We start from the raw sequence: 72,089 nt of genomic DNA on the forward strand, positions 1-72,089 counted from the left end.
TGAACAAACATTTCAATAAAATTTTAAATAAAAAATAAAATAGAAACTCGTATCAAATTTGTCAAACAATTTGTATTGAAAAAATGAAATTATGAAAATGAAAATTTGTTTCAGCAATGAAAAATGAATTTTTTATTATTAAATTAACATTTTCAGGAATATAAGACATAGATAATGGTGTATATAGGAAGGAAATGTTGCTGCATATTGAACACATTTATAATTACTAACAATTTGTTAAAAATAGTATAAAAATATAAGAAAATTGCACAGGTAACTCACAGCTGATCTTTTATTTATGCACTAGAAGCTAACTCATCTTGAGGTAACTTCTGGTTAACTGAAACTGATGTATAGTGAGTGAGTACTGACTCGTTCCTATGACATCACATTGAAAAACTGAATAGTATTTTATAAGCAAAATGGTTAGCTTTTGAGTCACCTCTGACTCATTTGTGGTTAACCATAAGTTAGTTTTAAGTTAACTCAAAATCCTACTGGGCAAATTTGGCTTCCTGGTTAACTGAACGTAAAACGGAATCCTAATAAACTAGTTCTTCATACTATGAGATGGATCAATTTTCAAAAATATATATTTTAGAGTGAAAAATGGCATTAAATATTAATTACTTCATTGCATTTTCAGTCTTCTTAAGCTTTTTAGATCATATTTTTGGTTTCCGTGGTAATGAAACCTAATCGAAACTAACACATACAAAATTATTGGGAGATATTCGGAGTTTCCCCACCGGTTTTTATCGATTTTTTTAGAATTGGTGAAGACGGTTTTTTGAAAATTGCCTATTTCCGAAGATCAAATAATCAGTTTTTTTTTATTATAAAACATTGGTTTTTATACATTTTTACCTTTTTTGTGTCTATCTAGATATATAAAAATTAATGTGTGTTTGTATGTATGTAAATATGTATGTTTGTTTGATGTCTATAGCCGCCTAAACGGCTGAACCGATTTTCTTGAAATTTTCACAGTGTGTTCCTATATGCCTGGAAGAACCACTTTATTTTGAAATTCCAAGAGGGCGAGGTGCAACGCCTACTTACTGAATAACTATTAAAAGTAGTATATCTCGGAAACTGGTACGACTAGAGTTCTTTGCACGAACAATTTTAACACATATATGAAAACTGGGAGAAAAATGGGCGAACTAGCAATAGTGGATGTGCCACATCCCACGCCCGTATTTCTAGCCAATACCAAATGACATAAATTTTACAAAACTATAACAGCTACAGTTCCCAAATTTCAGACCTGGGATAAATGCTTTAAATGTGTTAATGTATGAATTAACAATTTTTTCAACATTAAAAAAAATTATGTTAATGTAAGTTTATTGCATTAACATTAACATGGGTACATTTAATTCATTAAATTTGCATTAACATTAAATATTTTTGAATTTAATGCATTAATTTTACATTAACATTAAATATTTTTAAAATTAATGCATTAATTTTTCATTAACATTAAATATTTTTGAATTTAATTGTTCAATTCACAATCAAGTTGTATATTGTACCTACTAAAGTGAAGTAACAGTGATTGTGAACAGATATTTGCAAGTCATAAGTTTATATTTTCAACGAAAAAAAAAAAAACAATCAAAACAAACGTACATAACAATGTCAAAAATAAAAATTTAAATAAGCGAAATAAACCAAATTAATTTCTTTGAATTTGAATAACCGGACTAGCATTAGGGCATGGTACTTCCCATATGAATTAAATTTTTACATATGAGAAAATATAGGATCTAGAATATTCAAATGTTGTACATGTTGTAGGGGGCATGGTACCACTCATATGAATTAAATACAACAAATTTGAAATTTTGCACAGGAACCTTATAAGCTTTAATGCGTTCACTTAGAAAGTGTTATAGGCTAAACTTGGACTAGAAGGTGACAAAAAGGGAGTAAAATAAGTTAAAAACGTGCAAAATTTGTATTTTGAGCTTAAATACTGATTCTTGTATATACTTAAGCAAAAACATTTTCTATTATGAATTTTTAAGTGTAAGAAATATTTATTAACAAAGTACAGTTGGACCAGAAGGGGATAAACCTTTCACAGGATTCAAATTTTCAACATTGATTTCTGAAATAATGCAAAATTTATTAAACAACAAAAATTTTAGAAATTCAATAGAAAAATAGTGTATGGTTAGTATTTTATGTACTTTTTTGGTACCTTTCAAAAATATTGTTCTAATTCAATAAAATTTCATTGGTTCCTTTATAAGATCACAAGAAATAAATTTTTATCCTTATCTATTGATCTAAAGCAGTGTTGCTCAAACACATACTACCATAGACTATCATAGTTTTATTTGTGTTGGTAAAGCAGCAGAGAACAGAATTCAATTCAAAATAAAAGTATACTAATAAAATGACTATAAACTATAAAGCATATGCTAACTGTCAAATATTTATTATGGATTTTGACAGCCAGCGTATATCAAAGTCTATATATAAAAAACTATCAACTGTTCTCTCATGTTCTCCTACATTAATTCGGCTTTCTCAAAATTTTGTTGTTGTATTTCTGTGTGTATTTTAAAAACGTCGCGTACAGACCTTACTTTGACAAGTGCTGATCAGCAACTGATTTTATTTAGTTTTTTAAGTTGAGAGCAAACCAACTGATATTGCTCATTATAAAAAGAAGAAGAATTAAACCTATAGTGTATGTGTATCAACTTAGCGTCAGCAGAATTTTCTTACCCTATCACGCGTGCTATGTAATGGCAATCTTGCGCTCCTCTGATCTAAAGCAAATAAATTTGGGTTGTAGCTTTATAAATTAACAAAAAAAGGAGTAAAATTTTTATTTCGTAAATGTTTTTAATGTTGTTTTATGTTAACGAAATTTGTATATTTCTGAAATTTTAAAATTTTCAGCGGTAAAACGGTAAATCTATGAACTTGGAGCAGATTTTATAGTTTAGCCTAAGGGGAAAATTCTTAAGTATAATGTTACGAAACGCCGGACAACGCCGGGTACAAAAATCTAGTACAAACATATATTTTTGGCACAGGAATTACATCTTTTTTTTTAATTTTTTAAATGTTCTTATATTGGATTTTTTAAAAGTTTGTAATTATTTAATGCATTTAAAGAATTTAAAAAGTTTAAAGAACATTACTGATTAGAATTGAAATGCAAATATTGAAATTCGATAGTCAAAAATGTTCACTTTCATATACACTGAAAATAACCATGCCTAATATATACAAAAAATGTCGTCATTGTACGAATCTTTCGTTGTTTCGTAGTATATACGAAATTGTTCGAAATATTTTAGTATAATGCAAAATAATCTTAGAAAAATAAATTTACATAAAATGTAAATTTTGAATAAATATGGTAAAATTTACAAAATATTAATTTATGCAAACAGTTTTGTTTTAGTTAACTTTTTTTTAATAGTTCGTGAATTATATTATACTATTTCTTAATTTTTTTAAAAAATATTATAGTTTTATTTAATGATAATACAATTAACATCATTATGTTTAATTTCGCTTAAATTTACGAAAAAATAATTTGAAAGGTTTTTGTACTTTCGTAAAAATAGAAAAGGGTTTAATAAATAATATTTCGTAGTATACACGAAATTTTTGTAAATATTACGAAAAAAAAGTAGTAAAATTAAGCATGGATTATTTAAGTGTATGTATATGCATTTCGAATATATATTTCTTAAACTAAATATTTAGTGTAAATTTGAAATTAAACTCTTTATTTCAAGAAATATCAAGAGGCAAAGCTTTGTGAAAAAACAGAAGATAACGTCAAGGAAGTGTTTCCTTCACAGTGAAATTATCAAAAAAGACAAAACTTTTATGATTCATCATTTTTGCGATAAAAATTGATGTGGATTTTTATGTTTCTGTTAATTTCAATAGTTTTACGACATACAATTTTAATTTTAACTTCATATGTCAATTAACTTAATTTTCCTTAATTCTAAGTTAATTTACTGTAATACGAAACATTATCGACAATAAAAATTTCATGTCAAATATGGTCCATTTTCAACCTTTTCGCGCTCACTTTTTTGACGTGAAAAATGTCCATTGTTGTGAATTTTTTATAGAAGCAACACATATAATGAGAGCACAAATTTCTCTTCTACTGGTGAATATTTATTATTTTAGTTTTTAAATTGGACATTGACAAAATTATTGTGTTTTATCTTTATTGAAATACTAGAATAATTTTATGTTATTAAAGCTACTTTTACATTATACCACAAGTAATATGATCTGTCAAAATATTGTGTAGAAGAGAACGGATGGGATAATCTAAACGCAATATGTAATGAAACCAAAACACATTGAGAGAAAATACGGATGGACAGTCGTATGGCTCTCCTCATTTTTTGAAATTATTCAAAAAAACAAGCTTGTCTTATTAGATCATGGATGTATTTTTATGTAAACATATACAAAAGAAAAGAAACAGCTGTTTTCATTCTACTTTGTTATTATCTTATACCAATTATGTAAAAGCAAAAAAATATAAATCATACGACTTTTATTCTCTTTACTAAATTACGGATGGAATTTCATTTGATTTTTCATACGTAAAGTCTTATAGTCTAAAGGGCCCTTAAAAAATGTTTTCATTTCTACGCGCTGATTTAGCGACTTATTCTAAAAAACCGCTAAAAGGAAAAATGCGTCTTTTGGGTTGTTAAAGGGCGCTAAATCTAGATCCAAAAGCGTTAAATTGGCAACGATGAGTACAAATGAATTTTTCGGGACTTTTATAATCCTAATAAATATTATAAATCTCTTAGTAAGTTCGGGACTTTTATAATACTAATATATTATAAATCTCTTTGTAAGTCAGCTTGTTGCAAAATTAGTACTTTTGATCATAAAAACTGATTATTGTCTATACATTTTCGATTAAGCTTTATAAAGTGTCTGAAATATGTATTAGCAAAGTTCTGCTTCAAAAGTTTGAGCAGAAGAATTTTATCTGTTCTAAAGCAAAAATATTTTAGACGATGAGTTTTATAGTCTCAGAAAGCCCACCCTTAGGGGAAAACGGGTAATTTATGTTCCTTCGCTACATTTTTTGTACTTTTATGAAATTCAATGGAGGAAGAGGATATGGGTAGTACTTTTGCTACTTTGCTGTTACCTTTTATAATTATTGTGTAATTAAATTTCATTTGTAGCTTTATAAAATCACAAAAAATTATAAGGAGTTTCTTCATAAGAAGACCTTCAGAGGAAAAGGTGCATTTTTTGAAACATGAAGAAAGGGAAAAATTAGCACTTTTTGCTCTAAGTCAACGAATATTCGTTATCATAAGTTAAATATATTTTAGTTTTAAGCTTTTTTATGCTTTTTCATTCTATAGTTCTGATGCACATAAATTTGAATTGAAGCTTTATTAATTGGCAAAAAAATATTTGTGAAGTATTTTTAAAAAATGTCTGAAAAACATTTTCTTAATTTTATTTCTACAGAAGAAAGCATTATACAATTTCCTTTAAGGGCATTATAGTCACTTAATGGGATGCGAGTGGGATATTTATCCAAAAATTAGTTTCTAACTCAAGAATAAGATTTTTTTTCAATATTCATCTAAATCGAACATTTCGTTCATATCGAACTGTTCACAAAAACACAAAATTTTAATATTTTTAGTATAAAAATTTTTTCCAGCAAGATAAAAATTTCATTCTTTATAACTAAGCCATAAATTATGAAATTAAATTTCATTTTCATAGAAAAGGAGTGAAAAACGTAATCATGTTTTGTGAACACTATTGTAACCCTACTGATATATGAACATTTTCTATTTTCCGCATGGATATATCAACATTTATTGTAGCAAACTTTTGCTGGAATGATAGGTTTAAGACTCTTTTGTATGTTTTTGATAAAATTAGATTAAAAATGCTTTTTTAGGTTATGGGGTATTGAAAATCTCATTATTTTGGTATATTTGTGCTTATTTGAAACATTTTTGGTTCGATTCCGCCCTGTTTATTGTTGAGGACAATTCAACAGGTAATATAGTTTTCCTCAATATATTAGATGGTTATATAAATCGTTTGTTTTGGGTCATCGTCCTACATAATGAAGTGTGGTTTACACTAAAGGATTTAAGGACTTGGCAAGTAAGAACCCCTTGAAGTGTCTACATAGGGGATTTTTTTCAATATTCCTTCTATTTTTTTTTAAGATTCCTAACTCTTCTCCATGAAACCGAACATATATCAATAAAAATCAGAGACAGTAATTGTTATTATTTTTATTTAAAAAAATTAAATTTAAAAATTTTATTTGGTTTGTATTTCATTCCTCAGAAAATACAAATTGCTTTTGATTTATATTTTCCGTAAAAATTACTGAGAACTTTTTCAAATAAAAATCAATAATAAAAAACACAAATAATTTTTAAACCATAAGGCACAAATAAAAATCAGACAATGATTTTTATTTTTATACCCTCCACCACCATCAGTGGTGATAGAGGGTATATATAACTTTGTCATTCCGTGTGTAACACCAAGAAATATTCATCTGAGACCCAACAAAGTATATATATTCTGGGTCCTTATGAAATTCTGAGTCGATTTAGCTGTGTCCGTCTGTCCGTCCGTCCGTCTGTCTGTCTGTGTAAAACACGCTCACGTTAAAACGAAGCAATATAATTTAACCAAATTCACCCAAAATATTCTTTATTATCCAGTACAGTTTGGTATTGAAAATGAGCAAAATCGGTTCACATCGGGAAAAGTTATTAATCAAAATTTAAAACAACCTCGAAAAAAATAAGCATTTTTTACACATTCTAATGTAATTTTCTCCAAAACTATGCAAGATAATTCCATGAAAATCACCATACATTCGTTTCTACACAAGATCTTGATCCCTGCAGAAAATTGCCAGAATCGGTCCACAATTTCATATACCTCCCATACAAAAGTACATATTCCCGAAAAATGGGTTTTTCGTTAATAACTTCCATCACAATGTCGATATCTTCACAAAATTTTACAAATTAAAATCTTATGTCAATAGAATTCTTTGAGAGAAAAATTTTCTGGATCGGTCCATAATTGAACATAGCTCCCATACAAGGTCCCCTCCCGAAAATCACTTAAACGCGCATAACTCATTACTAAATTAAGATATCCATATTAAATTTGGTATAAGTATTGCCCATATGCACAGAAATATTACTGTGAAAGTTTTTTCCGATCGGTCCATAATTGGTCATAGCTCCCATACAAGGTCCCATCCCGAAAATCACTTAAACGCGCATAAATCATTACTTAATTAAGATATCCATATAAAATTTGGTATAAAAATTGCCCACATGCATAGAAATATTACTGTGAAAATTTTTTTGGATCGGTTCAAAATTGGTCATAGCTCCCATACAAGGTCCCCTCCCGAAAATCACTTAAACGCGCATAACTCATTACTAAATTAAGATATCCATACAAAATTTGGTATAAGTATTGCCCATATGCATAGAAATATTACTGTGAAAGTTTTTTCCGATCGGTCCATAATTGGTCATAGCTCCCATACAAGGTCCCCTCCCGAAAATCACTTAAACGCTCATAACTCATTACTAACTATAAAATTTGGCTGAAGTATTGCTCATATACAGAGAAATATTACTGTGAAATTGTTTTCCTATCGGTCCATAATTGATCATAGCTGCTATACAAGGTGCCTTTCAGAAAACACTTAAAGGCACATAACTCATTAGGAAATAGTGATACCCATAAAATATTTGGCATTAATACTATTTTTGTACACATAAATGTTATTTCAAAATTTTTTCACGATTAGTCCAACTTTGGTCATAGCTCCCATACAAGGTTCCCTCCCGAAAATCACTTAAACGCACATAATTCATTACCAAATATTGATATTATACATTTAGCAAAATTATTGCTCTTATATACATAAATTACCCTATAAAATAGTTTTACGATCGGTCCATATTTGGTCATAGCTCTCATACTAGGTCCCCTCCAGAAAATCACTTAAATGCACAATATTCATTACCAAATAATGATATAGATACAGAATTTTGAAATTTTGTTTTTATATATAATTCGTCATAGCTCTCATACAAGGTCCTTTTACGAAAATCTCTTAAACGCACATTACTTATTACCAAATAAAGCTATTGATACAAAATTTGCCACAAATATTAGTTTTGTATACAAAAATTCTATTTCAAGATTTCTCACGATCGGCTCATAACATGGGTGCGGTCGGTCCCATACAAGGTTCCCTTCCGAAAATCACTTAAACACACATTACTTATTACTAAATTACGATATAGATATAAAATTTTACTGAAATATAGCTTTTATGTACAGAAATTTAGCTTAAAGAATTTTTTACGATCGGACTATAATTGGTCATATCTAGGTCCTGCCCCTGAAAGCACTTTAACCGTATTTAACTAGTTGCATTATCAATTTGTGTAGATTATATATATGTATTTTGAAAATCCTTTAATTTTCACACACATGCATACATTCAAATTACTAAATATCGCTAAGCGCTATAAAAATATAAAGAAAATTGCGTTTGTAATGTTCAATAAATCATGGAATTGTAATAGATTTAAGCTGTTTAAATCTTGGGATTTTTCTATTTAAGACATGAGAAAACTTATTTCTACAAATATTTGATCAATTAGAAAAGTATTAATATAAAAGTCATTGACTGATTTCTATTTTTTGTGTGAATAAATAAAAATTACTGATTGAGTATTATTAAAAACAACATAAATAATTTTTTATTGAAACAAATAGAATAAAAATCAAAAATAATTTTTATTTTTAATTTATATTATAAAAATCAAGAAAAAAAGTTTATTGAAGAAATCGATTAAAAAAGGTCTGGGAAATATTTTGGTACATTCAAAACATTTCTAGGACGATTCTTTCATACTGATTTTTTTAAGCAAAAATTTCATGGATAATAATTATTTTCTGTCTCTGATAAAAATCCTACTCCAAAACTTTAGTGAATTTTTAGTATTTCTTTAGTTGGAGCTTTCCGCTGGGTCCCACTAACTGTAAATGTAACCAACAGATCTGAAATAGTTTATTTCTACCACGATACGAGTTTCCATTGCTTAAACGTAAAATTTAATTGCTCTATTGCGAATTTCGAGGTGCTTAAATGAAAGAGCCGAAATATTCCTAATATTTTGACAGGGATTACTATTGATTTGGGGTTGATTCCATAAAAAAAAGTTAAGAATCCTTAGGAAAATAGTCCGCATATTAAAGGCAGAACCTTAGATTGATCCTTTAAGGGATTCCTATCTCCATATCCAGGAAGTCTTAGGGTGTGAACCACACACAGCAAAAGGTTTACATAACCACCTAGGGACTTGAGAAGCACGGCATTAAATGTTTGGATTGGCCCCAACAATTATCAAGACGGAACCGAACCGAAAATAATATGTGATCTACAATGCCACATAATCTGGAAAAGCTGTAGAAGACGATGAATGAAGAATGCAAAAGAGACTTAAACCTATTATTAAAGCAAAAGTTGGTTCCAATAAATGCTGATATATCCATGCGGAAAATAGAAAATGTCCATATATCAGTAGGGTTACAATAGTGTTCACAAAAACATGATTACATTTTTCACTCCTTTTCTACGAAAATCAAATTTAATTTCGTAATTTATGGCTTAGTTAATTTTTCAGGACGTAATATATTTACCCCCTTATTCACAAACAAAATTTTTATTTTATAAACAGTTTATAAATTAGATTTTGTATGGAAATTTTGTTTTATAAACCTTTTATAAAATAAAAATGTTGTTTGTGAATAAGGGGGTTAAAATATAAAGAATGAAATTTTTATCTTGATGGAAAAATTTTTTATACTAAAATGTATTTCTTTACAGATAATTTAATTCCACAAGTTAAAAGTATCATCAGATGATGTAAGATCATGCGAGGTATGTAAAATGATAAAGAGATAGTTAATTCATGTATATGGTTACAATATTAATAAAATAAATAATATATATGGTGGATTATCAAAAACTTTTAATTCCTTTGGAATTTAATTTTGTTCCTTATAACTTCTGTTATAATGAACTCTGGAATTTTATTAAATTCTGTTTTATTATAAAGTCGTATAGCCGTCAGATTTGATGGATATCTTCATCAATTGTTAATGGTACAAAAAACTTCTTTAGTAAACAGTGATGTATATATCCATCAGGCCTGATTAGTCAATCCTGACCAATATTTCCATCATCCTTGATTAGTAAACAACAAAAGAGTGAGCAGCTCAAATATATGTTTCAAAGTTTATTTAATTCATAAGTATGAGGGAGATGAAATATCACACGTACGCAAATGTTTCCATCTGTTTTTCATATTGGCCTTAAGAAGAAACTTTGTTCTACGCTATGATGAATATATCCATCAAAAGTACCAGTCAAATGGCTGTCACTGTTCTTGAAGGGTTGTTTATGTCGATACTCGCTGTACTTACATTTTTAAGCCAGTAACCCTACAAGAACAGTGACAGTCATTTGATCGGTCATTTGACTGGCACTACTGATGTATTATTTCTATCACAGCGTAAAGCAAAGTTTCTATCAGTTTCTTAAGGCAAATGGACAAAAGTGATGGAAACATTTGTGTACATGTGATTTTTCTTCTCCCTTGCACTTATGAATTCTATCGACTTTAAAATTAAAATGATGTATTTATCGGTCATTGTTGACTAATCATATGTGATGAATAAATCCGTCAAATGTGACGGCTATACCAATTTATAATAAAACACAATTTATTAATATTTTAAGATATATTTTATTAATATAATAAGCATGTACATAAATTAACAATCATTTCACCATTTTACATACCTCGCAGGATCTTAAATCCGCTGATGCTCCTTTTAATTTGTGGAAATAAGTTGTCTGTAAGAAATACATATAAATATCGAAATATAAAAATTAAAAGTAAGTAATCATGTTACCATAGATTGATTAAACTCCGAAGTATTTATCTTCAGCTCCACTTCCTGCGCTATTTTTAAATTATGTTTATAATAATTCTCTTTATTTTTAATAATTTATAGTCTTTGTAAATTTTTAAATTTTTCGATTCTTGATCTTTGGCTTTTACAGAAATAATTAATTTATAACGTCGAAAAATATAACTCTAAAACACAGTAACAGTCAAATGTAGTTGTTTCACTCTTTCATATGCAAATGAAATAAATATTTTTTCGGTATGGTACACTAAGAATTCCCAAATATTGCAAAATTTGACCTTTTAACATTCTTATGGGTTAAGAATGTCCGATTTTAATAAAACTTCGGATATATATTTTGTATTATCTAGACTATAATACTCTGATAATACTCTATTTAAAATGTGCAACAGTAAATAATTAATACGTATTCTCTAAAATATTACAAAAAAATCGATTTTTCCGAAATCCGCCGAGTTCAAATCGCAGGTACAGCTAAACCGTAAAAATTATTAATCTAATTTTTTACCGTTTAATAGCCTTATCTATTGACCATAAATCCTAATGAGATCTCCTAAAAATTTTGAAATTTGTTTAACAAAGTTTAAAAAAAACTGAAATTAGAGATTTGAAACGGCCGTTGAAAAGATCAAACTTTTTTGACCATAGCTAAGAAGAAGTTTGCGTTATCTTATAAGGGCAAAACCTAATATTCGAGTAATTATAGATATATTATAAGTAACAAAATGTTTTTTTAGAATATATCCCCAAAAACGTAAATTTTTTTGTCACATTTCGAATTCATGTGCCGTGGGACACGTTAATGGCCTGGGGAAATTGCAATAACTTTTAAAGTTTTCAAACAATTTTTGTGTTATATATCTTTCCGAAATGCTTACTCTGTGCACATTACGATTCCTTTACAACAAAGTTCAATTTATTACTAAATCGCCAAATTTGAGCAAAAACTGAAAAAAAAACTATATTTTCCCCTTGTAAATGCACTTGAAAACTTCAGAGCAGTTGCGGCACCTGTTAATGTTATCCTATCAGCCTATTTTTTTGTATGACATAGTTTTACAACCCAAGGAACAATTCTAGATAGCAAAGCATTTTTTTAATTTTTAAAAATTTAAATGTTCATAAAGTAGAGAGATAATAAGCTAGTGGTCTGAAATTATGGACATACATGAGTTTTGGTATATTATACCGAAATATATAAAAACATTTACTTATTTTAAAAGATTAACGCAAATACAAGGCATTTTAATTCAGTTTCATCGATTCTTAAAAATATTTGATTTTGCTCATATACTTTTGTGGGGCTACATGTGTTAGTAAAACCACATTTATCTTCTCCAAAGTCTAAATACGAATTATGAATAATACTATAGGGTAATTCCAAAATAAATCGACCAATAAACGCTGTTTTTAATTTTTGTCCCCTTCGATTTACTTCAAATCAGGATCATATATTCTACTCCTTAATGCGGTTTCTATGCCGTATAAATTTGATCCTTAACTTATTCGATTCATATGTTATGGGTCTCTAAAATAGGACATGTCGGGTATTTTTGTTCAAAATTAGAAATGTTGATGACTAAATAACTTTGCACTATGGGTCAGAGAGCAACTTTGATGAGAAAAGTATAATTAAAAAATTATATGTGTTCCTTACTCAAGGCTGTACAAAAATTATCACAATGACGTTTGTAGTTCAAAATATATTGAGGTTAGAAAAATATATCTCAATTGAACGAAAAATGACTATAACTCTAAAACTGCTGATAATACGAAAAAATTATCTGAAGTCAATATGAAGTAAATATAATTCTCTAAAAATTTTGTAATGACTCCTAAATCCGTAGGATGTACGAAAAGGGAGATATATAAAAAAAATTTATTATTTTGACCTATGACCTCCAATATTTCAAGTACATATATAAGACATGATTTCACATATTTTTTACCATCATATTTATAACATTTATAACAAGTTGATGGTCTGTGGCAATTTTTACTTTATTCGGCATGAAAACCTTAATTTACTAGACTATAAATGTGTTAAAATGTCTAAAATGCTCTCATTTCCTATGGAAATTGTAAATGTAGCTAAATAAAAACACCTATAACTTCCAAACCCATTGAGATCCCATTCTAAAATTTTTACACGGTAATAACAATAATTTTGTATATTTGTCATAAAAAATTAAGAAAAACAAAATATCCTTTTTTAAGATATTCACTTTATGGTCCTTGTGCCAGGACTTCTTGTAATTTTAATGAAATGTCAAAAACGAGTAATCGAAGTCCTGTCGAACGAAGCATCATTTTTTAAAATCGGATAACTGGTTTCAGTTACCTAGGGTAATTTCACAGACATTTCGACCACTTCAAATTTTCAACACTTTCGATTTAGTTATAACACGAAACGTATATTTTACTCTTATTTGCGGTTTATATGGCGTATAAATTGGATCCTTATGTTATACGGTTCATATTTTATTGGTCTCATGTAATCTCTCATGTCATGTAATTTTAATGAAATGTCAAAAAAGAGTAATCGAAGTCCTGTCGAACAAAACATTATTTGTTAAAATCGGATAACTGGTTTCAAAGTTATTCAGTCATCAACATTTCTGATTTTGAATAAAAATACACGACATGTCCTACTTTAGAGACCCATAACATCCCACCAAAAAATAATTGATGTCATACTTTACAAACGACATCTTAATCGCAAATTGCATACTTTTCGCTTTTGTAAACCAAACATATCCTTACAAATGAAATCACAGTTAAAAATGAGGAAAGAGATGTAGAAAAGTCACTACAAACAACATATTCGAAGTACTTAAAATTTTGATGAAAAACCAATGAAATTTACATAAGCGTTTCATTGAAAGAATGTGGTTTATTTTTGACGTACATATAAATATCGGATTTTTACAGCTTCTAAAGATAAGATTAGATGTTGTTCAAAGTTGTCAAAAATGAACAACATCCCTCCAATGACACGCAAATGTAAAATTCATAGGGTTTTCACCTGAATTTGAAGCACTTCGGGATACTACTTGTGATGAAAATTCTACATCTTTATCCACACTTTTTTTGCTGGGATATGAACCGAATAAGTTAAGGATCCAATATATACAACATAGCATAGAAGAAAATCAAAGAGTTCAAATATTTAAAACAGCCTCAGCAAAAATAAAATGAAGAACTTCCAAAAGAATAACATTTATTATCACTTCAAAAGTAGCACTGACGTTTAAAGACTTCCGAAGAAGCGAAAATAATTTTATTTTTTCAATGCTGAAGATATATTTTTCGATCTTACATTTTATGGGATAAAAAATGTTATATTTGAGCTTTTGTATTAAATGTTTCTATTACCTTAATTAATGTTAATATTATTTAAGTAAAATTAGTTGTTCTCTATAATACTAGAATTTCACTTCCGAATAACTTCAAAAAAGGGCATTATAATTACTTCTTGAGAATGACTTCAGAAGTAGTGAATTTTAAATCAAATAAAAAGGACATCCCTCCTATGACAAGCCTGTGTTAAAATCATCACTTCTTCCGGTCTTTTTCAGTATTTCCATGGAGTAAATTCTACTTCTTTTTCGCATCTTTGAAAGTTCTTTTTTTGCTGGGTCGTTTTTTGGTCGAATTACCCGTACTCATTCTCTCAACAGCATTACCATACTTTCAAAATATGTTTATACATTTTGTAACGAAAAATAGAAACAAAAGAAAATACATAAATATAAATATCGTGAACCTATATTCAAAAAGTGCGAACTCAATTTTGGGCAAAGTGAGTTTTTGATGCAAAAGGATTTCTCAATGCATGATCCACGTCTGGTATAAATTTGAAACCAAAAATGTAATATTTGCACGTTTAACAAAATTTTTTGTTAATATGCTATCTCAAAGTTAAATTTTTATTGAAGAAAATAAGTGCTAACTTCCATATAAATTTTACATTTTTTAAAACTTCAAATTTATTTAAAATTTATTTTGTATATTAACAAGATGAACATGCTGAATACAAAACAGGTGAAGATTAATAAATTGAATGTATAGTTTTTAAAATATGATCATTTATATATTTGTATATAATGCCAGTTTTAGACTTTAAATAATGTTTTTCCGAAAAATGAAAAGTTATTTCAGAAATCGTTTATAACACTAAGATCTATAATATTCTATGGTTCCAATTTAGAATTTTGATTATAAAAAAGTCTTTAAATGTGCAAATTATGGAGTATTATTCAAAAAATATTGGTACTTTTTATATTCAAAAACTTTTCATAATTTAAAATATTTGTACTGAGAATAAGCAATAGTAAACAAGCAGATATGCCATGAGTTTTTCTACTTAAATGGTGAAAATGCATCTTATTGGACTTACTGGTTTGACTTATATCCCTTAAAAAAAAAAAACATTTCATAAAATTATAAAATAACGCATATTATTAGAATAAATTTTTGTTCTATTCTTTGAACAAACCATGCTAACTTAGAACAAATATTTGTTTTTTTGTCGACCAAAAAGTGCTATCTTAAATAATTAGCGACTTATGTGCAAAATATTAAAATTTTTTCATAGGTAAGAATTAATAAGGATGTTAAAAACGTATTCTGGAAGAAATATTGTCTTTTAGTGTAATATTTCACGAATTAAATAGTTTTTTTACTTTCCTGAAAACTAGACTTTATTGATTTAGCACTTTTTGAATATAGGGTATCGATATGAGAGAATTTATAGTTATTGTCGCAGCTTTAATTATGGGCCTATGTCGTTTTGACAACGTTTTTGCTTGAAGTTACAGTCATCATCTATAAATATATATATTTTTTTTTTGCCAATGAAAAATATATAATTTTTTCAGAAGCCAATCTGATTAAGTACACACTTTTAATCATGGCATACATAACAAGGTACCAGCACTTGAGATAGAACGAACGATTGTGAATTTTTTTATATGGGGTTTGACAACCGTACGGTGTAAGCCTGTATACAAGTCTATGTAAAATGTTTTTTAAGTCACACAGGTATGTGGTGAAATTACTTTTTAAAAAAAGAATTTTTGGATTATTTAATATGTAATCAAGTTCTACAGTTGAATATATAATTTTTTATTTTTTTCAACTAGGCCCCTTAAATAGAATGCATTTTGTTGTCTGTGCAGTATTTTTTTAATAGTTTTCTTAATTAACCACAACGCTTCAAATCGGAGGATTTCAAATCGCTCGATTTCCATCAAATACCGGATTGTATATTTTTTCTGTGTTATAAATATCAACACAGTCACATAATTATCAACCGATTTGTATACTGTTTACTTAAAATATAACATAAAGCTGAATCTAAAATAATTAATCATTTTTTCACTTGCCAAAACTATTAAGGTCCATAGTCTAAGTATTTTTTAACAGTAATAAAAAGTTTTTTATTCTGGATATTAAGTACTATAACAAATAATATTTATTGGTTTAAATTTATAAACAAAAAGTTAAAATATTTAATTATTTCTCTGTAATTATTAATTGGATAATAACTCCTTGTTGAATCTATACCCTGGCTTGATGATTTCTATTCTTACATCCATGTTCATAAACAACATTTTATTTTGTAAAATGTTTATAACACAAATTTTTCATACCGAATTTGTTTTATAAATTGTTTATAAATCATATTATTATGGATAAGGTTGGTGTTTATTTGAATTTTAAATTCCGTAATATTTTTATTTTTTATTAAGTATACTAAACTAAATCTAATAATATTTTTTTTGTGAAAAATAAGTAAATTTATTTGTTATATTTTCTACGCAGTCCTTAGCTTTGATATCACACTTTTTAAATTTTTCATTTACAATGCTGAGCAAAATAATAGACTTATTTTTATTTGTTTAAAATATTTCATAATAAATATTATCTGGAAGTTTTAATTATTTACTCAAAAATTACACTGAAAATGCAATATTTACAATAGTTCATGTTTTTTCTTTATTTTATTGAATGTAAAAATCTGCAAAAAATCATTTTTCTATTGTTCAAAATAATAGACTTTTTAAAACTTCTTTGAAAAAATATTTTTTATTTCCTAAAAGACCAAAACAAAAATATTTTTTTTATTCATATTATAGAAATTTAAAACCAGGGTGCTCATCATTGGTGTTTAAAACGCATAGAATACTTCCCACTAAGGAGAACTGCCCGGTTTTCTCCGACCTGTTTTTTGCTACGGAGTTGCTGTCAAATAATTTGGTTTATTGAAAAAATATTTTTTTTTAATATGCGGTCTTTAGTTTTAAAAAATAAATATAAAATAAATTTTTTATTAGTCGGATGATAAATAATTATGAAGTTAATGTATCGTTAATTAATTCATAAATATTTAAAAAATTTATAGACGGCCACCGTTTTTCTGAAGGAAGTCTATATTAATTTAGATTTATATTGATCCTCATAGAATTTAGTTTATGACTTAAGTTCATTTATTGCTTATTTATGATTATTAAGTGCGATACTAATATTTATAAAACTAATTAATATAAACACAAAAACTATTTTCTGAAATGGGCCTTATATAGGCATTGGGTCAAATGTGGTCCAATTTTTAAAAAATTAACAGAATTATTTTTGGATCCTTAAAACATAATCCTGAATAATTTTATAACAATTACTGTATAATCGGGACACTTACGAGTTTTTAAGTGGGACTGTGTGGTTAAAAGCAATAAATCACCATCTTTCTTGGACCATAATAATTGTATATACAACATTTTTCCCAGATATCTTCAAACTTCTGATATGTTATTGGAGTCCTTTAAGCTTAGTTAAGTAATATTATTTTTGCTTTTTTACTAAGTAATATTATTTTTGGTTTTTACAAATTGTAATGGTATAGGGTATAAAATTCAATATAATTCCTGGTTTTTACAGTTGATAATATATAATAATCTTTCTATATTCATGTAAAAGTGAAATTAATGAATACATGTATAGTATTTATTTGATAGATTTACTGCATTTCACCCTGCTTTAAACTCGGTAAAACTATTTTAACAAATATTATATCTTTTTCTAAAAAAAGAAAGAATGTTTTTTATAATAACCACTATTTTTATTACTGACAATACTAAAAACGATTGTACCAAAATATTTTTAAAATTATAATTTTTACGAGAGATATATCAAAATATTTCCTTTTTAACTGCCTATTATTTTGCACAGCATTTTTAATAAAATTACCTAACAAAAGTATCCAAATTGTTCCTGTATTTCATATTTGACTATATTATATGAAACACAAAACAACTTTGAAAATTTTGCTTTGAAATTTTGTATCTGACAATTTAATTTTTCTTATCAAATTCACAAACCATCACAAATTTTGTATCTGGCAATTTAATTTTTCTTATCAAATCCACAAACCATCACAGGGTATATACATACATTTTGAAAACTTGGGAGCATTATTATCCATACTTAATTTTTAAGTAGGTATTTCTATCGCTACTTAATACTATGTTCTCATATCCATGTTTTTAACGTGTTTTTTGAAAAACAGAATGAGTTAAAACACAACCGTTCATATATTAAATTATAGTATTTTTTGCTTTGAAATGTTTTTCGGGCTAAAAGATTTACTTTTAAAAATTAAGAAATTCATTTAAATTATACTGAATTGATGATTTAAACACAATTATTTATTAATTTAAAACATTTTAAATTCTTTTTAACAATAATATTGATATTTTTTGTAATTTCAATTTTTAATTTTGACATTTCTTTTTGTTCTAGCTGTGTTAATTAAACAAAAGTACGAAAAAAATCATTCCTGATCTAAAAACATTATGTGTTTTATAATTAAACACGTCGAATTGAGATGTTTTTGAACATGAAAAATGTATGGAAAAACGAGTCGAATTGAAGTGTTTTTTGAAAAAACATGATGTGTTTCAAAAAACACGAAGGTGTGAACGTATTATAAGCTGGCTAGACACTATAATATTCAGTAAAACGACATGTCAAAATTTTTAAATAAAATTAAAAATATTATAGTCTAGATACAGAATGTAATAAAACTTAATGAAAATACGGATGGAAAATTGAAAATGGTATTATTTTAAAATTTTTTTTTTTTTTAAATTTCAAAACGATTGGATTTTTCGTTTTATTTGAGCTTTTTTTTATTTAAACAAAGAAAAACATAAAACAAGAAAGAAATTTCAAATAAAAACAGAAACAAAATGAAAAATTACGTTTTTTCTTTGAATTTTTTCAAATTGAAGTTTCATTTTATATCAAATCTGATAGTGTAAAAACAAAATATATTTTCTATTTGATTTTTTTTTGATAATCATACCAATATTCATTTTATTTTGTTTTGGCAGTATGAAATAAAAATCTAACGACTTCTCTCATAGTGTGTAGGTAGCTTTATCAAATTTATACCTACTTTAATGTACTGAAAATTTATATAAACTTCGAAAAAAAAAAACACAATTTATATATTTTTCAGATTAATCTTTTGACTGTGTATATAATAACGCCTATTCTGGTGAAGAAGTTATTTCACTGCGATATGGCGATGCAAAACACACATCAAAAATAGTAAAGAATAGTGTTCTGAGCATAATTTTCTATTGATGTAGTGTCCAGCTCCATGTCCCCAACCCAATCCAATAGAAAATTTGTGGTGAAACATGAAGAAGCGGTTGAAACAGTACCGATTAACTCCTATCAATTTATGCGAACTTTATCAGCGGATTGAGCAGGAGAGGAAGAGCCATCTAAATAAAGTAAATGAAAAATTGGTAGAAAATATGCCAAAATGTGTAAACATTTATGAACGTAATAACGAATTTTGAAAAATATGTGTTAAAAATGCAATTTTTCCCAAAATTTTTTGTTTGGTGCAAAATGGAGTACATGTGAGTTATTTTAGTTTTGTCTGTTTTTTTTACTTAGAACTTGATGCTTATTGATTTGAATTGCAATTCATTTTGTTACATATTAAACATAAAATAAGTGACAGAAAAACTGTTTGAATTTGCATTATTATTTTTTTTTTTATTCCATGAGAGGTCTTTTGTCATTTATTCTCCCTACTGTATTTATATATGGGCATTTTCATATCTAGTGACCAAACTCAAAAAAACGATTTTGACAAAATTTGCACCAATGTTAGTACTATTGAATAGTAGGCTAGACATCCCACTAAGTATAAACAAAGCTCTTAAAGGAAATGGTCTAACCTTTTATTTGAGAAAAAAAAAAAAGCAACAAAAACGTCCATTTTGAAAAAATAGGGGAAAATTAAGTGCCAAATATTGAAAAAATCTTATTGTTTAGTTAAAAAATATTTTTTTTTGATAGATATCCCACTTGATTCCCATTATGTGACTATAAAAACGTTAAAGTAAATTGTCTAAGATTTCGTTTGAGCAAAAAAAATTGAGGTTTTTGAAAAATTAATAATAACTTATTTAAAAAAAGTTAAAAAATTTAAATTATTTTTGGAAACATTGAAGAAATAGCTATCTGAACTCCTGTGATCAAATTTTATCTTGGAACAATAGATGAAAAGTTTCACGCATTTGTATGCGTGACTAAAATTTGACCATCTCTAGGTCCGGCAGTTCTGGACCGATATTTGAAAAAATAGTTCGTCATTAATATGAGTGCTTACAACCAATGAACATTCGATGATTTTCATGAGAATTTATATTTATTTTAAAGTGCATTATTGAATGTACTATAAAGTATCCTTCTTCTCGAACAACTTCAAAATTTGTTTGCTTGGTTGGTGCAAATTTCATCAAAATCGGAAGACATCGATTTTTAAAGTTGGGTCACTTTACACGAAATGACCCATATGTATATCGACCCTCTATATTCAGAAAGTGCTAACTCAATACATTTTCCAGTTATGGTATAAATTTGGAATCTTTTGGGAACTTTTGCGCTTTTTGTATCAGATTTTGTTATTTTTCTCAAATTAGAATACATATATGCCGCTCATTCGAATAGGTTTACTTCTTTACATTTGCAAAAAATGATAGAGTAATTAGTTATATTAAAATTATAAAAAATTATAAAAATAATCCATCATCCGAAAAAACAAGCAGAATCTGTTGACTTAGTGGCAGTTTTTATGATAGCTCATATGTTTGCCTTTGTTATGACTATATGCTAATTTATTTGCAAAATTCCTGTGACTTAGGACAGTTTCCAAAAACGCTTTAATTTTGCCATTTTCTTCTTCAGTTTGTGGCTTACCGAGAACTACTTCTTAAAAACATCTGAACAAAAAATAATTTATGTCTTTACAAACGACATCTTAATCACATCTAAAAATTCGATTAAATATTTTTTGCTTTTATAAACCAAATATATCCTTACATACCTATACCCTATATTCAAAATGTGCTAACTTTGAGATAGCATATTAACAAAAATTGTTGTTAAAAGTGCAAAAAATACTTTTTTGGGTTTCAAATTTATACCAGACGTAGATCATTTATTGATTTAGCACTTTTTGAATATAGGGTATATATATGATTTAATTTTCTTTTTCCCTTTAAACAAAATGAACATAAAACAAAATAAATCTTAAAAAACAAAATGTATTATGCTCGAATTCAGAAAGAAAAGAAAACAATTTAAAAAAAATATATAAAATTAAAAACTTCTCAGTTTTTGTTAGTGATTTTCATATATAGTTTTAAATATTGTTTTACATTCTTTTTTCTGAATACGAATACGAATATAATTTGTATATATATAATATTTTTTTTATATACATATGTACCAAAATTAAATTTTTAAATTTTATGTCCATTTTTGTCTTTGTAAGAGGTATTATTTTGAAATCAAAATTTACCGACCAATCGAGTAAGATTTTTATACAAAATCATATGAAAAATTTTAATTTGAAGTGACTTCCACAAGTGTTCACAAAAATATAAAATTAAAATATTTTTAAAAAAAGAAATTTCCAGCAAAATAAAAATGTTATACTTTATATTTTAAATAAATATATTAAATTAAAAAGAACACAAAAAAAGCAATAGAAAAGTAAAAACTTTAATAATATTTTTGTTATCCTACTGATACCTTCCCCATTTTATATTTTGCTTTTAGGAAAAGTTTCTTTTTGCATGTTTTTAATAAAATTTTATTAAAAAAAGAAGTAAAAACTTTAATAATATTTTTGTTATTCTATTGATACCTTCCGCATTTTATATTTTGCTTTTAGGAAAAGTTTTTTTTTTTTTGCATGTTTTTAATAAAATTTTGTTAAAAAATCCAAATATAGCAGTTTTCTGCAGATTTTGATATGAATTTTCAAATTACTATATTTAATTTTTAAATATACCCAAAGCTTGCTATTTAAATTTTCGCCACTGTATGTGTATTTCGTACCCATTGTTGTTTACACATTTCAATACTATCCATTATTGTCATGGCAATGCACATATCCTCACGAAAATACATATTATCGCAGTCATTGTCATTGGAACCGCAATTGTTGTTTTATTTTTCTTACGGCATATGCACATTAATACCCACGCTTTAAATGACATTTGGGTCTACATGCACACATATTCTTCTAAATTGTACAATTAACTATTCTTTTGCAAACACAGGCGGTAGCTAGTTACTACTGGTATTCTATTCGAATTATCTAAATAACAATAAACAAGAATAGCAAGGAAACAATACTATACATATCAAGATGCGTGCACAATTATTTATTGGCGGGAAGGACTTTCACATTATCTTATATAGGCTAAGATACGTACAATATTAAAAGATTAAAAAAAGCTTACAAATATCCAAGTTAGTATTTGATTCCTTTATCCATAAAAATAAAAATAAATCTATTAGTAGATGCCGCCGACGTGCATGTAAATGTATAGTACTAAAATTATTTGTATAGGTATTTGCAAATTAGCATAAAATTGTATAAATTTAAAACTTTGGAAAATACTCACCTTTTTCATTATTCCTGTTTTACGTTTTGAAAACGTTGTATAACGTCTCAATTTGTTATCAATATATTCCATTTTTATTTTGACTCGACCTTTCGTTTTTTTACCATTAGCCGGAGGGGACTTTTTGCTCTGTATGTTATAACTTTCATCCACAATATCTTGTACACTACCGCTACTTGATTGTGGTTGCTGCTGGCTATTGTGTTGTACATTTGACGTGCTCCCACAAGCATCCAGGCCTTGAAGAGATGTAATACTACCGGCACTAACACGATGATGGGATTCTTCATAGCAATCAGATCCGGCCCTTTTTAAACCTCTTTGTTGGTTGCCACTGTGACCACTAGTGTTGTTGCTGCCTAAAGATTGGCATTGTGTATTTGACATAAGATTTCCAGCAGAACGGGGTAAAAGTCCTCCAGCAGGACCTCCTCCAACTCCACTAATGCCTTGTAAAATACCCGTGCTCGGAGGTCTGCCTCCTAAAGCAGTTGGGTTCCCGTACATATCTGCTTGATCGGCTAAAGACAATCCAATACTACTCATCGAGTAATTTAAATTATAGCGCGAGTCTCCACGCGAAGGATCCATTCTTAGATAGAAATTATCCACCTCGATGCTTTTTTATTTGGAGTTATAGTAAATTTATTAATTTTTAAAAACGGATTAAATGTAACAACACAGCGCGTTTAAAATATTTTCATTAAATATTTTTGATGAAGTTGATTTGTTTGGTGTATATTTACATCCAAAAATAAACATAAAATACACACAAGCACATCTACATACGTTAACTCACAGGTTTCAGAACACACATTACGACGACCGCTGATGTTTAGCAGCTGTGAACAAATTATTAAATTTTCACAAAATAAAATAAAAATTTTTATGATATTTCACTTTTATCGATAGATTAATCACTTAAATATTTCAATTTTATATACTTTGTAAATATATTAATTTTATTATTTACATTTTCCACATTATTTATAATACATTTGCACCGTACCACCGAAATTTTGACAACTGCAAACTTATCGTATGTTATACTGTCAGGGCGCCCAAATATGTCAAAATGTAGTGTTGCAAAATGATTAAATTTTTTTGTAGAGTTGCATTTACTAACAGTTCAAAGTAATTGGAAAGATAACTGCAGAAAAAATAATGGCTAATATATCCTCTTAAATTGCACTAATGGCTCTGCATATTGACTTAGTTATTGTTAACAAAAAAAAACTGCCATATTCTTCCAAAAATGTAAAAAAACAGACGTGGGTTGATAATATATTATATTATATGGAAGTTAATGCGGTTGCGTTTGCCTTATGTGCTCTCTAGATGGAAGCACAATGCCGAATACGAATACTACACGTTTTCTAATAAATGAAGCGACCATAAAAAAATAAAGCAAAGAAAATCAATTAACAATGAGAATAAGAATCGATAAACTACTCTTAACTAAAAACAGACGTTCGTATATCATAAGCGAGTCATGACTCATGATCAGCGAAACGCAACGAAATGTATTTTCTCTTCTAATGATATTCTCTTAACTACTTCTTAAAGAGAGAATTAAAAACAGTATTATGTACATATTTACATTCGTTGATGGTGTGTACATATATGCATAAAATTTAAAGATCTTTGATTGGTTTTTGTAAAGACCCAGTAATAAACACTTACTTAGAAATATATACATATGTATGTACAATCATACATACATACATACAATTCATGTATGCATAACTATATTGTAAAAACGTATCTATTGAATCGAAACCATAGGTATAATTGAAAACAAATACGTACATAAATATGTATAAATATTTCTCATTTACTATTTCTGAAATAACTTTTAAGCAAATTATCGAATTTAAAAAATAAAATCAGATATATATACCTAGTATGTGTAGTTTAATATATTTCTAATCTGAATTTAAAATAAATGTTTACTTATCAAATTGGTATTTAAAAAAATCTAATTTTATTTTTACCGTTTTTTTTTTTAATTTCTAAAAATAGATGAAACTATGTACATATACATTTTTTAGTGGAAGATTTTATATTGAATATTTTTATAATTTATTTATTTAATTTGTTCTCTAATTTTTATAATCGTTGTTATAAATATTTAAGAAGTTTATTTAAAAAATATATATTTTTTTTTAAATTTATATACAAAATCTATTGTTCAAAATAATAGGAGTATTCGATTTATGTTCAAATATTTTCAAAATAAAAACAAAAAAGAACGTACTTTCATCTAAAATATTATTAATTATTGTGTAGCAGTACATCATCAGTTATTTTTGTCAAGATTTTATTTAGAAATTGGGTATCTGACTGAGCCTACAGAGCTTAATGTTTTCGGACAAGGGGCTTGATGACGCATGTCGTGGCCGATTATCCACAAATATGCAGTAATTTATTCGGAGACCCTTAAAAGACGTTATACGCAAAGTTATTCAACGATTTATTTTACAATCACTAAGTTGACAACCATATCATTGCCTACTTCCTTTGGAAGGAGCTTCCACGATTTTGGAATCAATAATGTTTTCATAACACTACACCGCCATTTTATCAAATTTGTGTGTTGGGAATATGAGAACATATCGCACACAAAGTTCAAAAATGACACAACTCAAAAATTTTGCGCTTTTTTTTTAAGGTGGAAGTACACAACACGCGTTGTACGCGACATCGCGTTATGGGCTTCTGTCAAAAAAATGAAATGGCGTATTTTCATTTAAAAAGTTACACACTGTAGTTTGTATCGCGTCTGCCGCGAAAAGTTTATCAACTTTCTACACGTCGGCAGCTGATCAGGTTTGTATTTTGTTTTGTGTAGAATAAGAATAAACATAAACAAAAACTTAAAATTTTGATTTTTAAAACAGTAATAGTCTTAAAAAACATTAAAAGAAAGATCAAAATGATGCGTGGTGTGTAACTTGCAGCTTATAAAGCGCGAAAAGTTTGAATAATGAAGCTATAAAAAAATTTCATTAGTTATTTATTTTAAGTATGTACTTCACAAACAAATATCTTGAAAAAAACATCGATATCCTAATCGATTTTCTAAAACCATTCGCAAACAAATTTATACTATATTTCCAATGGTTTGAAATCTACTAGATTTGCTTAAACCTCTTCAAGGTGTTTCTACTGAGCTTACTCGTTTTTGATATTCGAATTTTCGAACAAATCCCGTCATTTTGTTTTGATATAACGACGGTTATGTTAATTTCTTTAAAATCTAAACATTAAAAATTCAAAATTACAACTGTAAAGGTATAAATTTGTTTATTAAATGCCACTAATTTTAAAACTATAATTTGTTTTGTTTTTATTTCGAAATGAAAAGTCACTTTATTGATGAAAACATTCAACTTGAATGGATAGCCTATAGTTATATTTGCTTATCCTAGACACAATGCAGTGTTGTATAAACAAATCTTATTCGAAAAAATACATTTTCGACATGTTTTAAATCAAATCTAGTAGATTAAGTAGATTTGGATTTGTCAAAACTGTATGGCAAATCTACATGATTTCAACTAGTTTTGTCCAAATCCACTAGATTTGCTCAAAACGCCTCAGTGGAAACATAGCATTACATATGTTTTTAATAGTAATCTACATGTTTGGGACCTAAACATGTAGATTATCGCGTCGGCCTTATTTATATCGACAATTATCGATTTTGTATTTAAAAAGTTGATATTTTTTAGAATAAATATCGAAAACTTCAAACTTTGAAGTTCAAAGCATTTGCCGGGGAAACTTTTTTGACGTTGAGAAATATGTGATTGATATACTTTTCGACGTACTATTTTATGCTCTCTGTGGAATGGATATAGGCTTGTCAGATTTTAAATCGGCAAAAACACACATCGTAGTTAAAAATGCAGTACAATTAAGTTAAAAAGTACAAATGTTTATTTTCAAAAAAATTCAATTAAATTGTTCTAAAAACGCTAGATTGACATTGTTAGTTACGATTTTTCAAAACAAAATAATTTGAAAGCAACGGCTCTGAAGTTTTCAAGTGCATTTACAAGGGGAAAATATCGATTTGTTAAACAAATTTTTTTAAGAGATCTCATGGGGATTTATGGCCAATAGAACTCGACGGATTTCGGGAAAATCGCAATTTTTTGTAATATTTTAGAGAATACGTATTAATTCTTTACGTTTGCACATTTTAAATAAAGTATTATCAGAGTATTATATATAGTCTGGATAATACAAGTTTTATTAAAATCGAACATTCTTAAATATACTGTGGAGTTCAAAAGTCAAATTTTGCAATATTTGGGAATTCTTAGTGTACCATATCGAAATAATATTTTTTTTGTCGGCCATCTTTACCAAAAATAACTGGAATTTATCGTATATATTCCGATATTTCAAATAGAGTGAAAAAAGGTTGATTAACTCTTTAAGGCACTTGGGAACAATTTAACACCAAAGTTCAAAAATTCTAAAAACACTCTCTATTTGAATAATGCTCTATATAACAGAAATAAAACAAAAGATTCTATATTAAGTATAAAAACTTCTGAATTAACCCTTTTTGACCATATAATGTTTGTATTTTTTGACGTATTAGATTGAAAATCGACCGTAAAAAAGATTACGTAAATTATCAGTTTTAAAAACAAAATGTTTCTTTTAAAAATGTGCACCTCAAGTTTACTCCATAGTCAAAAAGGGTTAAAGTATAATTTTTATACTTAATATAGAATTTTTTGTTTTATTTCTGTTATTCCTCTATTTATATAGAGCATTATTCAAATAGATAGTGTTTTGTCGAATTTTTGAACTTTGGTGTTAAATTATTGCCAAGTGCCTTAAAGGGTTAATCTACCTTTTTTCACTCTATTTTAAATATCGGACTATATACGATAAATTCCAGTCATTTTTGGTAAATATGGCCGACAAATAAATATTATTTCGATATTGTACACTAAAAATTCCCAAATATTGCAAAATTTGACCTTTGAACTCCACAGTTTATTGACCATAAATCCCCATGAGATCTCCTAAAAATTTTGAAATTTGTTCAACAAAGTTTAAAAAAAACTGAAATTGGAAATTTGAAACCTCCGTTGAGAAAATCAAACTTTTTTGACCATAGCTGAGAAGAAGTTTGAGTTATATTATAAGGGCAAAACCTAATATTCGAGTAATTATGGATATATTATAAGTAACAAAATGTTTTTTTAGAATATATCCCCAAAAACGTAAATTTTTTTGTCACATTTCGAATTCATGTGCCGTGGGACACGTTAATGGCCTGGGGAAATTGCAATAACTATTAAAGTTTTCAAGCAATTTTTGTGTTTTATATCTTTCCGAAATGCTTACTCTGTGCACATTACGATTCCTTTACAATAAAGTTCAATTTATTACTAAATGGCCAAATTTGAGAAAAACTGAAAAAAATCGATATTTTCCACCTGTAAAAAAAATTCAACTTTAGGTCGAAAATTTATGAATTTCTGAAAAGAAGACTAATTTCCAATCCGTTGATATGTAATACGTCTACCTTGTCATTTTCACATGTAAAATTAAGGAGGAGATATTTAACATCTCATGGTAAAATTGTAAAATTGTGACTGCAAAAATTAAATAATACGTATGTCACGTATTCAATACAATGATGAAAAATCAAAGGGTGACAATTTTATCATGAGATGTTAAATATTTCCTCCTTAATTTTACATCTGAAAAGAACAATGCAGACATGTTACATATCAATGGATTGGAAATTCATAAATTTTTTAGCAATTCAGAAATTCATGGAATACTTTTGTAAAAAATGTGGCAAAAATATTTTTTTTTTAATTTTTGCGAATATGAAATTTCTATTTACGAATATTTTTTAACGAAAATTTACAGTTATGTAACCCTTTTCATTAAGAATGTAAAACTTAAAAGAAATTGTTAAATTTGTTAATACAAATCCCTCAATTTCTCAAAAAATTTTGATAAATCCCAAAAATTGATTTTTTTTAGTTTTTTGACCATAACATCCATACCAAGCTCGGGGTTATCGAAACCATTTACAGAATAATTAACAACATATTGGGTCATTTAAAATGGGTCACTATAATTTGATATTGATTATGCAATTTGAGAATTTAAACTTTTCCATACCACAAACAAATTTTTAACAATCTGCAAAAGTAAAATTAAGATTATAAATTTAACACTATTGGAAATCATCATATGGGCAATTCCATGAAAAGGTAAACTACGACTGAAAAAATAAAACCCTTATAACTTCTGCATGTTTGAAGATAAATCAACAAAACTTTGTATATGATCTTTTGTAGCACCAAAGACGAAGACTGTTGAAAATTTTTACACCTCACCGCTATACAAACGGACTCGCAAATATCACTTTTTAGCACATAATTCTGTTAATTATAATACTATCCCTTCAAAAATCGGCAAATCTAAAATGTTTATAAGCGTAAACCTTTATGCCGATTTTCATAACGATTGGACCTCATTTGACCCTAGTTCCATTCAATGTTTAATTTCAGAAAAACACTTAAACGTCCGTAACTCACCTCTAATCACTAGTATTTGGCACAAATAAGTTTTATATGAATTAAAATCACACCCTAGAATTTTATGAGGATCGGTCCATATTTGGCCCTAGTCGCCATATAACTCCAGTTTTTTATTTTTATCTATAAATTGCTTAAATATGTATATAGGTCGGCCATGTCCGACTGCACTTTCCTACTCCTTTTGATTTGTTGAAGTGTGTGTATGCATATATTTCTAAAATATATATTTTATAACCTTTACATGGAACAGAATGACAAAATTGTTTTCCAAGTACTCCTAATTTTACAAAATCTATACCACTCTGAAGCCGTACGAATGTCACATACAATCGTATGGAATTGCCCATATATACTTTCAATAAAACAATAAGATTAGCTAAACTGACCTATACTACTGAACACAATAACAGCATTTCCGCTTCATTAAGAACGGGTTTTTGAGATGGTAATCAAATGCCAATTAATAATTAGATTAGTTAATCAAAAAATAAATTTAATCTTATGTTAATCCCCTTTGATGTTTTTGAGTACAAGATTAAACTTCGCAGTGTTGCCATACAAAACGACAGAAAACTTCACTGTTTGTTATCAAAACAATGCATGTTTTATAAAAAAGAAGAAGACAATTGTAAATTTAATATGAAAATTAATGAAAACTTAAATTAAAAACAAAAAAATGCATTTTGAAGTGTCCATAATTTATACTAATCAATAAATAGAACATTAATATTTATAAAAATAGTATTAATTTTTTGCATCAGCTGTTTACACTTTTGCATTTCGTGCATAAGATTAAACCTGCAAACAAAATTAACTAATTAAGTACTCAAGAACATCTTTCGAGGATTAATTTTAATTTAATCGCTAATCTTTCTCCTAAAGATTGGCCCTAAATGTCTTGTTAATCAAATAGCGCCCTTTGTAAACTAAAAAAAAGTAGGAAAGTATAGTGGGGCATGGTCGACCATATGGTACCCTACACCACTGAGCATGTTAAAAATGTGGATCATTTTTATAACAAAGCATTTAAGATGCTTACCTTAATTCGTAAATATTTTAACAATTTGTTGAAAAAAGTGATTTTCTAAAAGAGGGGTTATATGGGGGCAATGGTGAATATGGGCCTATCCTTATAAATTTTGGTACATGGCTTTACGTTTACATTAGAGTTATGTATGTTGGATTTCATCGTAATACTAATGTTTATTAGTGATTTATTGACTTTCAAGTCATTTTCTGAAGGGGACTTTGTATGGTGCTAGGGTCAAATAAAGTCCGATAATTACGAAAATCGGTAGTATTATTAAGACGTATATAGAACTAAGTTTTGGCGATTTTTGTAGAGATACTACAATATTTAACATAATCATGAACTCAAAAGCCCTTTTCGGGGGTAGGGAGGTATGGGGCCTAGGTGAAATAATGGACCGATTTCAACCATTTTCAATAGGCTTCGTCGGTGGGCCAAAAAACACGTACAAATATTAAATTTTGTTAAGTTTTTTTTTCCTACCAATGTATTTGTAAAATTGAGAGCATTTAAATTAAAAAAAAAAACTAAATCTCTAATTAAACATAAATTTTTGTGTTCAAGGTAAGGAACACTGAACACCAAGAAATGAAACTGTGACTTTTTTTACAACAATAACATTACGCTCTTTTCACAGACGACTTCTATGTAACTCCAAAACACATGTAAGAATGTTATTCTCTCTCAAAACTTTAAAACTTTGTCGCGAAAATTCGTGGCTATAGCACTTTAATGTATTTTTTATCACTTAACTTTATACTTTATTTTTTTTTGTATACTTTAAATGCATTTAATAGTCCGAAAAGAATCTATTTTTTACAAACCAAAAACAAATATTTTTTATGTTTTTGACATTAAATTTTTGTTATTGAAATTGAAATTAAAACTAAAAAATATTGCAATTTTGCAGATTAAAAAGCAAACATACATTCTTATAAAATGTTTATAGATAACTTGTGTTGCAAAATATTTAAAGAATTCTTTTAAAATATACATTTAAATGTAATTATTTTTTTCTAATATTTTTAAACCCGACCTTTTGCAACTATGTTAGCTTGAGAATTCTACTAATACATTCTTAGAGTTAGGTACCGACTGACATTAGACTTAGGTACTTTTTGACAGCGTTTCACTTTTTGATGTTCAGTGGTTAGGAAACTCATACATGCAATATACAAGATGATTTTTGTTCATGTTTGCTCAGACGTCTGTTTTCATGTTTATCGATGATTTTTGATGAGCGGGGTATAGAAGAATAGGGGATAAGAAAACAAATATGATTTGGGATTTTCATGATTGTTTTTGAGAATCCTCTTTACACTCATTCGTGCTGTTCATATTATACTCATGAAAAAAAATACGTGTTTTTTTAATAAATGCATTAAAAATACTACATATTTATTATTTTAAATCAAACTAAATTGTTTTTATGTTAAAAATTTTATTTTATTTTTATTGCGAATAAGTATTTAGTAATAAAATATAAAGTAATAGAACTAAACATCAAACAAAAAAAGATATAAATAGTTGTATGTAAGAAATCACCGTATAAATGTTCATGATTTTTTGGAAGATTCTTAAAAGAGAATTGGAAAAAACAGATGTGAATTGAGCCATTTTATTTTAACAAAATTTGAGCAATAATCACACCAACATCAACATAACATTGATCTCTTGGAAGCCTTCACGTCATCGAACTTTGCTAAATGGTGAGTGCAATAATTAAACAATTATTAAACCATACATATATGAAGTAAAAGTCATCATTGTAATAAGTTCAATTACATTGGTATCAACGTACATGTGTATGTATGAAAGCGGAAGAAAGTGGCCAATTTTTCCCAATTTTGTGATAATTAATCAAATTATTTCACGAATTTTCATTATCCGATTTGGTTAAAACTTATTAATAGTTAATTCTAGATCATATAGAACAAAATTAGTTTTACCAAGGAATTTTCCTTTTTAGGGGCAGGACTAATAAGTGTTATTGGCTTGCAAATCATAAAAAGCATTAAAAATATCAAAGAAGTTAGGGAACTTTCTGGTGATTACTTAAGTTTATAGTCTTCATACAAGTATTTGGTATTAGTGCTGTAATATTCTACTACTTTTGATTACTCAATACTACTCAATACTTTTCGTTTGGGTACTCAATACTACTCGATACTTTTAACGGTTTTATTTTAAATTAAAAACGAGGAATTTTTCCTTTTTTTAAGTAAAGTTAGACCAGACATCACACCTCTTTTGAGACATTTTATTTTTTTAGATAGCGTCGATAAATATTTGTAACTTTTTAACTATTATTGCAGTGTTTAAATTATTTTTACATTGATTTGATATTGCTAAGAGTTGCATTTCTAATAATGATATGGTCTATATTAGATTTTAGAGCTGTATTTTTTCACATCATAGCCGTTAAATTTAAATAAGTTAAATCCATATACAAGTCTGAAAGTATTGAGTAACTACTTTTTAGTATTGAGTACCCAAAAAATAGGGCAAATACTCGATACTCGATACCCACTACTCAATATTTTAACAGCACTATTTGGTATCATTGAACACATAATGACTTAGGGAACAAACTTTAATAGATATATACCAAATTGTTACCAAATGCCGGTTTTATTTTTATATATTTTTTTGTGGTTGCTTCAGATAGGCCGAGTGTGGAATGCTAGAAAAGAGCTAAGTTCGTCGGTTTGGGAGTTGTTCTTGACCAAATCGAAGCTAATCTCATTGGCAGCGGAAAGTTTAACAAAAATCATTCCACTAAAAAATCATTCATTCTACGATTAAAAAAAAAGATATGAAAATGATTTCTAAGTTTGTTTGTATTCATAATGCGTTTGATGTTTTTATCGTAAGACACTTTATTTATTCCCTTCCAATACCGTCAAATGACCTTGTGTCAATGTTAGTAATTAATAACGATCAATAACATTTATATAGTGAAACTGTTTTATCCAAAATTTGTTTACCACTGTAATTTATTCGTGGAAGTGGGAATTAAGTAACAGCATCTACTTTAGCCTGTCCTGTTCGTAAAGATCCTTGTCCACCAATATACCCTAGGTACTTAATTTTCTTTTAGCAAAATCGACTGGATTTTCTTCTAACACATTATTAATATAACTTTTGAAGTCAGATGTACAAACCAATAGGTCATCTATGTAGATGTACACGTTTTCCCGCAGCCGGTTTGGAATAACCTTATCCATCAAACTGCTCATCCTCTGTGCGGCGTTACACAGCCCGAAAGGCATAACAATGGCCTTCCAGGTACTGCGAATGCCGTTTTTCCTTTTGAACTCTCATCTAGTGGTATTTGCCAAAAGGCATCTTTTAGGTCAATACCAGGGATGAAATGAGTGGCCTGTAGCCGACTCAAAAGTCCATTAATGTATGCGATTCTTCCCAGGCTTTCTGACAAGGACAATAGGGCTACAGTAGGGGCTATTACTTTCCTCTCTGGCGTGGAGGCGAAAGAGTGTCTAATCATAAAATGTGTCTATTGCATGGGTCTCGATATTCGTTCTTCCCAAATTCTACATATGATGGAAATTTAGATAACACCCTCGTTAGATCTGCCCTCTCCAAACCAGTCATAAACATCGTCCAAAGTTGTGGAGATTTTAGACAAAAATATGTTTGGAGCAATATCAAATGCCTTCCAAAAGTTAACACCCAAATAATTTTTCTGTCTTAAACTTGGTAAAACAACAAATCTTTTCTCAAACCGTTATATGTTACTGGAATCTGAATATAACGTTCCATCATCCAAAATTGTAGATTCCAAAATTTTCCTAAGCTCCCTACGTTTTCTGTATCTCTCCCTACATTTCTCTATTCGCCCAGAATTAGTATAACCAAAAATTTTTGCTCTAGCCTCATTATATTAATTCTACCTTAAGTCCTTTACAATCTGAGTCAATAAGTTTTCTATCTGAGGGATTAATAAATTGGAACGAATGACCCTTTACTTCTCGTCCATTTGTCGATTTCCCAATTGATGTTTACATTGTGGTGTTGTTACATTCTTTTCACCACATCGGTAGCAAAAAAGGTTTCCTTTCTATGAAGGACAGTGACCCATCTGGTCACAATTCCAACATATAAATTTAGTTGTGTCAATTGATCTCCTATTTTGATTTACAAGAAAATTAATTCCTGCTACGTCGTCAGCCTGATCATCCTTCAATTAATATTCTTGATGCAAATCTATTTCAGACACAAATCGATTGTGCTGACTTATTTGATATTGGCGACTTATATACCCTTCGGCTCTTCGGGCCGCTTCACGAAGATGTTCCAAACTAAAAATTTCACAAGAGAAGAGTAAAGAATCTAATGACTCCCTAGCATTGTTCTTAATTAGCTGTATCAACTTCTGACTGATCAGAAGGGTGATTCAATCGGGAATTCATATTGACCAATTCAGTATAATAATCATCGAAACTCTCCCTTTCAATCATTCTGACGATTTTATCACAATCGTTTTTAACTTTAGAAAATTCCTTTATGATGGCTTCAATAAGTCTCTACAAGTCTGAAGTAGGATTTTGTTTTAGGTAAAACCAAAACCAAGTTTCAGCTTTTCCTTTTAAGAACAAATGGAAATTAGAAAAAACTTCGTCCTCAGAATAATTGTATCTCCGCCGAAGCGTATTTACTTTAAAAAGAAAATCATAAATATCCTGAGTACCACCATATTGTAAATTCCATTTATCGATTTGTCTCACTCCTATTTCCAGTAACAATGGTACTTCTCTCAATTCTGGTCGTCTAACAAATGGATTCTGATTACCAATTTCCTCGTCGAACGTATAATCAATTTGGCTATCACAAAAGATTTCTTCGTTGTTTTCTAAAAATCTTGTCTTACGCCTTTTTAGCGACATAACACTTCAAAATTATTGTATTAAAAAATCTCTCTCTCTTTTGTATAATCAGGACTATTGGGAAATGTGGATTACTTTTTCAAGGTAATATAGATAAAAAGGAATTACAAACAAAATTAGTTCAACAATTATAATACATTAATGTATGGAATATGATTTAAAAATTAGCTTGATGTCGCTAATGACAAACATCGCTAACAAAAAGCATTTAGTCATACTTACACGGTAGCTAAACAGAATTTTATTGAAGCTACTCTAAAACCTAATAAATCTAAATCTGTTTCATAATTGAAGTCAACAAACGTGAAAATTAAGATATCCTTTACATTGACTAACCACATATTATTATGAATAAAGTACATTCTATCACTTACATTTTCAAATCCAATTAGCTCAGACAGATATGTAAAAAAAGGAGGAGTATATAGGAGTGGACTAAACTATTTTATTTATATATAAAGAATCTTAACGGTATTAACCGAAGGCAACACCGTTGGGCGCCATCTCTGTTACCAAATGTTTTATTATACCCTACACCACTTTAGTGGGGAGGGTAAATTGCGTTTGCGCTGATGTTTGTAACGCACAATAAATATAACAATAGGCTTAGAATCATTTTCTGAGTCGATTCAGCTATGTCCGTCCGTGTGTCCGTCCATGTAAACCTTGTAATCAAACTACAGGTCGCAATTTTAAAGATAATTTAATGAAATTTGGCACATGATCTTCTATTATCCCAGGGACGAAGCCTATTGAAAATGGTTAATTTCGGTCCATTATTTCACCTAGCCCCCATACAACTGAACCCCGAATAGGGCTTGTAACCTTGTAATCAAACTAAAGGTTGCAATTTTGAAGATAATTCAATGAAATTTGGCACATGATCTTCTATTGTCCCAGGGACGAAGCCTATTGAAAATGGTTAATATCGGTCCATTACTGAACCCCATACAACTGAACCCCCGAATAGGGCTTGTAAACCTTGTAATCAAACTACAGGTCGCAATTTTGAAGATAATTCAATGAAATTTGGCACATGATATTCTATTGTTCCAGGAACGAAGCCTATTGGTTAACATCGGTCCATTATTTCACCTAGCCCCCATACAACTGAACCCCCGAATAGGGCTTGTAACCTTGTAATCAAAGTAAAGGTTGCAATTTTGAAGATAATTCAATGAAATTTGGCTCATGATCTTCTATTGTCCCAGGGACGAAGCCTATTGTAAATGGTTAATATCGGTCCATTACTGAACCCCATACAACTGAACCTCCGAATAGGGCTTGTAAACTTTGTAATCAAACTACAGGTCGCAATTTTGAAGATAATTCAATGAAATTTGGCACATGATATTCTATTGTCCCAGGGACGAAGTCTATTGGTTAACATCGGTCCATTATTTCACCTAGCCCCCATACAACTGAACCCGACGAATAGGGATTTTAAGTTTATAATTATGTTTAATATACTCGTATCTCGACAAAAAGCTGCAAAACCAAATTCTATACTAGCCTTGATTACTCTCATGAATTTTCTAATTATAGGGTTTCATTTGACCATAGCCCCTATACAAATGTCCACAATTTTATTCAACAAGGCAAGGTGCAATTCAACTTGCTTTATTATGTTTTATTATGAAAACTAAATCACATTTTATTTTTGTTACAGGTGTAGGGTATTATATGGTCGGCCTCGCCCGACTATAATTGTACCCTACACCACTTTAGTGGGGAGGGTATATTGGATTTGTGCTGATGTTTGTAACGTACAATAATATTAGTCCTATACCCACCTTAAAGTATACCAATCGGCTTAGAATCATTTTCTGAGTCGATTTAGCTATGTCCGTCCGTCTGTCCGTCCATGTAAACCTTGTAATTAAACTACAGGTCGCAATTTTGAAGATAATTCAATGAAATTTGGCACATGATCTTCTATTGTCTCAGGGACGAAGCCTATTGAAAATGGTTAATATCGGTCCATTATTTCACCTAGCCCCCATACAACTGAACCCCTAAATATGGCTTGTAAACCTTGTAATCAAACTACAGGTCGCAATTTTCAAGATAATTCAATGAAATTTGGCACATGATCTTCTATGTTACCGGAGACGAAGCTATTGAAAATGGTTAACATCGGTCCATTATTTCACCTAGTCCCCATACAACTGAACCCGCCGAATAAGGCTCTTAAGTTCATAATTATGTTTAATATACTCGTATCTCGACAAAAAGCTGCAAAACCAAGTTCTATACTAGCCTTTATGATTCTCATGAATTTTATAATTATAGTGTCTCATTTGACCATAGCCCCTATGCAAAGCCCCTTCAAAATTTGACTTAAATATCCACAATTTTATTCAACAATAAATGGCTTAAGTACATCTGAGACAAGGTACAATTCAACTTAAATGCTTTATTATGAAAACTAAATCACATTTTAATTTTACAACAGGTGTAGGGTATTATATGGTCGGCCTCGCCCGACTATAATTTCTTACTTGTTTCTTACTTGTATTTATATATTTTTTGTGGTTGCTTCAGATAGGTCGAGCGTGGAATGTTAGAAGAGGGCTAAGCTCACCGGTTTGGGAGTGGGTCTTGACAAAATCGAAGCTAATTGGCAACGGAAAGTTTAAAAAAAAAATCATTCCACTAATTAGATAATAATAGAGTTATACGATTAATAAAAAATGACATGAAAATGATTTCTAAGTTTGTTTGCATTCATAATGCGATTGATGTTTTTGTCGCAAGACACTTTATTTATTCCCTCCCAATACCGTCAAATGACTTTGTGTCAATAGTGTTTGTTCAATCATACCCAAAACTACTCACTTAAAGAGAGTTAGTTTTTATTCATATTACCCTGTAACCACGAATCCCAATAAAAGGGTTCTAGTTCATTTCAAATTTTACAATAAAAATCATTTATTACAAAATATTAAGTTCCCTAACATTCCATTACACGCTATGAAAATTAGATTAAACAATGATAAAAATATCAAGGTAGTGTCATTCTCTCTTTTTGTCGCCATATTAACATTCTGACGTTCGCTGGTATTTTAATAAATCGAGCTAGCACATTTATTTTGTAAATCCCATTTTTGTTTGTTTATTTTTCAATCAAAATAAAAAATAAAATTCAATTTAAACTAAACTAAAAATCAAACAAATTTAATAAAAAATTCAATAAAAATTTAAATAAATGTACAAAAAATAAAAATGCATTTGAAGAAAAATGGGCAACCAAAACTATAAACTTCCTGTTAAGTCAAATGGGCAACCAAAACTATAAACTTCCTGTTAAGTCCTATATCAAATTGCTCCATCCGGTCCAAGAATACACAGTTTTCTTCAAGTGAAACAATTTAACATTCATGAAACCTTTGATATGGACACCATTATTATTCGAGGAAATGCGTGACATCATTTGGATTGCAAAATATAAAAGGCCTTAGGGACAGATCTTGATGTGAAGGTTACCAAGATACTCATAGGACTTAAATGCTTTCCATGGATTCTGATAGGCATTCTAATTTGCCACTGTCCGAGGACACAGAATATTAGTTTGAAATGGCTGGGGAAGAGGTTCCATAACAAACGTTGCGGGATTTAACCCCCGCAGGGTACTAGCTTTTATTGGAGATTAGGATTATCTTCGATTTGAGATTAGGTTTATCTCACGTTTCTTTAATTAGGGAGTTGGCTCGATAAATCTTCTGGGCTGATACGCCATGAGAATTTACCAGTTTCAATTCATCATTCCTTTCTATCTATTTTATTTCTTTCTTGTTTTCTTTTAGTGTTCTTGTTTCTCCGTCTTTGGATCTTTAGTCTATTTGAAGGGAATAACCTTATGGTCTAAGAGTGGATGTTGTCCTTTTTATGGCACATAATCCATCTTAACTTTAACATAAGGACATAATTATACATTGCTTTAAAACCCTTTCAAATGATAACCTACATTGCATACAATTTAAATAACAAACAGTACATTTTTTAATCGGGACAGCTCAACAACAGTTATCTCTGGACCTAAATTATTTTTGAAAGTAGCAACATAAATTCCACAATCACAACACAAATTTCTTAAAAACTATTTTTCCCTTTTTCATACGTGGCAACGATGTTCTATTTATTTACAAAATACGAATTTCAAAAAATACCAGCAAACTTCAAAAAGTTTTTTTGAGAGAGAGGAATGACACTACCTTCATATTTTTATCATTGTTTAAACCAGGGATGGCAAATTTGGTACGATGGTACTTTTTTTGATACTATTTGATGTTCAAAAGTACCGTGATACTCCCGAGTCTTATTTGATACTCTCAGGGCCAATATCTCAACCTCCGGTTATCGTTTAACAGGTGGATATACTGCCGGTTAAAATAATTTTTGTATGTAAAATGTCAATTTATCGTTATGATAAAACATAATCAGACAATGAGAAAATGGGGGTCAAAGTATCTCTAAAAGTTCAAATTTGAAATTCTAAGAATGTTTTGAAATCTAGTTTTAAAAGCCACTTTTTAGAAGTATGTTTTGCAAATAACCAATGCAGCTCATTTCGAATTTTTATCTTGATTGACATTATATGAATATTAATCTAATTAAATTCCATTGTTAATATTATATGAGAAAATTACCAAAAATTTCAATTTTGAAAAAATATTTGACTTTAAAACTAATTATTTCCAAATGAAGCTCGAAGGACTCAATTTCTATCTAATATAAAACGATATGTTTTGAAATTAAGAATTCAACCATAGATAATAAGAGAAATTTTTGGTGAAAATTATTTGGACTTTAAAGCAAATTATTGTTTCATGTCATGGATGGTCTTATGTATCATATGAAAGGTCCTTGGGAGACGATTTCAATGACATACACAAATTTGTATACAACACCAAAATGTCGTAATTTTTCGGAAAAATTTTAAGTTTTTCATATTTTTACATAGAAATATATAATGTAATTAATTGAAATTATTATATTATAAACCTCGCCTCACCTAAATTTCGCCGAAATGGTTTTTTCTGTTTTTCGAAATTCTTTATGTTTTGTATTTTATCTTAATATTTTAAACTCTATTTTGTCCCAGGTATTCTGTTAGCTATATTTATCTAACATACTTAATATGTACATCAGCACACGCGTAATTTCATAAGCTTTACAATGGTATATAACACTTTATGGTTTCATTCTATTATCAATCAAATTTTTCAGTTTAACTAACATAGTAACACAATTTATCCTAAATTCTACTTGTTTGTTACGCTTGCTTTGTAAATATAAAAAATAAATATAAATAAATAAGTTGAATTTCTAAATTCATCCTTGAGTAGGGCCAAATGTGGCCTGAATTTCTTTAAGACAGGATTTATTAAAATATAACAAATTGTATCATGACTGATTTTAATATACATATTTACGAAGTTCAATATCGGGGTAATATTTTTATGGTAGCTATATGATACCATGGACATTGAAGTTCATCAAATTACAGTGGACGTCCACTAGTACGAATTATATAGTGTCAGGCCCTTTCGTAATACCGAAAAATTCTTATTATTGAACAACACATTTTGTATGTTTAAATTTAAATAATACACATAAAATATTGGATTTTATTTATTTTTGTTTTATTTTTCATAAAAATTACATAACGGAACAAAATATAATAAATGTGTATTATTTTAAATAAATTTCTTGTACATAAACAGGCATAAAAGGGACATACGTATATGAATTGTTAATTTTGAAAGTATCGTGAGTCCAATGGTTGAAATGAGATATAAGTAGAAGGTTTTAAATTTTAATGTTTTTAAAAAGATTTGTGCCAAAGACAATTTGCAATTTACATATGTGTTCTAAAATGTGTTAAAATGTTCAGATTACATAAAACTTTTATTAGAAACTTGAATGGAATATACCACAATTCTCTAATTTATAATTTTCTCTTAAAAATTAGAATAGTTATCCTTAAACCCATTGTTTGGAATGTGGAGTCACACTACTTTCAAAATTAACAGTTCATACATACATATGTATATAAATATCATTTTACTTATTAAAAAATCCATCATTTAACATCGATGTTTATTACTTTGTAAAATGATTCTTACGGCTTTATCAATAACAGCGCTTTTGAGGCTTCAATATTGTTCTCAGCAGAGTTATTGTCTGGAACTAATAAAATACTTTCCTCATTGGCGTTATCATCCAATTTAATTTCTTCTCTTGGGTCATCAAAATTCCAATAAAATAAATTAATAACACTAAATAATTGTTGATTTGTAAATACACATGCAGTAAATTGTGTGTATAGGATTTTTAAAAATACAAAACACTTGTAATAAATACAAAAAAACTTCAAAATTACTGAGCTTAAGGTGAATGATACCGAAATAATAAAATAAAAAGTTCATTCATACGTAAATACAACCAACATTCCCATAAAAAATGCGTTATTCGTACTATCGAACAGAAAAATTGTGACTTTATTCGTACTATAGAGTAGACAATGCAACAATTTTGCAATTCGTATTATTGGACATTCGTAATAAAGAGTATACGTACTATTGGACGTCCACTGTATATCTAAAAGGTTAACATTGAGGGACGGACAAAGATTCATTATATCAATATATGTATATTAGGGTGATCGATTCAGTTTTTCAATCGGTCTTAAAACCGGTTTTTTCTGATTTACCAGTGTCGGTTTTTTCTAAATGTTGATTTTTTCGAATATCGAATAACCCGTATTTTTAACTTTTTAAAAGCCGGTTTCGAATACTTTTATTTGCTTTGTATTCAAAGATTACTTCAATTAAATTTTGAAATAAATAATAATACAGCCTGTCTAAATTTTAAAATATTCGAGTCAAGAAACTAGAGTATATTTTTCTAAAGCACCTTTGGTTAAACTTTTTTGATTTTCCTAATTAATTAAAAAAATGTATTTGTAAAATTGATTGGAATAACTGTTGGATAAAACTTTATCAATCTTAAGATTATATTCCAATTATCGCTGAAATATTATAGCAGTGTTGGAATGGCTATGAAAATTTACTAAGCAGGGACTTTAGAATAAACTAGGATTATGATTCCTCCCAATTTTTTACATTAAAGAAATAATGTTTATTTTAAAAAATCAGTTCGGGTCATAATTTTTTTTCAAATTAAACTAGATGTTTTTATTTATAATAAAAAACCGTTTTCTCTGAATTTGAAAAATATCAACCGATTTTTTTCAAATGTCAACTATTCGAACTACTCGAAAACCGGTTTTTGGAAAATGTCGAATAATCTTTACTACTTCCGTTGTTGATTATTTAAAAATGTCTAAATATGTGAAGGTGTATTTAAGAAATTAACAACTTTCAGCAAAAAAAATATTTTACTACTCTAAGATCCAAAAAAGTACCCTCTGAAATATTTTTTTATACTGAAACAAAATCTCATTTTCCATCCCTGGTTTAAACAAAGTATGAGAATAAAATTTAAATTCGAAAGTACGTTTGTATAAGATTGATATTTTGTAAATAATAATTAATGTTAGTAAATAATTAAATATAAATTGTTTTAATTGTTTACTAATGCATTTGATTTCACAACTTACAGTTTATTACCCTCAAAGGAGGCTTTGGGTAAACTTAAATCAAATGAATGTGTTGTTTACTTATACTTCCTTACGTCGACGATGTCTTGAGCTCAATCCATTCGCAATTGCAGTTACTAGATTTAAAAGAAAGAAATAATTAGTTTATCTGTATTGTAAATACCATCTGATTCATTAGTAAAATTTTTAAGAACTTTACCAGAACTTAACTCAGTCTTAAAACTGAAATAAAAGCTTTGCAAAGAATTTACAAAGTAAATTCAAACATGCTAGTAGTGTTAATTGATAAATTTTTCAAATTAAAAATATTATTAAATGCAAAATGTATTCATTATAATTGTATTATTTATTTTTTTTTTTTTTTGTTTTACTATAATAATATTCACTTAATTATTATTGTTATTCATGTTAGTTAATAAATTTTAATAACATTTAACATTTTCATTATATTTTAATATTAATTGAGAACACTTATCGGCTATGTTAAAATATTAATCATTATTAATGATTTTCGGTAGATCTCTCTTGTATATTGATGACGTCAGAATTTTTGGGATGTGTTTACTAGAACTCTTCACTGGTTTTATAAGTTGATCATGATGCTGATGATGATTACATTTAAGAAAGTAGCGTAAACCGAGATGATTTTGTCATTATACCCTACACCACTTTAGTGGGGAGGGTATATTTGATTTGTGCTGATGTTTGTAACATACAAAAATATTCGTCCTAGACCCACCTTAAAGTATACCAATCGGCTTAGAATCGTTTTCTGAGTCGATTAAGCTATGTCCGTCCGTCCGTCTGGCTGGCTGGCTGTCCATGTAAACCTTGTGCGCAAGGTACAGGTCGCAATTTTCAAGATAATTGGATGAAATTTGGCACGCACGTTTTATTTGACCCAAGGACGAAGCCTATTGAAAATGGTTAAAATCGGTCCATTATTTCACCTAGCCCCCATACAACAGAACCCCCCGAAAAGGGCTTCTGAGCTCATAATTATGTTAAATATACAGATATATCGATAAAATACGGCACAACTAAGTTTTATAGAAGTCTTGATGACCCTGCCAAATTTCATAAAGATCGGGCCACATTTGACCCTAGCTCCCATGCAAAGTCCCCTTCAGAAAGTTACTTGAATGTAATAAACACAAATATCGCGATGAAATTCAGCACAATAAAATATTATGTCAATATAAATATATTCACAAAATTTTATCGGGCTTGGTCCATATTTGCCCCTAGCCCCCATATAAAGCCTTTTTCAGAAAATTAGTTTTTCATCCATAAATTGCTTAAATGTATCGGAACAAGGGAATATTGAAGATAAATGCTTTATTATGAAAAATAAATCACATTTAATATTCATAACTGGTGTAGGGTATCATATGGTCGGCCACGCCCGACTATAATTTCTTACTTGTTTTTCTTTTGAAGATTTAAAATTACATCATAACTATCTCTTCCAGCTTAATGATCATTATATTTTAAAACCAATGATACTGTACTGATAATTTGGTAGAGTTGAATTTGGACGACAGTCAGCCAATATGTTTTTACATTTTTTATGAGGATGGTAAAAAATTCAGTTATTGGTGATTTTGATGAAATTTTGTGATAACTGATGAAATTTTATACAACCTTTTCGACGGAATTTTTTATTTTAGGTTAGGTAACCTCTTTCTAGAAATTTTAGCTCTTATTTCTTTAAATTAACTTTTTACTTCATTTATTTATGAAATTTTAATTTAATTTGCTTTTGCCTTTTTTAGAGTAAATGTTCATCTTTCTTATAGAAAATTATTATTTAATAGTTCACTTTAATTAGAATAATGTGGTATAAATTAATTTTATTTCAAATTTAAATTATGTTATTAAAAATTTCTGTGATTTTAAGATCTTGTTCAAATAAAGATAAAACCCAAAAGAAGTTTTCGTCAAAAGTAATCAATAAGGTGGACCGTTGCATCTCTCTCACTGACCCAAAAGCTCACACAATTTCTCACGTCTCTCAAAATTTTACATTTATATGCTTTTCTTAAATCAGCATTTCTCTACAAGATATTTGAAAACAATCAAATGTACTGTACAAATATTGATCGCGTGTAAAATTAACAATCCCTTACCAAAACGAATTTAAAAAAAAAAATCATAATATGGAAATTTTTTTATATTAAAATATAAAATTTGAGTTAATGTAAAATTTGAACGGATAAAGATATCGAAACAAAAAATATAGATCCAGGTCTTTCTTAAACTATAACGTTACCAGTTATCTAATTTTCTGTTTAAAAATACCGAAATTCCTAAATGCATCCCAAAAATGTGATTTTTGATAAAAGTTATTTACTGTGTGATAGTCGAAATACTTTATATATATTTAAGGAACATATGGGATCGCTGTGATGATCGGTGCTTTGCGTTTTTAACATTTTTTATTGAAATCAAAATATTTTTTTCAAAACTGACCAAGTTTGGATTGGGCTGGTGGGGGATGTGTCCGCTTATTTTACACGCTTCTGCATTAAGCTCTCTTTCCGGATCATATAAAATTTGTATATAGTTCCGAATAAAATTTGTTCTATAAAAGAAAGAATACAGGGATTTTTTTTAAAAAACCCTAAAATTTAAGAATAAAATTAAAACCTAAATATCTCTCTACTCAAGAAGTAGTTATATATTAAATTTTAGCTTATTCAGATCATAAATGGAATTTTGGCGACTTTTTTAAAAAATTTAATACCCGAGGTGATCAGCAATCAACCCGAAAACACCTCAGCTCCAAACATGTGATATTTCATTGCGACATATCCAATAGTTTTAGAGATACCGAATTATTTCCAAAAATAAAAGTTTCTAAACCACTGTGCATCGATATTATCTTAAACGTGTTAAATGTTCTAATTTTTTTTTTTCATTTATAAATATCAATTAATATAAAATATTGCCTAAATTATAATATAGTGTAAAGTACGTAGTATATATTGTTTTAATGAAGAGTTTTAACTGAATATTTTTGAATTAAATACGTCTGTATAAAAGTATTTAATTAAATTACAATAGTTTTTTACAATTTCATAGAAATTTCTGCCTAAAAACAAAAAATTAAATACGTTTTTATTTCATAATGTGCTTAAAATTAGTATTTCTGTTTTGTCGTTTTGTTTGAAGAAGTAATGCCAAACACAATTCAGTACAAATAGTGAAAATTTGTTTGCCCGATGTTCACACTACAACAAATAATTTCTTAAAACAATTGACGGATAAAACAAGATTTGTTTGCAGGCAAAGAGGAACAGAACATAACAAGAAGAACAGTTAATGCGCAACCAAACCAAAAGCCAAAAATATATCATTGAATAATAACATCAATTTATTCTAAAATTTCATTTAATATTGTTTTTCAACAAAATTTTATCCCAAAAAAATAAAAATTACATATCAATACCATGTCCAAGTGGAAAAGAGACAGATGGTGAACCAGCACTGTCATGTTGTTACTATTTAGTATAGTCAATGTAGCGAAAAACCTTGGTTGTTTGGAACGGCTTATAGCGATTTAAAAAAATCGCCATAAGCCGGGAAATAACCAAATTATAAATTATTTTCATTAAATTATCTATAAAATTTAAAATTATTGAGAATTGTTTATTAATCATATACTAGCTATACCCAGTGTGCTTTGCTACCCTAGAAGGAATATGTATAAATAAAAATCCCACTTAACGATTTTGAAGATTCTAACCACAATAGTTTTCAAGATTTATAATGCGAGTTCGCCAGTTTCTATCTATTGCCAGTTTCTATCTATCTATAAAAAATTTGAATAATAGAAGAATTTCCAAGATGCACGAAATTTTGTATTTAATTTATATATGCTGTGCCAAGCCACCCATTGAAAGTCCGCCCCTTATGCTCTAAATGTTCACATGAATTTCAAAGTTTTTATGTAAAATTTTAAGATTCTAGCTCCAATAGTTTACGAATACGAATTTTTCTATTTAATTCATGTGGGAGCTTCAAGCTCCCCACATTGAGAATTTTGGAATTTAAATTGAGAAAACTCCAATTAAAATTGGGAAAGTTTCAAATGAAATGAGAAAATTTTAAATGAAATTAAGAAAATTTCAAATGAAATTGAGAACCTTTTATTTATATAACACATTTTATAAAACAAATAATAAAGAAATTCCAATGTTAATCCACCGATTTTCGAGGAACAATGGCTGGTTTATCATGAATACTATGTAGGAATACCACTCAAGCGATATGTGGTGGTAGTCTGAATACGTCAAAGTAAAAAAAAAAAATATATTAAAATGTGGTCTGAATTTCCGCTGATTAGGTTAAAAGTTCAGATCCCAGTATAAGTATAAAAAGTTTCGCAGAATTTTTCGAAATGATTGTCAAAATGTTCAAATTTTAAGCTTTCACGGAACATTCATATATTGCACTACATACATATATATTTATTTGCAAATTAAAAATTAAAATTTTCTGAAAATCATTTGTAATTTTCTCAATTTCATTTGAAAGTTCAACAAATTCAATTGGAATTTTCTCATTTTCAATTCAAAATTCTTCAATTCAATTGTACTTTTCTAAATTTCAAATGGAAATTCGCATTTTCATTTAGAATATTCTCAATTTGAAACTGAAAAACTCAAATTCAATTGCAAATTTTCTCAATATAAAATGGAAATTCTTAATTTTATTTAGAATTCTCTCAATTTAAATTCTCAATTTAATTTAAAATTTTCTCAATATCAAAGTAAAATTCTCAATTTTATTTGGATTTTTCCCAATTTTATATTAAAATTTTAAATTTGATTCAGAATTTTCTCAATTTTAAATTGAAAATCACAATTTTAATTGGAATTTTCTTAATATGAAATGGAAATGGATTTAATACGTAATGTTTCCAATTTCACTTAAAAATGGTGTAGACTATAGAGTAGACTTTATACTAGACTACAGACTAGACTATAAAGTAGAGTATAGACAAGACTATAGACTAGACTTTAGACTAGACTTTAGATTAGACTAGACTATAGACAAGACTTTAGACTAGACTATAGACTAGAGTCTAGTCTAAAGTCTAGTCTATAGTCTTGTCTATAGTCTAGTCACTAGACTATAGAATAGACTATAGACTAGACTATAAACTAGAGGGGCATTTCAAAAATTTTCAAGCAGGTTTTGTACTTTACCCACTCCGATTTCGATGAAATTCGTTACACACATTCTTCATGTAAATACGGAATTTGAAATTCTCCAAAATTTCTATATCCTATATATTGTTGAGTACACAATAAGCAATCTTATGTGAAGGAATAAAGAAAATGGAAGGTAAATTTTTTGAGATATCCTTGACTAAAGGACGTTGTTTGATGTCATCATCCTCACGTTAAAAATGTAATATTTTAAATAAAATATTGGGAACTAAACGATTCTTTAGTAAGGTCCAGAACATTGTCCAATTAGTTTTTGACTTATTCCGAATCTTTATCGGCTTTGGTGGTGGTCTTAGTATTTTGAATCTTATGTACCGATGGTCAGAAAAGTAGTGCTCGTCCGAAACTCTCCAATCCTGAATTTCGGTTATAAGCTCTTCTAATCATATAGTTATATCTAATACTTTTTCTCTGATTCTATTGACAAAGGTAGCTTTATTACCTAAGTTCAAGTGATCAAGTCTTTAGTATTAAGGAAATCCATAAGGGCTTGTCCCCTGCGATTGGTGTTTGTACTACCCCAAGTTACATGGTGGGAATTTGCATCACAACCTATTACAATTTTCTTATTTTTCCTTTGTGCCTCTTCAACCAGTTTCATCAGATCCGACGTTGGTGGTAGTGTCGGAGAATCGAAGGGCAGGTAAACGGAAGCGAGATATATGTTGCCACTACCTTGCTTCAGTACGGTTGCATCCGATTTGGATAATCCTGTTGAGAGCAGGAAACATAAGTTCTTGTGACATAAGATACATGTTCTCGGGCAACATAAGATACCCTGTATCAGCGTAAAAAAAGTTGGAATTTTACGTGATTTAATCCAGAAACCTTGTTGCGAATCGTACAAGGTTCCTGGATTAAAGCTATATGTATTTTACCCGTTAATTTTAGCCATCAGAGTGTTGGTAGCCGTCTCGCTCCGATGGAGGTTTATTTGGATAACCTCAATCATGGTCATCCGTTAAACTGTCTTCCAGCGAGTTGGTTTTCACCTCCTCGCTTTTTGGATTTGACTCCTCCGGGTAGACAGAAGTGGCAATTGTTGCAGTGGGTACTATTGATGGCACTGTGGTGTCCTTATCTGGCATTGGAAAATCGACACCTTCCCAATTTCCTCGATTTTAGGATTTGGCTCCTCAACATTACCAGTACTTGCTAATGATGCTTTGGGTACAGTCGTAAGTGTTTTAGAGTCCTTGTCGGGGTCGGTTTTGACAGCCTTTTCAATCGGCACCTTCCCAATTTTGGAAATGGCAGCTGCACTTTCTTCTGGCGAGTTAGTGGTAAGGATTTGACTCCTCAACCTTATCAGTAGTGGCTACTGATGCTGTGTTCTTAGGTTTTTTAGTGTCCTTTTCGGGGCTTGTTGTAACAGCCCTTCCAATCGGCACCTTCCCAATTTTGAATATGACAGCTTTAGAGGCGAAGTAAGCCCTACCTTTATTCTTGGCAAGACTAGCCATGGAATTCTTGTCGATACCTATTACAAATAAAGTTCCCTCAGGTTCTTCTTTCCTGTAAAAGACATCCCATTTTTCCACAGCCAGCTCAGCATTTTGACCTCCAAGAATTTTCAGTAACGTTCATTAGCCAGTTTGCTGTCCCATCCTTTTATATAGACAGTGGACTTTAAGAGCACCGGAAGTTCACTCTTCTTTACCAGTCCCAGCTTAGCGCCGTCCCAGGGAGGAGGGATACTTTTCACCAAGTTCCTTAGGGTGCTAACACATTGGTGAGATGCCAACCTCATCAACATCACGCGCATGCTGAACTCACAGCTCACACTCTCTATAGGTTGTTTGCCTTTTGAAGCGATTGCGTGGTCCACTATCTTATTGTTCACCAGATCTTCTACCTTACTCCGCTGGTCTATTTGAATTTTGCCTGTCGGATTACCGGCATCGTCAACTGCATAGCAAAGATCGTCCCGGTGTCTTCTTCTGGCAACTTTGGCGTAAGATGGCGGCTCTTTTCCTTTTCCACCGTCTAGCTTCTCCTTCCTCGTTTTTCGAGGCTTCTTTTGTGATACCCTTACCTTCGAGGTTGGTTTCACCGACGTGTTCGTCTCCGAAATATCTGGCTTGGCGTTGTCAATCTAACTCGCAGGATGCTGACTTGAGGTTCCTTTGAGTGCAGTGTGGCTGTGCTTCGACTGCGTATTAGAAGACGGGGAGCTCTTTTTCTTCTTAGGTTTATTCTCAGTTGTCAACTCTTCGGGAGACCTGATCCTTTTTGCATCAGATCTTGTGAGAGAGTCCGATTTTTCCTTAGGAGTGTCGTGGGATTGACTAACTATGATATCCTGAAGCATATTTTTCAATTTCTTCCTCTGTGCTCCAGATAGGCCAAGGTACCCACCTCCGTAGTAGTATTTTGCTCACGATTGCAGGATGACGACCACACGTGACTCGCGAGTGGATCAGCACTTGTCGCCGGTACTGGGTTATTTAGGCCCTGCACCGTAACTTTTTATTTTTATTTTCCATGTTGTTTTTTTCCAGTTTTTTGGTCCGCGGGGAATATAATATTCCCAGGTGGTGGACAATCTGCCCTCCCTTAGCTTGAGTGAAACTAAAAAACTGGGGGAAGACAGATGGTCCATCACCACCCCCTATCTGCCACCCGGGGACGCGCTCGGTAGGAAAAACGGCAAAACTCCCCCGAGTGACAAATATACCATTTTCAAATTTTTTTTTCTCAGATCTCAACTTTTTTCGTTAATTTTAGGTTGATAGCGAATTATAATTTTTTTTAAATATAATCTAAAATTTATAATTTTATCGTTTACAAATTTGTAAATAAAATCTCAGAAAAATTTTAAAAGATTATATTTTGGGAAAAAGGCTCTAATCTAGGTGATATTGGAATAATAGATGAATATTTGCACTATTTTTAGGCAATTTGGAAATGCCCGTCTGTCAACTAGAGCCCTGCATGAGTGACTCTATTTGTCACCCACAATGAGTAATCCACTGCATTGCACTCAACTCATTTTTATACCCTACACCACTTTAGTGGGGAGGGTATATTGGATTTGTGCTGATGTCTGTAACATACAAAAATATTCGTCCTAGACCCACCTTAAAGTATACCAATCGGCTTAGAATCGTTTTCTGAGTCGATTAAGCTATGTCCGTCCGTCCGTCTGGCTGGCTGGCTGGCTGTCCATGTAAACCTTGTGCGCAAGGTACAGGTCGCAATTTTCAAGATAATTGGATGAAATTTGGCACGCACGTTTTATTTGACCCAAGGACGAAGCCTATTGAAAATGGTTAAAATCGGTCCATTATTTCACCTAGCCCCCATACAACAGAACCCCCCGAAAAGGGCTTTTGAGCTCATAATTATGTTAAATATACAGATATATCGATAAAATACGGCACAACTAAGTTTTATAGAAGTCTTGATGACCCTGCCAAATTTCATAAAGATCGGGCCCCATTTGACCCTAGCTCCCATGCAAAGTCCCCTTCAGAAAGTTACTTGAATGTCCCAAATTAACTTATAAACACAAATATCGCGATGAAATTCAGCACAATAAAATATTATGTCAATATAAATATATTCACAAAATTTTATCGGGCTTGGTCCATATTTGCCCCTAGCCCCCATATAAAGCCTCTTTCAGAAAATTAGTTTTTCATCCATAAATTGCTTAAATGTATCGGAACAAGGGAATATTGAAGATAAATGCTTTATTATGAAAAATAAATCACATTTAATATTCATAACTGGTGTAGGGTATCATATGGTCGGCCACGCCCGACTATAATTTCTTACTTGTTTATTTTGAATATTATTTACAAAGAGTGTGTACATTTGATTTTAATAATTCAAATTTTTGTTTTACTCAATCATTGCGAGTATTTTTGTGTAAGTGTACGTCTACATTCAAATCGAGTAAGTTAACAACTTACGTATATTAAAAGAATACAAAATAAATATTTTGAATCGAGTGAATCGAGTTTTAAATGCCAAAAGAAAAATAATTTAAAAAGAAAAATAATAAAAAAAACATGATATCGCAAATTAATTTAAAAATGAAAACAATGAGGTATATCTAATTAATAAATACTAAACCGTATGATAATTTTTTAATTTATATTATATTTTATTGTAAATTGGAACAGAATTCTAGCGACGCCGTTAATAGCCCAGCATCCGTTTCCAGTGGAACTAGCTTGTTAAGCCATGATATAATAAAAACAAAAATAATTAACCAAGAATATAAATTAAGCAATAAAACGGGACGTAGTTATGTATGGAAAATTATTATAAACGACTCAGGTGAAGAATTGTTAAATGTAGTCGCGTGTCGATTTTGCTTTAGCGTGTATAAACATAACAGTAAATCTACTACAAACTTGATAAGACATAAATGCTACATCGCCACAAAAGATCGGGATAACGTACACAACGTTTTAGTGGATAGTGACACAAAAAGGAAAGCATTGTATATATTTACCAAATGGATTATTGAAAACTGCAGACCTTTTACATTGGTGGAAGATTCCGGTCTTCATGAACTTGTTAGCTTCGTTTTGTCCATCGGCTCAAAATATGGTAAGCACGTCGATGTAAAATCATTACTTCCACACTCAACAACAGTAGGAAGAAATGTTTGTAAGCTTTACGATGTAGCATTTTCTGAGATAAAATCCGACATCACTAAAGTAAAGGACATTGGGTTCGCTCTAACCACCGTGCGTGGACGGACAGCTATTTACACAAATCATTTTTGGCAATAACAATGCATTATATAAAAGATACACAATTGAATAACGTTTTGTTGGGAATACGCAGCATGAATGGCGAAAAATGTACTAGTAAGTTGTATATACCATTATAAAATTTTAATGGCCACTGATTTCTTATTAATTATTCTGAAATCCTTTAGGTCATAACATATACTGCAAAGTTTGTAACATACTTAGCGAATTTGATTGCGTATTCACTGAAAATGTTACCGTCGTGACGGACAGAGGATCAAATATGGTTGCTGCTTTCCGCAGCACTGCCCATATATATTGTATTAACCATCTACTGAATAATGTTATTCAGAAATCCATAGATGCAGTCCCAGAAGTAAAATTTATTTGCCATGTAGCCACCAATATAGTGGGGTACTTTAAAAAGTCTGGGATAAATTCAAATCAAGATGGACAATGTTGTCGTCATTAAAAAGCAGCTGGGACGAAGTTGTTTTCATATTACAAGAAAGGCATGAAATCCATCGTATACAGAATATTGATTTAAGAAATATAACTGCTGTGTTGGATATAATTCGACCCTTTGAAGAAGCCTCGAAGATACTAGAAAGAGAGAAATATCCAACAATTCATTTGGTCTACATTTATGTAAACAGCCTTCAAAAGAAATGCGCTGAAAACAACGAGGATATAAGTATTGCCCAGGCTTTGAAAAGCAAGCTTAGGCACTACTTGGATACTGTAGTTTTTTCTAATTTGTCCATCTGGCATCGAGTTGCTCTATTCCTGTTCCCCCCTGCAAACAAATTGCTAAGTTTTTCTGAAGAAGATCGAAATCTTATAAAATTAAAATGTATCGAGTTGATACAAAGCCTAGTACAGAATTGTGAGCCTATAACAGAACCACAACAACTGTCAGTAGCCTCAATCCCATCGAAAAATTTAGAGCTGTTTTCAGATTTTATTCGATCATCTGATTTTCAAACCAACGAGGATTTAGTGGCCTCAGAGTTGAGACGATACGAAAACACAGAAGTGTCATTTTTTGATGATTTCGACACACTTAAGTGGTGGGATTCGCATAAGAACGAGTTCCCCTTTTTACACAAATTAAGCTGCCGAATCTTAGCAATACCAGCAAGTAGCGCACCTTCAGAACGAGTTTTCTCTTGTGCCCGCAACGTAATTTCTGAAAAAAGATGCTCCATTGCCTCAAATGATATTGCTGTAAATCAAATTATTTTCTTACACATGAATCACAAAAAATACGCTGTTCCACAAGAAGAAGGTGCTCTCAGTGCTAATATATAATTATAAGAATCCTTATATTTCATATTTTTTCACTTTACAGTAGTTTTGTTTACATCTCTAAATAACATTCAAATATAATTATTACATGAGTTAAATTAATAAAATATACATATATACATAACAATAATGCATTTTATTTGTAATCTCGCTATAGAAATTCATAAGAACGGTAATTCGTTCAAAGAATTGCATTCTAATTAAAACACATAATAAATCCTTCTATAATTCGATTCACTCGCTGTTTTGCACTCGATTTGAAACACAAAAACACTCTCAATACTCATATCATACAATACTCTTTACATTCATGTATTTTACTTTATTTGAATTTTTTGTCATATACATTTTTGTTTTGAATAAATTATTATATTCATTCAAAAAACAATGAGTGAGTCAAAAACAGTACTTTCAAAAAATTAAATGTTTTAAAATATTATTTAAGTCACTCATGCAGGGCTCTACTGTCAACCAAATGATAGCCAAAACTATTTTTATAGTGTATATGTACAGTGTCTCTCATAAGTATTCGAATTTTGGTATTCCATGAAAAGAAACCAAATTTAAAAATACTTTTTGTGTGCAAAATAAATAAATTAACTTGTTATATTGTAGAGACAGTCCTTAGGTTTTAAATCACGCTTTTTAAAACTTGAAAAATTTACATTTACTTAAATTAATTTAGCTTTTTTTTTAAAAAAAGTCCCCAAAAGTACCTCACAAAAGTATATGAATTTTTCCTGTATTTCATATTTGATCATGATAAAAATATCAAGGTAGTGTCATTCTCTCTTTTTGTCTGACGTTTGCTGGTATTTTAATAAATCGAGCTACCACATTTATTTTGTAAATCCCATTTTTGTTTGTTTATTTTTCAATCAAAATAAAAAATAAAATTCAATTTAAACTAAACTAAAAATCAAACAAATTTAATAAAAAATTCAATAAAAATTTTAATAAATGTACAAAAAATAAAAATGCATTTGAAGAAAAATGGGCAACCAAAACTATAAACTTCCTGTTAAGTCAAATGGGCAACCAAAACTATAAACTTCCTGTTAAGTCAAATGGGCAACCAAAACTATAAACTTCCTGTTAAGTCCTATATCAAATTGCTCCATCCGGTCCAAGAATACACAGTTTTCTTCAAGTGAAACAATTTAACATTCATGAAACCTTTGATATGGACACCATTATTATTCGAGGAAATGCGTGACATCATTTGGATTGCAAAATATAAAAGGCCTTAGGGACAGATCTTGATGTGAAGGTTACCAAGATACTCATAGGACTTAAATGCATTCCATGGATTCTGATAGGCATTCTAATTTGCCACTGTCCGAGGACACAGAATATTAGTTTGAAATGGCTGGGGAAGAGGTTCCATAACAAACGTTGCGGGATTTAACCCCCGCAGGGTACTAGCTTTTATTGGAGATTAGGATTATCTTCGATTTGAGATTAGGTTTATCTCACGTTTCTTTAATTAGGGAGTTGGCTCGATAAATCTTCTGGGCTGATACGCCATGAGAATGGACCAGTTTCAATTCATCATTCCTTTCTATCTATTTTATTTCTTTCTTGTTTTCTTTTAGTGTTCTTGTTTCTCCGTCTTTGGATCTTCAGTCTATTTGAAGGGAACAACCTTATGGTCTAAGAGTGGATGTTGTCCTTTTTATGGCACATAATCCATCTTAACTTTAACATAAGGACATAATTATACATTGCTTTAAAACCCTTTCAAATGATAACCTACATTGCATACAATTTAAATAACAAACAGTACATTTTTTAATCGGGACAGCTCAACAACAGTTATCTCTGGACCTAAATTATTTTTGAAAGTAGCAACATAAATTCCACAATCACAACACAAATTTCTTAAAAACTATTTTTCCCTTTTTCATACGTGGCAACGATGTTCTATTTATTTACAAAGTACGAATTTCAAAAAATACCAGCAAACTTCAAAAAGTTTTTTTGAGAGAGAGGAATGACACTACCTTCATATTTTTATCATGTATTTGATCATATTATATGAAACACAGATTTTATAATCGAATGGTTTTTATGCTTAAAATTATTTTAAGGGGTTACTATCAACCGAAAAGATATATTTTTGGACCATTTGGTCCACAATTTTGGGGGATTTGTACCATATTTTCATGTTATATCATTAAAATGTCGACTTTTAGCAATATTTGTAAGTTTTTCTCCTTTTTCCCAAAGATAAAACCAAAATTTGATATTGGTATTTAATAGACCACTTGGGGTATCTAAAAAAAATACAAGAACTGTATTTAAACGTTCCAAGAAATATTATTGGGATCATTCTTCTGTCGTTAGTTCAATTTATTGGAACTTAAGTCCATTTTTATAATACTAGGGTCAAACATTTTCGGGGAAAGTTGTCTTATATATACTCTTTTAGATATCAGCTTTTAACATTTCAAGTTTTCAATATATTGTGGAAGTGTACAACTCCAAAACATGCCTTGAAGAAAGACCTTTCAATTTAGTATAGTCATTATTTTTATACCCTCCACTACCATCAGTGGAGATAGAGGGTATATATAAGTTTGTCATTCCGTGTGTAACACCAAGAAATATTCATCTGAGACCCAACAAAGTATATATATTCTGGGTCCTTATGAAATTCTGAGTCGATTTAGCTATGTCCGTCTGTCCGTCCGTCCGTCCCTCTGTCTGTCTGTGTAAAACACGCTCACGTTAAAACGAAGCAATATAATTTAACCAAATTTACCCAAAACATTCACTATTATCTCGTACAGTTTGGTATTGAAAATGAGCAAAATCGGTTCACATCGGGAAAAGTTATGAATCAAAATTTAAAACAACCTCGAAAAAATAAGCATTTTTTACACATTCTGATGTAATTTTCTCGAAAACTATGCAAGATAATTTCATGAAAGTCATCATACATTCGTTTCTACACAAGATATTGATTCCTGCTGAAAATTGCCAGCATCGGTCCATAATTTCATATACCTCCCATACAAAAGTACATATTCCAGGAAAATGAGTTTTTTGTTAATAACTTCCGTGTTGATATCTTCACAAAATTTTACAAATTAAAATCTTATGTTAATAGAATTGATTGAGAGAAAAAAATTTCTGGATCGGTCCACAATTGGTCATAGCTACCACACAAGGTCCCCTCCCGAAAATCACTTAAACGCACATAACACATTACTAAACTAAGATATCCATATAAAATTTGGTAAAAGTATTGCTCTCGCATACAGAAATTTTTTTCCGATCGGTCCATAATTGGTCATAGCTCCTATACAAGGTATCCATAGAAAATTTGGTACAAGTATTGCTCACATATACAGAAATATTATTATGGAAGTTTTTTTCGGATCGGTCCATAATTGGCCATAGTTCTCATACAAATATTTGATCAATTAGAAAAGTATTAATATAAAAGTAGCTGGTGGAGGGTATTCAAGATTCGGCTCAGCCAAATATAGCACTCTAACTTGTTATAACCAAGGCTGCCAGGCTGCATGTCACCATATCTTTATGGCCTAACTCAAAAAAATTGATATCTGGTTAATTATTATTTACGATGATCAAAATAAACCCAAATTGGACTTACAGTGTTATTGTAATGGGAAACAAAAGCGTGGAAGTTATGAGTAGTAAAACTTGAAATCCACTGTATAGGATGACGTTTTGTTAAGGCATATTTTGAAGTTGTATACCGATACAATGTCTTGGAAATTGAAAATATATTAGTGCTAATATCTACAAGAATATATACTAGCCATCTTTGTCGGAAAATATCGACCCTAGTGCTATGAAAAGGGACTTAAGATCTAGATAATTCAATTAAAAACATAAGAACGATCCCAAAAATACATCTTCGAGCGCTTAAGTACAGATCCTTTAACAAAAATTATTATATTTAGATACCTCAAGAGGTCTATTAAATCCCAATATTAAATTTTGGTTTTATCTCTAGAAAAGAAGGAAGAAAATTGCAAATATGGTCAAAAATCGCCATTTTAATAATATTACATGAAAACATGGTACAAATGCCCCAAAATTGTGGACCAAATGGACCAAAAATACATCCTTTCGGTTGATAGAAACCCCTTAAAACAATTTTAAGCAAAAATACATTGGTTTCTAAGTTTTGGGTTTCGCATAATATGGTCAAATATGAAATACAGGGAAGATTCGAAGTAAAAAAAATTATTTTAAACATGAATTTTATGAAATAATGAGAAAGTAATATTATATTTATAATTAATTAAGATTAAAATAAATATTGTTCACTATTTTTTAGAAAATAGGAGGAATTTTGGATATACAGAAGCAAATGCTAAAAAAGTACGTGGGCGTAAACTTAGAATTTGCCAAGGGCGAATTTAGTGGGATAATTTTTCGAACAATTTTCATTTAATTTCTATATTTATACCCTACACCACTTTAGTGGGGAGGGTATATTGGATTTGTGCTGATGTTTGTAACATACAAAAATATTCGTCCTGGCTGTCCATGTAAACCTTGTGCGCAAGGTACAGGTCGCAATTTTCAAGATAATTGGATGAAATTTGGCACGCACGTTTTATTTGACAAGGACGAAGCATATTGAAAATGGTTAAAATCGATCCATTATTTCACCTAGCCCCCATAGAACAGAACCCCCCGAAAAGGGCTTCTGAGCTCATAATTATGTTAAATATACAGATATATCGATAAAATACGGCACAACTAAGTTTTATAGAAGTCTTGATGATCCTGCCAAATTTCATAAAGATCGGGCCCCATTTGACCCTAGCTCCCATACAAAGTCCTCTTCAGAAAATTACTTGAATGTCCCAAATTACTTATAAACACAAATATCGCGATGAAATTCAGCACAATAAAATATTATGTAAATATAAATATATTCACAAAATTTTATCGGACTTGGTCCATATTTGCCCCTAGCCCCCATATAAAGCCTCTTTCAGAAAATTAGTTTTTCATCCATAAATTGCTTAAATGTTTCGGAACAAGGGAATATTGAAGATAAATGCTTTATTATAAAAAATAAATCACATTTAATATTCATAACTGGTGTAGGGTATCATATGGTCGGCCACGCCCGACTATACTTTCTTACCTGTTTTTATTTATTTATTCTTCGTTTATAAATTTGTTCGGCAATTTTTGTTTTCTTCTTTGAATTTTTATGTTTTTGACAGCTGTTTTATTGGAAATTTCCAATAAAAAAGTAATTCGTGTAGCCTCTTCTCACCTTATGTTACAGAAACACTTTTTACTCACAAATCGAGAAACGATGGAATTTTTTGTTTCACAATTTTGTTTTCACATGTGAAAACTTCGCACTAAAAGTTACAGAAACGGGGTACAGGTGAACATAAAAACCGGTTTATATTGCATATTTCGGTTTTTTCCAAACCGGTTTTTTAAAAACATTGGTCTCGGTTAACCTGCTTCAAAAAATTGTAATTTGTAGTACATAATATTGTATGTTTTTTTATTGTGATTCGCATTTTTTAAAATTTTGGATAGTTAATTCTAAACATTACTTTCCGTTTGTGTATATGAAAACAGAACTAAGATTGTTAAACAAAAGAAATATATTATGTATATAAAATGGAGATTTACAATTTCAGAAGACAATCAGGAAATTAATAAAAAGTTAAGTGGTAACTTTTTATTCCAATAAGAAATTAACTATTTATACTTGCATTATATATTCAAAGATGAATTTTTCCCTCCTATAACAACTTCCATATATCTAACGAATCAATAATATCTTCAGATTTGTATAAGTTTGTTTTCTTATGATACATTAATATACATATCTATACTAAAAATTGCAAATATCTTATTGAGTTATTCATAATATGCAGCAAATGAAATTTTTTAATTAAATATTAGAATATTTTAAAGATTCCCAAACATTTCGCTTAACCGGTTTTTTATACTCGGTTAACCGACAAACGGTTTTTTAGAAATAGTCAATAGTTAACCGAAAACCCGGTTTTACCAAAAGTAGGTTTTTTATAAACACTAGTTATATGTACAAGATTTTTAAAAAATATCTTTTAACGTAAAAATCTTTAATTAAAAGAATAATAATCACAATATTCTTTTAATTAAAGATATGTAGAGAACTGGAATTGGTTGTCAACAAAATTACTCGAAAATGTTCAGATGATTCACATGGGAATTAAATACACATATGTAAGTCTATGTATTAAAGAAAAATAAAATATTCTTTCACATTTTCGTAAATGTTGACTTGTGGACTTGTAGCTTCAAAAACTCTTGTAAATGATGAAAGTATTGATATCTGCATATTCAGTAGAATGTGTTAGCACTGATCTAGCATTATATAGTTACAATCATCTTATCAGCAGAAAATATGATTAGGGTATACATACTTATACCCGCTGTAAGGGCATATTTGCGATATGGGTGGAGTTTTTCGATGATCTCAGCTACAGTGTTTTTCAAAACATAAATATTTATATGCTGATTTTATTATAAAGCTAATATTCTTTAACTTTTAATCACCATTTATTGAGGTAAAACCGTTCCCTGTACTCTTACTCACCTGGATACTTGGTAGAGGTACCAAGTAAAAACAAACTAAAAAGTTTAAAGCACAAAATATCAATAATAGTTGTGTTTTGTTGCTAACGTTCAAAGGCAATTTCATATAAATTTAAAATTTATAAACGTTAGGAGTTAACGTGTAAAATTATACAAGTTAATTTTAACGTTGATAAAAGTGCTACCAATTCAAAAATAAAAATACAAATATTAATGTGTTTATGTCAAACAATAAAAAAAAATTTAAAATAAAATTTAAATCAAAGAAAATTACCAAATAAAAAAACCTTTTCAAGAAATTGTAAATAATTTCAAGATTTAGCAGATTTCTTCTGTGGAGTGATGCCAAGTCAGGTAATGTTCGTTTTGTTGCTAACTTTAAGCGTTAACACTCATCGATAGCAACAAAACACAACTAATGTTGTTATATAACTCTGAAAACGTATTATATTTAAGAATAAATGGTAATACCAAATTTTAGAAAGCGAAATAGTCCAAGATGTAGTAAAATTCCAAACCCTGTAGTAATGTTGGAAAATTAAGATTTGGTCCACTAACACATATAGTCTAACAATGGATGTCTGAAATTGTGACATGGAAAATGGTATTAAAAAATTATTGTTTTTAGAGGAACAATATATTAGAACATGAATTTCCATGTTTTGAAATACAATATAGTTGAAATCCTCTGAAACTGCATCCAAATGCCAAACTGATCTCTGTGTAGGACAATGACATGTAGCATATTTTTCTGATGCTAAGGTAAATTGGTAAATCAATGCTTAAACACTGTCCTAAATATTCAGAGATCAATACTTTCAAAATTTACAAGAGTATTTCAAGCTACAAGTCTACAGGATGCATCCGCGGTCAGTTATCCCTTTTAGGAGATAAATGGGCAGACATATCGAAATAGTTTTCCATAAAAAGTTTATATTTAATATCGAATAGACTAACACATAAGATATAACAAAAAAGACCGTTTTTATTAAACATTTAAATCTATCGTTTGTAGACTTTTGTTAAATTCAAAGTTTGATTTTTCGTTTAAAAATATTTTATTTATTGGAATTAAAAAACGATTTCTTATGATTTATATTTCTTTAAATATCACATTATAATAATGTAAAAGATTTTTTTATTTTCCTTTAATACACAGAAAAATACCTAAAATAAAATGTCTAAATATGTAGACTTTAGTGACATAGTGTACGTAATTTTCTCATTTTAATAAGAAAACAAATCATTCAAACAAATATATAATAAATTTCTTTCATAAAATTATTAAATTTGGTATGTTTATATTTTAACAAAACAAATACATAAAAATGGTCATAATATTAAACAAAATTTAAATAAAAAAAAATGTTTTACTATTTCCTTTATGTCATCTATTTTCATTTCCAAAATCTGGTCGCTTAAAGTGTAAACAGCTGATTCAAAAAATAATACGATTTTTATTAATATAAACATTAAAATGTTCTATTTATTGATTAGTATAAATTATAGACACTTTAAAATACATTTTTTTGTTTTAAATTTAAGTTTTCATTAATTAAACATGCATTGATTTGATAACAAACAGTTGATAACAAACGTTTTCTCTTGTTATGTATGGCAACACTACGAAATTTAATCTTGTACTCAAAAACATCAAAGGGGATTAAATTTATTTTTAGATTAGCTAATCTGATAATAATTGGCAATTGATTGCTAACTCAAAAACCCGCCCTATATGTCTAGATCATAGGAATTGGGTGGGTGATGAGACAGGTTCTTCTTTACCACCTTAAAGAACCATTTGTAAGGTAAAATTCATTACATTATTTTTTATGTTTTTTTTTTTTCCACATATTCGGGAATGGTTTAAATATAGTTTCAATATACATAACTATTAACTAACTAAAAAAGGAGTCTGTAATAACAACTCTGTAACAAACCGATTTTTGGTTCAGGAAGGGACATTTTTTGTGCCTTTTAGAACATCTATGTAGTTTTCCAAAGAAATGTTCCAAATTAACTTGGCATAAACGCCAGACTTGTGAAACCATTGTCCTTTAAAAATTTGAATAATTGCTTAAGACTTTCGTCGTATAATTGCTTAGTATATTTCTCGAGTTCTTTAATATAACTAATAATATTTGGCACAATCATTTTATTGAGGTTTTTTCTAAAGTACTTGCAATTAGCACTCTTACTAGAAAAATTGGAGAATCAGTGTTGCCAGGAGCTTCAGAAATAAATGGCTAAATCGGACATTAAAAAGGACAGAAAAGTCTTATAAAATAAGGCTATAAAAAGGCTGAATTGTTATACCTTAAAATGCTTCTATTAAAAAATAACTGAACCCCCTGAATAGGGCTTTTGAGATCCAAATTATGTATCTCAAATAAAAAGCACAACTATTTTTTCTAGATTTTTATAAGCAATGATGAGCTTGCCACACTTCGTAATGGTCGGATCTCATTTGACCCTAGCCCTCATATAAATCTCCTTCCGAAAATTACTAGATTTGTACCGCAGTTCTGTAATTTTTTAATTTTAAATACGATGTCGTAAAGTAACGACAAATATCGGTTGCATTAACGAATTTTCAATTCTGTAACTTTTTAACAACCTTAGAATATTTTAACGACAATATTTTTCAAATATAAAATTATTAACGTGAACTTTTTATTTGTCGTTACATTGCCGATACTTTTCGTTAACTAATGATTATGTTTAACGAAAAAATAGGTGAAATAAAATTCAAAATACCATATAACGACAATTATTGTTAACTTACGAATTTTTACTATTTAAAGAACTAATTTTGTAGTTAAAAAGTTACTGATTTGCGGTACTGGTTCTAGAAAATTACTAGATATCAGTTAATTTTTAAGCAATAATATCGCGAACAAATTCAGCAAATTTTATGGATATCGGCTCATATTTGCTCCTAGACCCCATATAAAGCTTCTTTCAAAAAATTAGTTGTTTGCCAATAAATTGTTTAAATGTATCGGAATAAAAAAATTAAATAAAAACTTTATTAAATTATACTTAAAACTGCTTTAAAGTATCATATGTTCGGTCAAGTACGACCTTTTTGTTGTATTAATTTCTGTTACAAAAGTGCATATATACCAGAGAACGGTTTGAATGCTTATTTTGTCGATTATGAATGAATACAATCGCATAAAACGAGCCTTGAGATGACAATATGAACCAATTTGGTAATGCAATGCATGGCACCATTCAAAACAAATGAGCGTAACGAATACATTATTGAGTAAATTTAAAAGAATATGCTTAAAAAGGTTTTTGTTCATACATATGTGGAATACCAATTACTTTTTCGTGAACCGATTTTTTTAAAATATTGATGATCGGTGGATTGTCCTTATCTATAAGTGGATTCAAAACTTTTTCTTCTCGAAATCTCCTCAAAAACTATTTTTTTATATAAATTAACCATTAGAAGACATTTCTTTCAATATCTGAACTTTTTATTTAAGAAAACTTGAAATCTCAGCGTATGTCCACAGTGTAATACTGTGAATCGTTTCTATTATTTTTTCCAATGCCAATTTTTTTAAATACCAATAAAATACGATGGAGCAAAAAAACTTACAAACTCCATTTATCATAGGAAAGTAGACCTAAATACCTTTTATTTAAGATACAAATCTAACGGGTACTTTTTGAGAATATTTAGTTTTCACCACAAAATAAATTTGTTTCTATTATTTTTTCCACCACTGTATTTCGTTTTTTCGAGAACCAATTTTTTTAAATATTGATTTTTGGTTAACCTTTTATCCGTATTTTTTTGTAGCTTGGTTAACCGGTTTCAACTACATATTTGTAATTTTTAGTATAAAATTGTATGTTTTGTTTGGTTTTTTATTGTGAAAAGTATTAGGCTTTATTCAGAAAACATGAACAGAAAAGAATTATGAAATTTATATAAAAATTTTAATATAATTTTCTACCCTTAGTAGATAAATAATATATTGGACCTACACCATTTAATAAAAACTTAAAAACCCATAAAATGCATGCATATTTTTTTGTAATCGGAACAAATTTTCGTATTTAAATAGATTGAATCTAGCTGCGTGTACCCGGCGTTGCCCAGGTTTCTTCGAAAAGTAAAGAGAATATTTTTCATATGTAATGACTTTTTCTGAAATAGATATACAAATTTAGCTTATAACGATAAAAGAGTTATTATATTTTTCTGCCTTTTTTAATCCTTAAAGTCAGTTTCTGGACCAAAAAGTCCCTTAAAAATTTAGAAATTTAAATTAAGCTTAAATTAGGAAATTTTGACTAATTTTTAGAAAAATTTAAGAATTTTTTTTGAAAAATTATACTGAAATCAGCATTTCCAATCACTGGTAGGGAACTAAGGACACTTTCAAATTATTTGTTTTATTTTTTCCATGTGCAGTATATTTAAAGAACTGTTCAATTTAAATTAGGTCACGCTGTACTTTGAATTGTAGTGCCCCTGGTGTAAAGAGGCAAAAGTCTTTGGGGGCATTTTATTAATTTCAAAAGTACCCTGCAGGAAATGAAGCTATAATTGTCTAAAAGCCACTAGTACTATTACTAGTATAGCAGACACTAGTACAAAAGTGGTTAGAGTTTTTATGGAAAAATACTAGTACTAGTAGAAGTTAAAGGAGCACCACTTGCAGACCGATTTTTATTTGACATGTGTTGGAAAAAATTAATTATTGAAATTATTAAAATATTATTCTCAAACATTTTGCATAAAATAAAGAAAATTTACAAACATTTCCTTCCAAATTAGAGGATAAATAGTGAATGACTGTTTAGTTATAGTTGGATACAGAGCCCCATGTAAGTACGTCTGTTAAATTTTAAAATTGCAATGAGTTTCATATGTACTACTTTTAATTAGACAAACAATTTTGAGTTGTTCATTAAAGAGATCTACAACAATATAACTTTGATAAACAATTTCCATATGCTATTTCTCGATCGTAGGAAACTATATCCGATTCTGTCTTAAAAAAGTTTTTTTTTTGAGGATATAAAGCGGATTACAGGTTTTGAAATAAGAATAGTTTTCCGGTGGAAAATATAAGTGATTCCGATTCTGTTTTAAAATAGTTTTTTTGAGGATATACAGCGGATTACAGGTTTTTGAAATAAGAATAGTTTTCCGGTGGAAAATATAAGTGATTGGATATACGAATCTACAACCGATTTTACGCTTTAGATGAAAATCGATTTTTGATAATAAATTAAAATTGATTACAGATTTTTATTTTTCCTAATCGTAAAGTAAGATAAGGACCTACAAACATTTTAGAGTTTTCAAATAAAAATTAATATTTGATTAAAATTTTAACTACATAAATAATAATTCTCATATACTATAAGAAGTATATATCATGAGCATTATAAATGTAACAAAAAATGGACGGGAAAGGGTCATTGCATTTCATTAAGATCACAACAGGCCCGAAATTAGTGGTATAGGTGTATTTATTCGGATTTGTATTAAACATTCTCTTCCTCAACGATAGAACTATTGTCATGCAAAATTTCATGAAGCATAAAATCCAGATCAAAAAGTTCATTCCAAAAATACACTGTCTGTTGCCAAATTTCTTCACGATACTAATGGTTATAAGTCAATTTTTGGACGTTTAAGGGTTTGTATGACGAAAACTCGTATGGTCCAAATTTTATCAAAATATCTTGAAAATTGTGGCCTGTAGCTTGCGAACAAGTTTTACATGGACAGCCAGCCGGACAGACGGAGGAACATGTCTTAATCGACTCAGAAAGTAATTCTGAGTCGATCGGTATAGGTTAGGGTTAGGTTGATAGGAGGATGTATACAACATCAAATCCGAAAAAATACACCTAGGCCTGTGGTGCGCTCCTTTTCATGAAGAAAAAATTGTTCTCTGAATGTATTATTTTTCAATGTTTAGAAACACAGCTTCCTGGACGTAATTTCTAAGAATCTTCCAATCAGTGTTAGTCAGGAATGTTATTTCCGGAATAACATCACCCAAGATACTTGGGTCTAACTTTGACGAATGCCTGACAGTGGAAAAGAAAGTGCTCCAGAGTTTCACTGTCCTCTTCACATGCTCTACACTCGTCTGAATCCGCACGTCCAATTTTGCATAGATGTGCTCGTAATCATGTGTGTCCACTCAGAATACATACCATCATACTAACTTCAGACTTTCTCATTTTGAGGAGACTTCTCGTCTTGTTCTCATCACCCCAAAGGATCTTTGTGGTTCTACCCACCGTTTCATTATTCCAAGATCACCATATTTTTAAATCAGCTTTTGTTGCGTCGAATGGTTTATCCCTTTAAAGCTTTCTTACAATAAAATACGGTCTTAGATTTAATTATATCACCATATAATCATATTATTCTGGCAGCCGGAAAATGGGCAGCGGATGTGGGCGCCATATTTATTATAATCCAATTTAAGCTCGGACCTGGAAGCGTGTGTTATGATTAGGTAAACGGTGGTATATTTCTGTTCCCAGGACCACCCAATTTGGAGCCATCCGTGTAACAACGGATTCCTACTAGTATTTGCTCTAGTGTTCCGCTTGACAAAGGCATTCTATCTGAGATCAGCGTTACAAAGTTTCCGACATATTCTGTGTCTTCCTTCCAACGTGTCCAGTGATGACGCTTTTGGCCAGTTCGCAGTTCGGCTGTAAGCATCGCCTCATATCTTAAATATGTTTTCAATGGGTGGAATATCTTGCAACGTTTCCAGAGCCTTGGTTGAAATAGTACACATGGCACCACTTATACCCAAGCAGCATGTACGCTGAACTCCCTGTAGTAGTTTGATATTACACTTTTTGTTCAAAGCAGTTATTGAAGCATAATCTAGAATTGGTCTAATTACACTTTTATAAAGCCAATTTGTCGTAGTAGGACTAAGACCCCTTTTCATTCCTATAGTTCTCCTACATATCGCCCAGCACCGATGAGCCTTGTTGATCAGTTAGGGTCCTTAGGAGGCTATTAATCGTGGTAACCCCGTGGTAACTTTAAGGTTGATATAGGACCAATATTTTTATGCGTTACAAACATCAGCACCATCGCATAATATTCCACTATAGTGGTGTGGGCTGTCCATGTAAACCTTGTGCTCAAGCTACAGGCCGCAATTTTCAAAATATTTTGAGTTTTTCGTCACAAAGACGATGCCTATTGAAAATGTTTGAAATCGGTCCATTATTTAACATAGTCCCCATACAACCAGACCTTCCAATTTGTAGTTTTTAACTCATAACTATGTAGGTCAATTATACTACTATCTCTCTATCAAAAATTGGCACAACCAAGCTTTATATAGGAATAAATGACCATGCCGATTTTTATAATGGTGGGCCGTCTTAAACGTCCAAAAACTGATTTATAACTATTAGTATCGCGATGAAACTCAGCAATTCAGAAATTCATCTGTTCTTTTTTTGATGATGGCTATAAAAAGAAGTTTGCCAATGTTTGTGAAAGAAGTAAAAAAACGACAATGATGTTAACAATATTAATAAAGTGAAGAGTTACTTTTTGAAATTTTAGTTTTTTAATAAAATATCGGTATTGGTATTTTAGCGTTATCGGTATTTTGGCTTATTTCGGTATTGGTATTTTAGCGGTAACGGTATTTGTGCTGAAAAGGTATTTTAGCGGTAACGATAGCTTAGCGATAACGGTTGCCAACCTTGATTTTGATGATTCAAATACTAAATGAATTGAACCCTTTTAAAATTTTTGATTAATCGTTTAACTGAATTTTTTTTAAATTAGTTTTTTCTGTAATATTTTGTGGTAGTAATTCAACATTTTCAACATTCTAATAAACTATTGAGGATATTTAAAAGAAATTTTACATAAATATTCTTAGGTGATTTCTAGAGTTCTATTTTTAATCGACATAAAATTAAAAAAAAATATATATATAGAGGTATTAACTTAGGTTAATTACACCCTACACCACGATAGTGGATTTATTTTATAAAAAAAAATTAAAATAAAATACAACATTTATAAGAAAATTTGTTTTTTTTTTTTAATTTGGAAAAGTTTTATTTTGTATTTTTCCATAATTTTTTTTTTAATTCGGATCATAAATGCATTTTTATTGATTTTAAAAAAATTGAGTCGAGATGACCAATTTTAATCCATTGCACCTACGGAATCTAAAGATTGTAAGTAGATACGAAAACACCTCAGCTCTAACTATGTAAATTTTTGCTACGATATCTCCTATAGATCAAGAAATACCGAATATACATTTTAAAATAATAAAAAAATGTTTCTAAACAGCTGTGTTTTATGCGCTTGCTGCATACAATAAGTTATGTGTTGTACAATCATCATTATCTACTTTATTTGTTTGGTAAAAGTATAGCAAAACAAATGTGTTACTCTTATTCTTTTTGTAATCATTCACACTACCTACCTATGTTTGAGAAAATAACAATATCAACTTGTACCAGAACTACCCAGCGGTAAATGAAACAAAGTATTTAGATAATATTCGATGACATCAGTATGACGTTCTAAGCGAGCAATCTAAGTACTAAGAGTGCAATGTATGCGTAATCCAACACATCATGCACTTTAATTATAACATAGATTACGATTTAAGCAGAGAGTTAGCTGCCTTTTTCTACCCTATACCATTATTCACCTAGCCCCCATACAACTGAACCCCGAATAGGGCAGGTCGCAATTTTGAAGATAATTCAATAAAATTTGGCACATAATCTTCTATGTTACCGGAGACGAAGCCTATTGAAAATGGTTAACATCGGTTCATTATTTCACCTAGCCCCCATACAACTGAACCCCCAAATATGGCTTGTAAACCTTGTAATCAAACTACAGGTCGCAATTTTGAAGATAATTCAATGAAATTTGGCACATAATCTTCTATGTTACCGGAGACGAAGCCTATTGAAAATGGTTAACATCGGTCCATTATTTCACCTAGCCCCATACAACTGAACCCGCCGAATAAGACACTTAAGTTCATAATTATGTTTAATATACTCGTATCTCGACAAAAGGTGCAAAATCAATTTCTATACTAGCCTTTATGATTCTCATAAATTTTATAATTATAGGGTCTCATTTGACCATAGCCCCTATACAAAGCCCCCTTCAAAATTTTACTTAAATATCCAAAATTTTATTCAACAATAAATGGCTTAAGTACATCTGAGACAAGGTACAATTCAACTTAAATGAAAACTAAATCACATTTTAATTTTGTAACAGGTGTAGGGTATTATATGGTCGGCCTCGCCCGACTATAATTTCTTACTTGTTCATGTTGTTTTTTGTTTTTATTTCTTAAAAAAACAGAACTAAAGTACCGTTTTATTTTTCTTTTGTATACTACATGAAAAGAAGGATCTTTTTGTTCCAGTTAAAAGTTGATCTTTTATAAATGAAGTTGTGTTTTGTTAAAAAAGTTATTTTATTGTAAAAATTTACTTCATATATTCTAGTTTTAATACTGACAATTTCCTCTTGATTGTTTACAGGATCTGTAAAGGAAGTTTCAAAAGAAAATTAAGATTAATTTCATTTATCTTCATTGAAATTGTTTAATTATATTTTTATTGAATTAACTATAATACATGTTTATTATTTGATGATCATTTTTAAATAAACTTGCATAATTTGAAAATAAATATAAAAAATATATATTTTTTCTATAACAAAATCGGAAGATATGGTACTTTAACTTACAAATGCAAATAGGATTGTAATCTACATACTTTACATTCTTAGTTGCAAGCGTTTATAGACGTCTCATTAACTTCACTTAGAACTCCACACATTGTGTAAGTAAAATTTTAATTTGTCTTAATGATATTGTGACTTTCATTCTAAGCGAGAGCACATCGATGAGGCAGCCTGGGACACTTTTATGTTAAATCTAAGTGAAAGTATCACCACTGACTGCCACGAAATATCACTTAGATAAGCGAGTACATAATGTGTATTTTTACCGCTGGGTACTCAACTTCTCATCAATACGCACTAGCAGCTGTAGACACTGCGATACTTGTGCAAACAGTTGTAACTATGCACGTCTTTAGTGCAAATTTCATCAAAATCGCTAAACGATAGGACCGACTTTCTTGAAATTTTCACAGTGTCTTCATGTATGTCAGACATACTAATTTAAGATTTTATTTCTTTGGGAGGTACCACACCCACATACAAAATCAGGATTAAAAGTCGCATATCTCATAAACTGCAACAGCTAGAATCCGCAAATTTTCAAAATGGACGTCCTAGATGTATTGGGCGTGTCACCTCCCAAAGAAATAAAATCTTAAATTAGTATGTGTGAGAAAATATAACAACTAGAGTCCTAAAGTTTTTTCCGGGTCCACTTTGGTATCAACATGAATATTTAGGACAAAAAATCCATGGGAACATTTGGGGGAATGGGGTTTGGAACCACGCCTATTGCGGCCTAGCAGTTTGGTAATAAATTGGCGGACTAGCAATGGGGGACATGGCACCTTCCATATGAAATAAATACAAAAATTCGTATATCTGGGAAACTATTAAAGATAGAATCTAAAAATTTTGCACGACGAACATTGGGTAATAAATTGGCGGACTAGTAATGCTGGGAGTTGTATCTCCCATCTGAAAAAAACAAAAAACAAAAATTCGTATATCTGAGAAACTAGAATCATCAAATTTGCACGAAAACGTTGATATTCATATGAACATTTGGGAAAAATTGGCGAACTTTCAATAGTTGGCGTGGCATCTCTCATATGAAGTTAATACAAAAATTGAATTGAAGCTCATAAATTGTAAAGTGCGTATTTTATTGTATTGTTTTTAGGGTAACAAAGCACACTGGTTATAGCTGGTTTCATACAAAATAAACTAACTTTTTAATAAATTGTCTGCCTTTATTTATTCCATAATTATGTATTTCTAAATATTGAAGAATATTTATTTGAAGATTTTAATAACAATATATTAG

The 72,089-nt window shown here is 29.5% G+C and overlaps 1 protein-coding gene across 1 annotated transcript; it reads right to left on the bottom strand.

The window, feature by feature from the left end:
• Positions 1 to 19,787: 19,787 nt before the first annotated feature.
• LOC119609665 (serum response factor homolog) lies at positions 19,788 to 24,388 on the bottom strand. Its single transcript, XM_037964522.1, has 2 exons — positions 23,055 to 24,388; positions 19,788 to 19,847 (listed from the first exon to the last, which is right to left on the bottom strand). The coding sequence occupies exons 1-2, from the start codon at positions 23,643 to 23,645 to the stop codon at positions 19,803 to 19,805; spliced, it is 636 nt and encodes a 211-aa protein (XP_037820450.1). The 5' UTR covers positions 23,646 to 24,388; the 3' UTR covers positions 19,788 to 19,802.
• Positions 24,389 to 72,089: the final 47,701 nt, after the last annotated feature.

Source organism: Lucilia sericata, unplaced genomic scaffold, assembly GCF_015586225.1.
Source record: "Lucilia sericata isolate MDLA Ls3-8-SP2 unplaced genomic scaffold, ASM1558622v1 Contig001031F_arrow, whole genome shotgun sequence".
In the NCBI taxonomy this organism is placed as follows: domain Eukaryota; kingdom Metazoa; phylum Arthropoda; class Insecta; order Diptera; family Calliphoridae; genus Lucilia; species Lucilia sericata.

Bases quoted from the DNA above. Each gene is read 5' to 3' on its own strand.
- LOC119609665 (XM_037964522.1), bottom strand. From the start codon at position 23,645: ATGGATCCTTCGCGTGGAGACTCGCGCTATAATTTAAATTACTCGATG. The intron at 19,848-23,054 runs GTGAGTATTTTC...TACTTTATTTAG, and splicing joins AAACAGGAATAATGAAAAAG to ATGGCTCTTCCTCTCCTGCT.